General features: G+C 47.5%; 1 protein-coding gene and 1 pseudogene across 3 annotated transcripts; one reads left to right on the forward strand and one right to left on the reverse strand.

The window, feature by feature from the left end:
- Nucleotides 1-4,089: 4,089 nt before the first annotated feature.
- Nucleotides 4,090-49,867, forward strand: Ston1 (stonin 1). Of its 3 annotated transcripts, none has more exons than XM_016004286.3 (4): nt 4,090-4,202; nt 38,991-40,949; nt 45,390-45,592; nt 46,314-49,867. In XM_016004286.3, the coding sequence occupies exons 2-4, from the start codon at nt 39,038-39,040 to the stop codon at nt 46,386-46,388; spliced, it is 2,190 nt and encodes a 729-aa protein (XP_015859772.2). In that variant the 5' UTR covers nt 4,090-4,202; nt 38,991-39,037; the 3' UTR covers nt 46,389-49,867. The 3 variants fall into 3 exon arrangements, with proteins under 3 accessions (XP_015859772.2, XP_076415357.1, XP_006985857.2); XM_076559242.1 differs by lacking the exon at nt 4,090-4,202 and adding an exon at nt 4,233-4,251; XM_006985795.4 differs by lacking the exon at nt 4,090-4,202 and adding an exon at nt 30,478-30,830.
- On the reverse strand, nt 13,719-14,507 carry LOC102904266 (ubiquitin-conjugating enzyme E2 S pseudogene; annotated as a pseudogene).
- Nucleotides 49,868-71,128: the final 21,261 nt, after the last annotated feature.

Here is a 71,128-nt window from a genome sequence, read left to right on the forward strand (position 1 = left end):
GAGGGGCCGCGAAAGGCAACGCCCCAGCTGGAACCTTAGTGTTGGTTTTACTAGGGGCTTTAATTATTCCTGAACTCCACCCCACTGCTTTCCTAAACACCAGGGAGTACAGGGGGATGGCCCAGGATGCCCAAGAATAGAAACAGCATAATCCAGTCAACAGAATGTCAGTCACATCCTGCTCAAATACTGAAAAATATTCTCCATTAGCCTACCCACCTCTCCCCCTCCATTTCTTCCTTCTTGCTAGGCCTTGAATTCATGTTCTTCCTTCCCCAGTCTCCTGAGTGGTATAGGCATGCATCAGTGCATAGTCTTTCCTATTTAGCTCACCTCTTTAGTTTGGTTAAACAGGCAATTTTCGCATTGTATTTTAATGTATGTCATCTACCTCAACACCTGCAGGTACCTGAAGCAGGAACCACCCCTTAGCCTCCGACACTCGCAGGGTATCGTGTACATAGAAGGCAGGCAATAAATGCTCATCGGATACTTCTTAGGCACTGAACCATGGACCAACTGTAGCCACCAGTCAGTGTAGACCAAGCCATACCAGGAGGGGCACGTTCATGACTGACCATCACTGACTGGTTGTGATCGATATGGTTGCTTTCGGTTGGCATTCTCAGTGAAAACGTTGGCTTGTTAGCTCAGGAAATCTCCATCCAAGATGTATTTGAATTTCCTCAGAAAAGGACACTTAGCACAAACTTTGGGTTGGCTCAGAATGTTTCATGCATATAAAATGTCTGTACCAAGTGCTTTCTTCTTTAATACAATTTCCCCAAAGCTATCACCGTCCTGAATGGTTTGTGTCATCTAAGTAGAGACTGTTTGTTGTAAAGTTTGAATGATGTTCTTATAAACCATTTGAGACTAAGCCTGACCCTCCTCTTGAAGGTATATTGATCCTAATAGCTTTCACTGACTTGGATTTGAAGAATTCTAAGGTTTCTGAGTTATCATCAGGCCCTACTACCGAACTTTTGAAGATCTTGTGATACTGAATCCTGAATTCTTTGAATCCTGGTGGTTGGACAGACTACTTCAATATCGTTTCCATGTACTATGTTTTCCAAGGCCACAAAGACAATATCAGAAGTGTTTAAAACAGAATCCCACTGCTGTCTGAATTCAGGGGTCTCCTGGGAAGTTTTCAGGGGTCCATGAAAAGGCTGTCGCGGAAAGGAAAGCTCTGAATAGAAGTGAGAATGATGTTGTCTGAGGGTCTCTTTACGGTGCAGCAGGGGGAAGGAGCTGGAATGAAACGAGGTCCCAGCTGGTGACATGGCTGTGGTGGCTTCGCTGGGGAGAGGCTAAGCTGTTTACCGCCAGATTTGAATACAGAAAGAAACCTGCCAGAGACTCCTGTGGAGATGGTGCTGGAGTTAGGAAAGAGATCTGTGTTTATGAAAGTGACCAGCTCCAGAGCAATGCTGAGTCACGGGAGGGGAGGAACACCCCCAGTTAAAAGATGAAACAGGTCTCAATAGACTGTAGCAGTCTCTAGAAAATCACACCCCCGTTTGCTCCCCAGGAGGGTCAAAGTTTCCATGAGATTTCTTTCCCCAGCTGAGATACCCCACTAATCAAGGCTGTACTGCTTAGCTCAGAGATGGAAAAGTTGAAAAGGTGTACTCAGAAAGCTGTTGTAGCAGTAGTGACTTTTGCAAGTGTGTTGATTTCTGTATGCCTCTTTTCTTCGGTTAGCTATGGCATTTCTGAGATGGGCTGGCCTCCCTGGAAGCTAGTGGTAGACACAAGGCACAGGGGTGGTATAACTTAGCCACTTACCTTTTTAAAATCTATCATCTATCTATGTATCTATCATCATCTATATCTGTGTATCTATATCTATCTGTCTCTCTATATCTGTCATATCTATCTATCATCATCATCTGTCTATCTTCTGTCAATATCTATCTATCTACCTATCTATCTACCTATCATCTATCTATCTATCTATCTATCTATCTATCTATCTACCTATCTATCATCTATCTACTTTTCTAAATATCTATCATCTATTTATTTCTCTATCATCTATCTATCTATCTATCTATCTATCTATCTATCTATCTGTCTATCTATCTATCTATCTATCATCATCATCATCTGTCTATCTTCTGTCACTATATATCTACCTATCACCTATCTATCTATCTATCTATCTATCTATCTATCTATCATCATTTATCTAATTTGGCGCTCTGTACTAGAGAGATGGTTCCATGGTTAAGAACACTATGTTGCTCTGACAGAGAACTAGAGTTTGGTTCCCAGTGTCCATGCTGAGAAGCTCCTAACTGCTTGTAACTCTGTCTCCAGGGGATCTGATGCCCTTTTCTGGCCTCTTTGAACACACACACACACACACACACACACACACACACACACACACACACACACACACACACCATAGTGCAAGCAATCAAACTCCAGGCTTTGCATCCTTTTTTCCTTCCCTTCTTTCTCTGTCTCCTCTGCCCTTCTTGCTCTCCACTCCCCTCACCTCCTTACCAGAAGGTGGACCAGCTCCTGTCTGCCAAAGTTACCAGGATTTTACTCCTTATGCTCTGGGCTCTCACGCAAAACAGACCTCAGATTTTGGCCATTCCTGGGATGGTAGTGAAGGGAAATGGGGAGGTGAGGGGCACTCCTTCTGTTTGTTTCTGTTGTTTGTGTTATACTCTTAAGTATAAACACACTTAGAAATCTTACCAGAGAATGACATCCCCAGTGCACCCAACCGTGTGGCATCAGACACACCTGTGTCCTCTCTGGCAATCCGCTCCCTCCCTGGATCCTGGTGACTACTTGAATATATTTTCCATTTTACCAGGTTTTCCGAGGCCACAAAGACTACACCAGGAAAGTGTTTTAAGAGGAATCCCACTGCTGTGTGAATTCAGGGAGCTGCTCCACCAGAGTTCCCAGATTCCTCTCACCTGGCGGCCCACCACTCAGGTTGAGATGTTCACCATCCCTCCTTATACACAAGTTCTCTTCCCGGGCAGTTCATCTCGCTGACCACTAAACCAGTATTTTCGACTGACATTCTAAGTCCACAGGGATTCACTGGGTGCCCCACTGAGTGTCCATCCCGGGGAATACAAAAATCGATGGGAATCCATTTGAATCAAAATGCTCTGCTTTTCATTGGGCTGTGGTGGCGCATGCCTTTAATCCCAGCACTCGGGAGGCAGAGCCAGGCCGATCTCTGTGCTTTCGAGGCCAGCCTGGGCTACAGAGTGAGTTCCAGGACAGGCACCAAAACTACCCAGAGAAATCCTGTCTTGAAAAACAAACAAACAAAAAACCTTCATGATATCATGCTTCACACTCCATTGCACCATTCCCCACCTCTCCTAAATACTCCAAACCACCTTAGGGCCTGGAGTGTCCTCTTCCCACACACCCTAGCCAATCCGACTCAAGCCTCCATTCTGGGATTTGGTGAATTTCCAGGAAAAGAGACGCCCTACTTCCATGGTTTGCTGTGACTGGTTCAGTCTCGCTTGAGAAAGAGGTCAAGATGTGTGTGCTGAGAGTCAGTCACCTGTTGGCAGGAAACCACGCTGGGGTGGAGGCATCTCTTCTCATCTTTCCGCCCTCTCCAGGAGACACACAGGGAGGCAGGAAGCGCTTGCTGCGGTATTCCAGCCTCCGGCACACAGCGTGGCCCTTCACTCACTCACCTGGTCATCTGTGACTGTGAATTTCACCCAGGGAGGAGGATCCTTAGCACGACTACCCACCCTTCGCTGTGGAACCGGCTGATTCTACTTTGAAGAAAAAAAAAAAAAAAAAAAAAAAGAGGAGGCACTCATAGGGGCCCCCAGAATAATTTGGTGACCCCTTTCTAGCTTCTGCGGGTGAACCTAGGTCTCTTCCTTTTGGAGACTTCAGACTTGCCCGGGACAGCTAGCTGGCTTGTGGAGAGAAGCGAAGGTCCAATCTCATACCAGAAAAACTTTGGGGGATCCAGGGTGGAGAAAGGAGCAAGAAGGGGAAGAGGGGCGGGGACAGAAGGAATGCCCGCGCGATGCCTCTCCCCACAACCCCCCCTGCCCAGCAGTCGCCCGGGCCCTCCCTCCCCTTCCCCCTCCCCTGCTCCCTCCCCTTCTCCCTCCCCTTCCTCCCCTCTCCTCTTCCCGGTGTGGATGGCCGCGGCCAGAGTCGGAGCCCCAGCCGCGCTGCCCGTGAGTGAGGGACCGGCCGGAGGAGGCTTGACCCGAGCCCCTCTCCAGGGTGGGGGTCCCCGGGGCTCGCTGGAGTTTGGGGGGGGGCAGAGGACATCTCCTGGGCTCCCCCTCCTCGACATCCTACGGGCGTCCAGGGCCCGCGAGGGGCTGGGCCCCGCAGACTTCTCTGTGCCCTGGGCCTGACTGCAAAGAAAGAAAAGTCCGACTGCAGGAACAGTCAGGTCCGCGGGCGGGACCGGGCGGGGACTGCAGGAACCCATGCGCGGTCCACCCAGACCTGGGCACCAGACCCTGTCGGGCCGAGCGCCTCGGAACTCAAGATCCCCACGCCTCCGATACCCCCTACAGTCTTCCTAGCTCCTGTTCTTGGTGGTCCTGTCCTCCTCTCGCTTCGCGGGGTTCACTTCCATCCCCTCTTTTCCTCTGAGATGACCAGTCAGGCCGAGGCAGCCAGGCCAAGGGGTCGCGCACAGGCGTCGGAACACGGCCTTAATATTCGCTGCAGTAATGACACGCGCCAGGATTAGGCAAGTGGACCCTGTGGGTGCATGTGTTAATGACATTGTATTCCTTGTTAGAACTCGACTACATGTATGGTTCGGTAGCACCCATCTGGGATATCTAGTTGTCTATTTGTCTCTTTTCTTTCCAACTGTTCATCGCCACCCCACCCCCCACCCCAAAAATGACAGTTAATCTAATTTAGACTGCAAAGCTCATAAAGAAAAATAGAATGCTAGCCAAAAAGTTCTGATCAGGGCCGGTGAGATGGCTGAGGGGGTAAAGGTGAGTTGGATTGCCGGGGACCTTAGACAGTGCGAGGAGAAAACCCACTCCCTCGCATGGTTCTCCATATCCAACCCATGGACCCTGGCACACGCCATGCCTCCACTGCTGCCACTTAATGAAAAACAAACAACAGAGAAGCAGCTGTTAGTAAATAAAATACAGAAGCTGGTCTCCCGAAAGCAAAGACTTCAGTCTCCACTAACAGTGTTTAGTGGGAGCTTGCTTTTTCAGACTGCTCTAACCCAGCTATTACAGCCTTCCCTCGGGCTAGAAGTTTTAATTTGCCTGATGTGCTTGGGCAGGAAGGCTGTTGTCTTTCCCCAAGCTGGTCTGCCTGTCTGCAGCCATGCAAACAAGTGAAAGAATAATGGAAGAGGCTAAAATGAGGAGGACCACAAACAAAACAAAAAAGACAGTGCACCTAATCTGACTGCAAAGAGACCCTGGCTTTAGCTGAGTTCTGATTGGTTGGAAGAGCTGCTTAGTCCGTTTGTGTGGTTTTTGTGTCGGGTCCTATTATGGCTGAATCAGTGTTTCCATGATGGACTTGGTCCTCTGGGTGCTTCCAGAAAGCCTGCTGAGTCTTGCGTGGGACTGTGCAGACGGACGCAGAGTAGTTTTTGTTGTGGTTCTGTTTGTGTTTTAGGGATTGAGTGAGGCTGATTGTCTGCCTCACCGACTCCGAGTTGCTGGAGGCAGCCAGGACCTCATCAAAGCTGAGCTGTGTGGGAGGAACTTGGGGGAATGCCGCACTTCACTGTATGAGAGGAATACACCCTTTTGTCTATGTCTTGAGGGTGTGTTTATGTGTGTGTGTGTGTGTGGTGTATGCCTGTGTACATGCATCTGTGGATGGCAGCGGAGGGTATTGGGTATCCCTCTCAATCATCCTCTTGCCTTATTCTCTTGAGACAGGGTCTCTCACTGAACCTGGAGCACACTGTTTTTGTTTTGTTTTGTTTTTCCCAATTGATTGGCAAGCTCCGGCAACATCTTGTCTCTGCTCAGGCATGCCCCCATTTTTGCCAAGTTGAATGTTTTATGTGGGTGCTGAGAATCTGAACTCAGGTCCTTGAGCTATTATCCCCTAAGGAAGACAAGCTTCTGAAAAACTTTTTTTATAAACAACAATGGGATCATAACACATGTTTCAGACAAACTTTTAAAGCAGGTCAGGGTAGAAATAAATATTTAAAGAATGTGGTAATGCAGAGACTCATAACTGCTTTCAGTACTGAGAAGAAGTAACTGCTGATACAGTTACATCCTCCCCTGCGAGGCTCAGGGAACATGGCCGAAGAGAGGGTGGATAGAATGGAAGAACTGAAGGATGGGAAGGCATGCCAAGAAAACCTATTTTTCTGAACGTGGGATGGATGATGTATCCATGAACTCATAGCAACTAGTAGGGCTTCCTGCACAAAACTGGGCCATCAGCCTTCTGTCATGGATGGGGGAGGGGCTCATGAGGCCCCACCCTTCCCTGAGGAGCTACAGATAATGGTTTCTAGGGGGGTATTCCTAGTGCTGTAACTATTGGTAAGTTGTTCTTGCTCAAATAAATAACTCCCTATCCATTCTAAAACAAGTAATCCTAATAAAGTGAAGTGGAACACACACACACACACACACACACACACACACACACACAGAGAGAGAGAGAGAGAGAGAGAGAGAGAGAGAGAGAAAGAGAGATCAGAGAACAATGAGGGAGGAGATGATCAAAGTACATTTTATATACGTATGGCATTGTGAAGGAATAAATAAAAAAAGATTTAAAAAACTGAATTCATTGAAAATGGGGGGGGCACTTATTTTAAACAGGATACAACTCACTTCTGCCCAGTTTGACAGCCCCACATTTGTGTGAATCAGTAAGGCTTTGTCAGTGGTCTCAGAGCATCACAAAGTGTTCGGACCTCCTTCATTGAAATGCTCGTCCTCAAGTGTTGAACTTGTATGGCCTCAAAGCTTAGAAAAACAATGCCCCCTGATAAGAATCTTCCATTTCTTCCTCTTCCTGAGAGTTTTTAATCGTGTATCTAAAGTCTTGGAAGTCAACCTTATACTGTTTGGAGAAAAACTGCCCATCTGGCAATGTTCCCTTTTGCACCCGCCATGGAGTGAATCTAGTTTAAACAGAGTGGTCTGCACCTCAGCATGAGCTTCAAGGCAAGATGCTGGAGATGCCAGAAGACCACGGAAGGGTCCCTGACCTCAGGGTGAGCGTGTTGGATAGTGAGGTGGAGGCCAAATCTCCAAATAGCCAGGAGAAAGTCAGTCACCATCTGGCCATGTCACAGGGGTTGGAAATATAGGAAGTGTGGGATCTACATCTGGAGGGAAGAGGGCAGGGTGTCAGAAGTAAACTCACCTGGAGGAACGCTCCACGGCCTTTAAACACTATGCTGAATACTGAAGCACACAGGAGATACTTAGAGCGCAGGAGTGAATTTAAATAGCAGGTTTTGGATTAGAAAGCACTAGTCTTTTGCTCTTTGAAAATACACCCGTAACAATTGGAATTATATGCTTTGAAATGGATGGGGGGATTACAGTTGCGTTTGCTTTTTTTGTGTGTTTGCCAGGGTTACTTGGCTTTTGACAGTAACGATAGCTAACATTCACCGAGTGTTAAACGCTTCACATGGAGCATTTCATTTTAAACGTCTTTGAGGAAAGAACTATTATTATTTCCATTTGGAGATTCAGAAACCAGGATTAGAGAGGAATTTGCCACGGCTGTCGGCTGTCGGGGCACCAACTGTGGGAAGCAAACCTTGAACTGGTGGTGAAAGTCTATGCACCCCGATTACTGCGGCCCACTGCCCCCACACATAAACTATCAATATTATTATGGAAAAGTAGAAAAAGGAAATACTTCTTGCTGTAATAGAGTCAAATATTTTGATTGCTCATAAAATCTGCCTCCCAAATTCTTCGTCTTCCACTGTCCTTTCTCTTTGGAAGTCTTTGAGAATTGCTCCAGACTTAGAGCACAGTTGGGAAACAGCTCTACCCCATGAGATGTATCCAGAATTCTCTGGAAGCTTCCCAGCCAGACTGGAGTTCCAGGAACCCATGGGATTCTAGTGCAGTTCCAGTATAAGGCTGGAATTTTTGAAGCAGACTAGGCAGATTCTGTCTCCGGAGTTGTCCGCTTGGGCATTCGCTGCTCTTTCCAGCAGTGTGAGTGGGATGGGGAGGCAATCGCATTGTGTCTTGATGCTTAGCTCTATGTAAACAAGGTAGTGAACCGGCATCTGGAAGCCTGGCTCCGTGGGTAATCTCGTGCATTGGCAAGGTTGGCTGATGTTAGTGGCGATGGGGATATTTGGCATGATTCTGGGGCCCAATAGTACTGCCCACTCTCGCAGGGAGCCAGGTCCTCCTCTTTATCCCTCCTCTTTATGGTACTACCTGATTGCTTCAGGAAGATCAGTTTGTTTGTAAGCCCCCCCCCCCAAAAAAAAACAACAACAACAACAACCCTGCTGACTTAGATGTGAGAAGGATTTCTCTCTTCTACTTCTCAAGGAGAGATTTCTGGAAGGTTAATGGTTCTAATAATGGTGACCTCCTCATTGAAAACATTTTGCAGCCAGGTGTGGTGATGCAAGCCTTTAATTCCAGCCCTCAGGAGGCAGAGGCAGGAGGATCTCTGTGAGTTCCAGGACAACCAGGGCTAAGAGTGAGTACTGCTCTTGCAGAGGACCTGAGTTTGGTTTCCAGCACTCATGCAAGGTGGCTCCCAACCGCTTGTAACTCAGGCTCCAGGGATCAGATACCCTCCTCTGGCTTCCATGGGCACCTGTACTCACATGCTCATACCTACCACATACAATACAAAAAAAAATCAACTGATAAATCTCAAAAAAAAAGGAAGAAAAATAGATCTAAGGCTGAAGAATCCTCTGGAATGTTAATATAGGACTAGCCTTAATAATCTTCTTCCCAGGGGCCCAGAAAAGAACCTATGAAAGGCGAGAATTATTTTTGGGAAAAGAATCTAAGTACACCGAGCTCTTTGTCCATCTACTTTATTCCTCTGGGATAAAATCCTATCTACACAGCTTCAGTTCTGTTCTCGTGCCCAGCTCCTTTCTTGCCTGATTTCTCTCTACCTTTATCCGCTGTCCCCTCTAAGTTCTACCTTAATTCTCTCATCTTAGATCATCTGCCTCATCTTGGTCTTTCTCATCTCGTTCTTCCTCATCTGGATCTTCCTCATCTTCCATCTCATTCTTCTAGTTCTCTATCTACTTCTCCCGTTCTTTTCTCTCCTCTCCGTCTAGTCTTCTCTGAAAATAAAACTGCCTTTTTATCCCTTTGACCCTTATCTCTCCAGCTATTTCTGCTCCCGCCATTTCTGGCAAGTGTGCTCTGTCACTAGGCAACTTGGCTAGGCAACTTCCATCATAGCTAGATGTACCTGTAAGTTGGAACTGTTTAGTTTTGAGTTAATTGTTAAGGGTGGATCTAAAACTAGTGATAAGACTTTGGAAAGGAGAAAGTTAAGCTTAATTAGCACATCTGCCAGGCCTTCTCAAACAGGTAGTCTGGATGCTTAAGTCTATTCTAGAGAGTACAGAGATATCTCTGATAAGGTACTTTCCTCCGTCTGAGGATGGACCTGGCCGGATGCTGCCAGTGATGATAATTACAGGGAGACTTGAACTGGGGTTCTGGCTGTGCATAGCTGTCAGCACAGAAGGTTATCTAAATATTTCTTTAGTAGAGGGGGAAATGGTGCCCAATAAATGATGGAAAAGCTACAATAGCACATGAGAAATTCATAGTAAGAAACAGCTAACAATCAAAAACCAATATCACCAAGACTCCTTGAGCCTCAGCTTGATGTCTGGAAGGCCCTTGGCTTCTTCCAGGTATTAGCTTGTCATAATCAGCTGAAATCCTACTTCATATATTTTTGCGGCTTGCAGCAGGATCCCTTCCCAAATTATCACACACATTATCAGAGATTTCTTTCTGGTCTCGGTGGTGGGAAGATGTATGTCCCTTTGAGAAGTTTGCCTGTGACCCCTACTGGGTGCTATGACTCCACCATTATTTGGTGTTTATCTTTTCTCATTTGGCCAAAGGAAGCTCACAGCCAACTTCTGCTGAAGTAGCACTTTCTGGGCCTTTATTTTTGACAACTGGTGATGTACATTCTCTATTTCCTACCTATTCTCTCTCATGCTTGCTTCTACCACAGCATTTTACCGTATTTATTCAGTGCGTTTAGGGCGCTGTTACTACTCTAAAAATACTTTTTATTTGGAATTATGTGTATGTATGTACGGTTAAGTCTAGAGAGGACGTTGATGGCTGCAGCTGGAGTTACAGGCCATGAGTCACCTGATACTAGAAATTAGGAGCTGGACTCAGATTCTCCACCAAGAGCTCTCTCTCCAGTCGTGACTACAGATCCTCCACGCTTTTCATCTCATCAGTGTAAATTTACAATCTCTGCTCCTCCTTTTGCCCTCCCTGCCTCCTCCCTGCCCAGGTTTTCCTATCTACCCCAGGCTGGCCTTAAACTAGCTTTGTAACACAGGCTGATCTCGAACTCACATCCCTGTTTTCACCACCTTTCTCCTGGGATTACATGAAGTTCTCTTGTACGGGCTCCTGGGTAAATTTTAAAATATTTGTGTTCCTGGAAGTATCTTTAGTTTTCGATCACTCGGAAATGGAGAACTCCATGTAAAAATTTCCCTCAGATCGACGAGGGAGGAGCTGTGTTATTTTTTTGTCTTCCCAAACCCATTGCTGCCGGTTAGAGATCTGATGGCAAATGATTGTCATTTCAAGCAATTTGTCTTCTCCCCAATAGCCTCTAGGGTTGGTTTTTTTTTTTTCATTTTTTATAAGTATTTTTTTTATGATTCACCTGTCAGTCAGCATTTGTGTTTTCATAGTTGAGTGACCTTAGTTTTTTTTCCTCTGTCTCCCATACTTAAAATATAAATAATAACAGTTCCACTCCAAGCATTATTGAGGAGATAATGCACAAGAAAATGTTAGAATAGCCCTTGACATATAAGGAGGCACAAAAGAATTGCTATTACTGTTACTTTCACAATTTTAAAGGACTTTGCGTCCCCTTTGGATTTTACTAGCTTATGTCAATCAGTTTTTGTTTACTTGCATGCGCACAGACATAGGAAATTCTATGAGATTTTTACTAACATTACATTTAATTTTTACTGATGTCTTTCTCACAGAATTCTCTAAGAACTGAATCCAGGCATCACACATTCGACAGTTGAGTTACGTCACCAGCTCTTTTTTGCTCTTCTTTTGAGACCAGATCTCACTAAATTGCTCAGATTGGCCTTCAGCTTACTCTGTATACCATGCAGGCTTTGAACTTGCAATCTCCCTGCCTTAATCTCCTTGGTAGCTGGGATTATAGGCCTGCACCACAGGCCTGGCTTATACCGATATCTTAACAATGTTAGATCTTGCTGTCTCCTTAAGAAAGTATTTATCATCATCATCATCATCATCATCGTGTGTGTGTGTGTGTGTGTGTGTGTGTGTGTGTGTGTGTGTGTGTGTGTGCTGTAGGTCAGCAGGTAACTTTTAGAGTTGCTTCTCTCCTTCTACCTTTGCATGGGTTCTGGGGATAAAGCCCAGATTGTCAGGTTTACAGGGCAAGCTCCTTCACCAGCTAAGACATCTCTACAGGTTCTTCCTATATCTTTTTATTTAGGTGAAGGAAAACTAGCAATTTCCATTGCAGATGTCTTATATCACTTCACAGTCATTGTTTCCTATAGATTTTTTTGTTGTTGTTGGAGACAGGGTTTCTCTGTGTAGCTTTGGAGCCTTTCCTGGAGCTCATTCTGTAGCTCAGGCTGGCTTAAACTCACAGAGATCCGCCTGCCTCTGCCTCCTGAGTGCTGGGATCAAAGGCATGCGCCACCAATACCTGGCTTCCTGTAGATTTTGTTCATATTTTCAATAACATTCTATTTTCCAATTTACTATTTTCTGGATAATAGAAACACTTCTGGCTTAAAATTTTTATTCTCTTACCCATCATTCTCCCTGGCCTCTTTTCTTTACTCAGTAGTCTGTATAGGCACTCTAGAATTTTCTATGTAATCACAAAACAACAATAATTGTGAGCCACCATGTGGTTGCTGGGAATTGAACTCAGGACCTTTGGAAGAACAAGCAGTGCTCTTAACCTCTGAGCCATCTCTCCAGCCCCCCATGTCTTTTTCTTGTCTTATTACATTGGTAGCATTCAGTAGTAATATGTAGGCAACTTTGCTCCTTGTCTTTAAAGTGTTCTCTTAAAGATCCAGTAAGTATAAAGTTGGCTTAATGTTTTAGTAGATTGTCTTTATTAAATTAAGGGCTTTCCTTCCATTCTTACTATTTTTTAGCAAGATAAAAATTGTATAACACCTGACTTTATGTACTTTTTAAAAATGCTTTCTTAGCCAGGCGGTGATGGCGCACGCCTTTAATCCCGGCACTCGGGAGGCAGAGGCAGGCGGATCTCTGTGAGTTCGAGGCCAGCCTGGGCTACCAAGTAAGCTCCAGGAAAGGTGCAAAGCTACACAGAGAAACCCTGGAAATGGAAAAAAAAAATGCTTTTTTATGGAAGTTATATGAGATGATCATATATTTCTTTTTCCATATTATAATGTGAAAAATAATATGAACTAATATATCTACATGTATCAACACATATATACATACATAGATATTTAATCTTTGATTCTATAGTCTATCATTTACTAATACTTTATTTAGAGGTTTTGTAAGTGTTTACTAGTGAAATTGTTCTAAAATTTCCTTTGGTTGGGCATGGATACCTTTAGTCCCAGCACTTGGAAAAAAGAGGCAGATGGATGTCTATGAGTTTGAGGCCAGCCTGGTCTACATAGCAAGTTACAGAACAGCCACGGCCATGTGGTGACACCCTGTCTCCAAAAAACTAAAATGCAAACATTTCCTTTGTTCTCTTATTCTTGTTTTGTTTTGTATCAAGTTTAAATTAGTCCTATTAAATAAGTTGGGTAGCTTTTCCTCATATATGTTTTTTTGAACAGTTTATAAGATATAAAGATTAGGGCTGGAGAGATGGCTCAGAGGTTAAGAGCACTGGGAGCTCTTCCAGAGGTTCTGAGTTCAATTCCCAGCAACCACATGGTGGCTCACAACCATCTGTAATGAGATCTGGCGCCCTCTTCTGTATACATAATAAATAAATAAATCTTAGAAAAAAAAGATATAATGATGATATGTTCTTTAATAATTGGTAAAACTAACTATAAAGCCACTTAGGTCACTTATATAGCGCACAGGTGTCAGGTTTTTGATACCTTCCTGTTCTCTTTTCTTTTTTAGTATGAAGTCTCACGTAGTCTACACTGGTCTTGAACCTGCTCTGTAACCAGGGTTGTCCTTGAATTCCTGATCCTCCTTCCTACCTGTACCTGCCAGGTGCTGGGAGTATGGATGTGTGTTACCATATTCTGTCTCCACACTGGTTTCCATGTACGCGCGCGCGTACACAGGTCAGATGACCTACATGGAGTTGGTTCTTGGCTTCCACAATGTGGGTTCTGGGGATTGAACTCAGGTTTTCAGGCTTTTTTGTTTGTTTGTGTGTTGGTTTGTTTTGCTTTTCCAGCTTTATTTAGAAAATCAAATCCAGGTTCTGCCCCCCTCCCCCACCCCAGCCGTAATTTAAATAATTTAGAGACAGAGTGGGAGGGGACAGAACAGAAGGAGAGGGAGAAGGGTCCCTACAGTCGCCTTGGTGCCCGCCTCTTGCTCAACTTCCTGTTCAAGGCAGCTTCTTATCTCTCTCCCCTGATGTTTATTGGGACTCTCAGCTCCTCCCAGGACCCCTGGGTCATGGGGTCAGTGAAGGAGGATGCAGCCTCACTGGCCAGGTCCCAGATAGCCTCAACCCTTCCGGCTGCTGGTGCCACTGCGCCCCGGTGGATGTCTGTCAGGCGACGCCCCGGGCAGCATTCTCTTCACAGTTCTCCAGAAGTGGGCAGCCTGCCTCTCCTTGAGTGCAGACTCTGGGTGAGGGTGGATCAGCAGGCTCTTGATGGCCAGCAGCACATGCCGGATGCCCAGCTCAGCCATCCAGTCCTTCTTGAGCCCGTTGGCACAGATCTCACCCTTGGCACTGACATTGGGTAGAAGATCTTAGTCCGTAGCCCTTGGGTAGGGAGGCGGGGAAGTCCTTGTCCAGTAGGAGTTTCCTACAGAACAGGCCTCCAGCATAGGGGTCCCCTCAGGGCCTTCGATGGTGACCTGCAGGGCGGTGAGGTGCTCCTCATTGATGCCATCAGGTGAGTTATCTCCTTGGACACTAGATAGATGGTGTGGGGAGGCAGATTCTCTAAGTTGGAGTTCATGATGGCTGGAGACAGGGAAGGGGAAAGTGCCTTTTATCTGTTTAGACCGTGAATGCTTGAAAAATATTTATTGGCTATTTGCATTTCCTTCCTTCCTTCCTTCCTTCCTTCCTTCCTTCCTTCCTTCCTTCCTTCCTTCCTTCCTTCCTTCCTTTCTTTCTTTTTTTTTTTAGAACTGTTTAGTTCATTGACCCATTTATCGATTGGTAGTTTTTTGTTTTTAATTTTGATGTGTGGTTTTTGTAGCTCTTTGTGTAGTCTGTGTAGTAAGCGCTTGTCTGAAGTCCAGGTAGCAGGATTTTCTCTTATTCTGCCGGCTGTCTGTTCCCTCTGCTGATAAAAGTATGTTTTGCTGTGCAGAACCTTTTTAGCTTCATGTGACCTCATTTGTTAATGCTTGGGGCTATTTTCCATGCTATTGGGGTTCTGTTGAGAGTTTTTTTTTCTTTTCTTTTTTTTTTTTTTTTTTTTTTTTTTGCCTATACTGTATCCTAAAGTGTTTTCCCTTAGCAGTTTCCAGTACTTCTAGATTTATTTATTATTTATGTATATCTGTGAATATTTCTGTGAATGTGTGACGTGCATGCCCATGGAGGTCAGAAGAGGGTTTCAGACCCCCCCTGGAGCTGAAGTTACAGGTAGTTGGGGGCTAGGAAACGAACGAGTCCTTTAGGAGAGCAGTAAGTACTCCCAACTGCCCGACTGTCTCACCAGCCCTCTCTTCTTAACCTTGAGGAACCAAGACTGACCACAGCTCTGCTCTCTCTGACCCCGCTTCAGCTCCAAGTCACAAGGGAAGACAAATAGATGTTGGAGTTGAGCAGAACTGGATTGCAACGCTAGCTTTGCGGCCGCCGAGGCGTGCATCCTTCGGCAAGGCACTTTTGGTCTCCACAGCTCAGCTGCTTCCTCTATAGAAAGAGCAATAAGAAAGCCTGATAAGTGTATCAGAATCCATAGGGATCACAGGAAATAGTGAGCCCTGGTCGTATGTTAATATCCACACATGGCAGTCACCTCCCGTTGCCTACCCTCTGCGTAGACTGTTTCAATGAGGCCCGTGCTTCAGGGAGTCTAGCCTGACGGGCCATGGCCACACCTCCAGATAGCTCAGTTTTCTCGGTAATCAGTTTAGATGCTCTTGGATGACTTCCTCGAGGTTTTGACTTGGCCGTTGGCAACCCTCACCATTCAGCTGCTGGGCTCTTCATCAGGGTGATTGTGGCCACCAAAGGACAGTGTCCCCCTAATCAGAACCATCTCCTGGTTTTATTTGTTGGTGGTTTTGTCTCTTAAGGAAACCAAACCCTTAATTTCATTATTCTTGTGAAAGTTTTAAATGCACCAGTTCCTCGCTGCTTCGGGCCCTAGATTTTCCTGGTGGGGTCATGAAGGAAGGGCCTGAGACATGGGAGAGTAGAGAATGCATGAAGACATGACCAGGGGAGGAGAACTCAGCTTGAGAATTTAAGACCGAAGGCGTGCCTGTTTTATAACCGCCATTTATCAGGGGCCGCTGGCATCTGTATTTAGCTCAGAGAATGCTGAGCTGTGCAAGAGTCTTATTGGTAACTATGATGATGGAATGGTGAGGTGGGTCAGTGGGGCAGGCACTCACCATCAAGCTAATGTCGAACTGAATTCAGTCCTTGGGACCCACGTGGTGGAAGGAGAGAACCGACCCCTACAAGTTGTCCTCTGACCGCTGATGGATCGCCCCACCCTCAGCACACAAACAAATAAATATAATTTTAAAAGGAGAAATAATGAAGATGATAGCTAGGTCTGTTCTGAAGTAGAGGGAAAGATCACTATGAAAACAAAATGTAATTGGAATTACGGATATATTTCCATTTAAATATCTGTGGCTCGAGCATAAAAATAGCTTTTCCACTGCGGAGCTCGGCCAAGGGCTTTGTGGAAAGAGCGCCGAGCGTCTAATGGAACACAGCCACGACCCAGGAATTCAGAGGCAGGCTGACACACTGGCTGCTGCTCATCCCTTGGAACGCTTCCCCCCCCCCCCCCCCCCCCCCCCCCCCCCCCCCGCCTAGTTCACTGCAACCCATTTTCAAAGCCAATTTGGAGGGTTAGAAAAGTAAAAATGAAGTTACAAACCTCATCTTTTTCTTTTTCCCTCCCCCTCTTCCTCTCTCCCCTTCCCTTCCCCTCATCCTCCCTCCCCTCCCCCCTTCCTTTCTGAGACAGGGTCTTATCGCCCACCGTGGCTCATCCTGAATTCCTATTCCCCCTGTCTTCTCCAGAGCTGGGCTTATAGAAATGAACCACATGCCTGGCTCAAACCTTGTTTGTGTTGGCCCCCTGTTAGCATGAATACAAACAGAGAAAGGTTTTAATCTTCAACTCTTTACACCCAGAGAATCCCACCTCCGTGCGGCTGCAGGCCTGTCACTCACTTGTGGCTTGAATCAGACCCTCCTCAGTCCTGTTGTGAACATCCCAGGGCCTTTGCTGGGCGTGGTTTGGGTGTCCAGCCCTGGTCGTTCTAAAGCAATGTCCATCTGATCAGGTGCTCCTAATTGTAAGAAAAAAAGTCTTGTGGGAAAAGTGATCGGGGCTCTTCTGAGAATCAGGTGGTAGAGTCAGGGCCCTCCGGGCAGGTGCAGACTTGCTGGACTGTCATTTCCTCCAGTGAGAGGAGAAACTCCATTTGCCTGCTGACCTCGTCCTCGTTGTCAGCCATCTTTGAGGGTGAGCTGTCTATATGCTGGGGCTGGGCCACCCTCCACAGCCCCCGCTTGTCAGGGTCTGCCTCCTCCTCACCCACACATCCCCCTCTTCTGCCAGATGTTTCTACTTAACTGTTCACATGTGCACATCCTGTGCGCCAGCCTGCCTGACAGGAGGGGGAGCCTCCCCCAGCTCCCACGGGGGCACTGGAGAGGCTGTGTGACTTTAGTTACAGAGGTGCAGCTTCTCCTCGCGTGAGACAGGCGCTCACACCTTGGGTCGTCTCCTAAACTGCCTGAGCTGTTCATTCTCCATCCAGCAGCTCACCCAGACCCTTAGCCCCTTCTCTTCTAGAACTTTCCTAGTTTTTTTTTTTTTTTTCTTCTTACTCTGGGTTGCTGGACCTTCTCACTGTTTCCTGGCCCTGGACTTTGCATTGTTTGGGACGTCTCCCCACCTTTGGATGTGTGTGGCCCAGGCACTCAGCCACCCCTTATTGAACCACTGCTCGGGTGCTGTCTGTTAGCAGTGGTGTCTGGGACAGAGCCCCTGTGGGGCGCCACAAGGAGTGTGGCAGAGTTCTGGGAGAAATCGTCCCCAAGCTGTGAGAGGTACACATGACAGACAATTTCTTCTTTCTTCTTTTGTTTTAGACTTTGAATAGAAGCATGTAGGGCAGGAGTCATCAGGTCCAACCCCAGCTTCTCTCGTGAAGTCTCCACCCACCTCTCCTACTTTTAACCTGACCCTGGCCCTCCCTTCTGCCCTCAGTACTGTTATAGCATGTATTTCAAAATCTCAGTCTGCAATCTGTCCCCCTTCCTCCCTCTCCTGGCCTCCCCCCGCCCCCACACTCTCTCGAGGATCTTCCTATGCATCCTCTTTCTCTTGGCCTGAAACTCGTTGTGTAGACCAGGCTGGCCTCGAACAACGGCACGTGCCACCATGTCTAGCTGCTGTTTATTTATCCCTTTTTAAAATGTTTTCTCTGGCTCCTCATAGTATTTAGGGTAAAGTCCAAGTTGTTATTGTGGTGTCCTTGCCCACCCGTGGGTCTTTTTGGGGTTGCCTCCTGTCTCCAACTGTGCCTCTCCAACCAGGGTGGGGCTCTCTCGGCCTCTGTCTTGCACACTTGCTCTGTTTTGCCTTATTAATTATGTCAACCTTCATGGTGCAGCTCAGACACTGTCTTAGTTACTGTTCTATGACTGTCAAGAGACACCATGACCAAGGCAACTTAGTAAAGGAAAAGCACTGTGGGCTTCCTTGCAGTTTTAGAGGGTCAGTCCATTGTCATCAGTCACGGCGGGAAACAGATAGGCATGGCACTGGAGCAATAGCTGAGAGCTTTACATCCTGATTTGCAGGCAACAGGCAGAGAGAGAGAGAGAGACAGAGACAGAGAGAGACAGAGAAGGAGAGAGACACACAGAGAGAGAGAGAACCTGATGTGGGCTTTTGTAATCCCAAAGCCTACTTCCAGTGACACACCTTCTCCAACAAGGACACACCTCCTAATCCTTCCCAAACAGTTCCACTCCCTGGTAACTAGGCATTCAAATATATGAGCCTGTGGGGGCCATTTTTATTCGAACCACCACAGATGCCTGACTCTTCCTGAAGTCTTTTACAACTCCCAAGGGACAGGAGCTTCAACCCCCCTCCCTTCAGTTATGGACATTTAAAAACTTTCTTAACGATGAATTTATTTTGTGTATGTGTGTATTGTGTGTGTAGGCACACATGCAGAGGTCAGAGGACAATTTGTGTGAATCAGTTTCTAATATGCAGATTGCTGAAACCGAACTGAGGCCATCAGGTTTGGTGGCAGGCACCTTTCCCAGGATGAGGGCCGAGGAACCCTGCATTTGTCTCTACCACGTTGTTAGCATTTGAGGGTGGCCCTTACAGGACAGAGAATTCTCTGACGTTGCATACTGTGAGTGCTTTCATTTTAAGGTTGCTGAATAATCAATCATTGTTGAATGTGCTCATGCATGAGAGAGTTAGCACGCATGCATGCACACGCGCATGCACGCACTGCATGAGCACCCTCCCCAAGACACAGATCCCTAGGGGAAGATTGTTTTAACTTTTAAAATATTTCCTAAACACATATTACTGTCTCAGTGGGTTACTGTTTATATAAAAGTGGACAGAATGCATAAACATGCAAAGTAGGGAAAAATTAGCCCCAATCATACTCAGAAGACAGGCACAACATAGCCTTGCTCCCACTTGACTACAACAGGAAGAATATGGAAAACAAAGCTATCTCACATTCATCTTTTTAAGCTGTGCTATCTTGAGATCAACCTCTACCTTTCTGGGCCCCTCCTGCTCTATTTGTCAAGTGAAATTTGAGAAAACGCAGCCGGAAATGCCTGTTGAACGTTCTAGAGTTGTCTCCTAGAGACAAACAACTTGCAGTCCTCTGTTCAAGTGGAATGAACTCGGGGCTGTCCACTGTTGGCCTCATGACAGTCCCTCAGCTTTGGCGTGCAGTGGGGCAAGAGGCCCACGGCTATGGAGCGAGCACAGAGTTCATGGGTCGGCTGTGTGAGACGCTGGCCAAAGCAGATGGGGCAGCCGTGTCTCATGACAGGGCGAGGTTAAGGCTCATGGCGGTGTGTGGTTAAGCCTCGCCACTGCCCGAAGGAGGGTAGAGGGGGCAGTGTGCTGCCGGGGGCAGTCTGAACACTCTTTCTGCTCTGACGAAGTATGGGAAGACCCAGTGTTGGTCATCATCAGCTTCTTTAGGTTAGCTGAAAGGTAGGTAAGGGAAGGCTGCTTAAACCCAACATAGACGGATCCTGGAGGATGCATAGACTAGAGTTAATGTGAGAGAGGAGAGTTTAATCCAGTCGAGATGAGAATGAAATGAACTCACACAATAATAAGGTTTCTATCACTGAGAGTCTATGCAGCTTCTGGCTAATTCCTCAGGAGGGATGTCCTTTTAAAAATTCCTAGCTAGGCAAGGTGGCTCATGCCTTTAATCCCAGCACCAAGGAGGCAGAGACCAGAGGCTGGCTGGGGCTCAGGGGCCAACCAGCCTAGCCTAATTGGTGAGCTCCAACTCTCTGGGAGAGATTCCGAGTCAGCAAACAGGTTGTACTAGTCACCTTTCTATTGCTGTGATAAAATACCGCAACCAAAGGCCACTTAAGGGAGAAAGTGATTACTTGGGCTTATGGCTTTAGAGGGAGGAGAGTCCCTAATGGCAGGGAGGCGTGTCAGCAGGAAGGAGGCGTGGCAATAGGAGGGAGGCGTGGCTGCAGGAGGGAGGCGGGGCTGCAGGAGGGAGGCGGGGCTGCAGGAGGGAGGCGGGGCTGCAGGAGGGAGGCGGGGCTGCAGGAGGGAGGCGGGGCTGCAGGAGGGAGGCGGGGCTGCAGGAGGGAGGCGGGGCTGCAGGAGGGAGGCGGGGCTGGAAGGGGAGAGATCACATCCTCAACCACAAACACGAAGCAGAAAGAGGGACCTTGGAAGTGAAGCAAGCTATGACCTCCCAAAGCCCGCCTCTGATGACCTATTTCTTCCCAGACTGAGCCACCAATGGGAACTGAGTGTTCAAATGAGGGTTATTTCTCATTCAAACCATCACAAAAGTGGAGAGTGCTGGATACTGACACAAAAATTCATGTCTGGACTCCACACGCATGTGCACACAAGTTGCCCTTTGACTTCCACATGCGCGCGCGCACGCGCACACACACACTCACACACACAAAATTCCTGAATTATGAACTTGGAATAAGTTAGGGACCTTTTTAAAAAGTTTTAATTTTAGGAGACCCCCCCCCCCATAAGATAAACTCTCAGATCTCATGCCTCTTCCTTTTGTGATGTGATCTGGCGAACCTTGCTGTCCTGGTGACTGGCCTTTGGGGACTCTAGTTGTGTCTCCCTCCCCCCGCCCCCAAAGCAGAGCTCTCTGAATTGGACTTAATGTGTCAGGACATGGCCTGGCCAGGGTTCTCTGGGGACATTCCAACACTTTGTACTTGCGGTGAACGAGGCTTCCTGCTCTGAGCTGAGCTGTACCCGTGCCTCAGATGATGCAGGCCTAGTTTGCCTTCCCTTCAGCTTTTCTCTGCTGGATGAGTGTCTAACCTAGACCCTGACTCTCCGACTTGGAGAGTCCATTCGAGGAACCACCCTGGTAGCTTTCTTAGCTTTCTCAAAGCCACACACTTCACCCAAAATGCCTGCCCTCCCGGCTCCTTCCTCTTTTTCCTTTTATTTATTTATTTTTCTAATCTCCCCTGTCTCTCCTCTCCGTGCTAAATAGTACCACATTTCTACATGTCCGGGCTTTATTTTTTTCCGTCCCTCAAGTTCTTTGCCTTCCCAGTTTGGGTAGGAATGTGGGTGACTTGCAAGCCCCATTGTGCACACGGAGAAAGATGCCCAGGGAGGGGTCACGTGGAGCGACGGCCAGGACACAGTTTCCCGACTTCCCCGCCGGCCTCTGGCCTGGACAGCACGCTCTGTTTGCTAACAGCACTGGATTCACACTGCAGCAAAGCCTTTTCTCTCTGTGTGGTCATCGTACCAGAAGAATTTGCTTGGGAACCATTCCCAGGCTCTTAGAGACACAGAGTCTGAGTCCGCACGGAAGCCCGATAACAGCAGTGCATCAGTAGCTCCCGATGCTTTGGACTTCCAGGGCCACACTCATCACGCTGTGTAATGCTCCCCAAGGTCCCTGAAGGTTGAAAGCCTGACATTTTACAATCAAGACCCAAGGCAGGTGAAGGAGACCTGAGCAGAGTTGCTGGTTCCTAATGTAAGCCTTCCCAGGAGGTAGCCTCACTTCAGGAAAACCATGAAAAGGACGGAGCTGTTTCTGCCTTGTGTGAAAGGCAGTGGGGAACTTGGAGGCGGACCTAGGGTTCTGGGTGTGGCAGTTGGTAGCCGATGTGGCATTTGGAGGCCAGGAGACACAGTGGAACTGATGTGGTCCCTCTGTAGTGAGGAAGACTGCTGTCCCAGGCACAACAGTGCACTGTTGTGTAACTCAACCTGGGTCATCCACCATTCCAAGGATCAAGCCCCGCCCTTGACCCTCTAATGGGAAGATGAGGCTCTACTACCCCTGTGCGCCGGGGAAAGCTGTACATGGACCCTCATCCTGTTGGCTCAGCCTGGACCTTGCATGTCTCCCTCACCAGGCTTCTACCCTTGTAGCCAGCAATCTTTTCTCCACAGTGGCTGCCTACCTGGTTCTGAGCCTGCACTGTGAGAGCCTGTGCTGCCGGGGGTGAATTTCCCCGGCCATCCATGCTGCCACAGCCCCCCTTTCCTTCCCACAAATAAACAGCTGCTCCCCTGTGTGTTCCTGGGTACAGTCCTACACTCCTAGGGATCCTGTGAGGCACTCTGGGATCAGTGGAAACTTGCCTGGTGCCAGGATCTTTACCAAACATTTCCTGGACTCTAGGTCCTTAGCCTACACCGGGACAAGGAACCCAGATGTGAGGAAGACCCCTCAGTCCCAAGCCCGAGTGGAGACTCGAGGAGACACCCAGCCTTTGGTAACAGTGTTTTGGGGAGCTCCAGCTTGGATTCTGGACCAGTCACCAAACACACCCGCTCTGAGCTTTCCTGGGAATGCCCTGTGCATCTGCCAGACTCACCAGGTCCTGACAACTACCTTGGGACTTTGCTGTCCTAGTCTTTGACTGCTAGGCTATTAATAACTATTTAATAACTATTGCTACAGAGCAGAGCGGCTTTCATCAGTGGTTGGATGGAGGAGCAAATGTGGTATATCCACACAGCACAGTATTATACAGCCTTAGAAAGGGATGGGATGCCGATTCGCGCTTTAGTTTGAGTCAGACTTGAGGACATTATGCTAAGAGAAATAACCAGACTCAGAGGACAAGCAGTGCAAGGCTCCAGTCATGATCGGTCCCAAGAGTAGTTAAAGTCGCAGAGAAAGAAACTGAAGAAGCGGTGGTTACAGGGGCTGGAAGAGGCAGCATGGAGTCACTGTTGCGTTAGTACAAAATGTCAGTTAAGAAAGATAACATCCTGGGAACGGATGGTAGCAGTAGTTGTGTGTGTGTGTGTGTGTGTGTTCTGTATGTCGGTACAGATGCACATGTGTTACCATGTGTTTGGAGGTAAGACCTCTTTGGGTATTGGTCCTTGCCGTCCATGTTGTTTGAGACGTGGTCTCTTTGCTGCTGCATAAGCTAGGCTTGCTGGCTCTTGGACTTTGGGCGATTCTCCTGCCCAGTCTCCCACATCCTCACAGAGGCATGTTGGGATGAAAGGTACCTGTACTATTGTGTCTGGGTTCTCAGGACTTGAACTCAGGTCATCACATTTGCATAACAAGCATTTTTACCCACAGATCCATCTCCCCAGCCCACAGATGTTCTTATGTGCATTGGTGTTTTGCCTGCATGTGTGTCTGTGTGAAGGTGTCAGATCCCCTGGAACTGGAGTTACAGACAGTTGCAAGCCACCATGTGGGTGCTGGGAATTGAATCCAGTTCCTCTGGAAGAGTAACCAGTGCTCTTCACCACTGAGCCATCTCTCCAGCCCCTGCCCCCCAGATGTTCTTAGTGACACTTAAAAATGGTCAAATGGTAACATTTATGTGTATTTCACCACATAGGCACACAGCACAAAAGGAGAGGCTTAGAGTTTCTATGCTGTCTTCTGGGTCTGTGGATGAAGTGGGCTGAGCTGGGGGTCCCTGCTCAGAGACACCCCTGTGACTGAAACGATGATGTTGGAGAATGTGACGTTGAAGGCGTCATTATCTGTCAGGACACCCAAACCGCTGCCTCCGTGCCTTTGTCCCAGGGCTTCGGCCAGCAGGAAAGTGACATTCTCCCTGTGCTCTGAACCATCTCTTCCGCCATACCACATCTGTTAGAGCCACCAGGGGCCACCCAGATTTGAGGTGACAGGAACAACCTTTCCTGAGGGACGAGGGGCAAGGTGACCCTTGGAAGAGCAAGAGTGGAGTTGCTCTTGTGTCCTTCATCTTGGAGAAGCCACCAGCCCGCAGCATGCTTGCTGGAGTCCTTGAGAGCTCAGGCAGCCAGGGGCCCACTTCTCAGTAGGCCCCTTCTTGAGGGAGTGAGTCCTCACGGTTTATGGGAGTTTGAAGGCATCTAAGCAGAGCTGTTAGAATGCCATACCCCTTCTTACCATTGGCCTACCGCGTCCTAGGCCCAGCAACATGGGGAACTAATACAGGGGGCCCTCTGTGTGAAATGAGGAAGAGAAGAATGGATTCATGGTGGGGAGATGGGTGTGGGAGGAGCCTAGAGCTGGGAACAGGACTGGCCAGCAGCCAGCGGTCAGCAATGAGAGCTGGCTGAGGCTTCATTCTGCTGGGCTCATCCGTTAGGAGCTTATGGGTCTTGCTGGGCAGGGCCATGCAAAGGCACCTGGGGTAGCCTTCAGACAGGCTTCCCGAGCAGGAGTCACCCAGAGTTCAGAGGCAGAGCCTGCACAATCAGAATATGAGCTCCTTGAGGTTAGACAGAGGTTAATGGGGGAGCCCCTGTTTTTGGCAGATCCAGCCATTGGTGTCCGGTTACACACATCTGGCCTATCTTTCCATGCAAAATAATTTCAAAGTCTTCAGTATCCTCTGAAATATGATACAATTAACATATGCTTTGCAAGTGTTCCCCAGACCTAGAAATATGGATATGATTAATATCTAGATTTGGGACCAAGACCTCAGCGGAGGCTGATCTTTGATGCTTGGCTTGTAACTTGGTCCTTAATCGATGCTTTTAAAAACAAAATCTCTCATTTTGCCATGGCTCAAGCCACTACATATTCATGCACATTTGTGGAATTCCATGGGGGTGTTGGGGACAAAAGCAAGCACAGTTTTGTTCTCTCGTTTGGTAGGTGGAGCTGATGCATAGATGTGGGTGTTTCTGGTCAGTAACAGGCAGGTCTGGCCCTGGAAAAGACTCAGATTCATTTCCTGTGGGACACGCATGCAGCCATGATTACCCAGGACCCACCTTAGTGATGATCAGCACAGGTAACTGATTTTGTTCCCGGGGTGACTAAAGCCACATGGCAGAACTTCCTCACACTGGTGTTGATGGACACATGACCCAAGTCAACAGAAACATGGGCAGAGCCTAATCACCATTTGGTTGACTGTTGCGTCTCTACCAGACCAGACACTTCTCTCCTTGAAGTAACTGCCTGGGCCAGGGAGCTTGGCTTGCCGTCCATTCGCAGCCTTCCATGGGTGTTAGCAGAGAACAAACACATTTTATCCTCCATTTGTTGTTTTCTTTGGCTTTTCTGACAGGCTAGACGATCCTTAGGAGCAGGATCCTGTAGCGGAGGCCATCTTTGTGGTCTCCCTTACCGCCCCCTCACAGACGCTAACTGTCCCAGCTGCTCAGTGCGCTGCAACAAAACTCCTCACCTCGGGAGAGCTCACCCAGTGTAGATACTGCTCACAGCCCTGGAGGCTGGGAGACCCAAGATGAAGGTGACGATAAGCTTGATGCCTGTGTTCCGCGCTTTCACAGGGTAGAACTTCACAAGCTCCGTAGGGCCTCTTTATAAAGGTACCCAGTCCCACTCATCAAGAGGAGGGACTGTCAGGACAGAGTCACCCCTCCACAGGCCCTATCCCCCAGTGCTGTCACACTGCAGATTAAATTTCAGAATAGGAGTGGATGTGTGATGGGAGGCAAGTGTTCAAATACAGCTGTAACATCATCTCATTTCTCATGCGAGGAAACTGCACCCCAGGATGCTAACACTGAACTCTCTAACTTTACTTGTTACCGGCCAGGCATACAGGGCCTGTGGTCTCTGGGGTGCATAACTCACAAGCCAGAACTTAGGGGGAGCATTGCAATCTTCACTCAGTGAGAAGCTGGGTGTATGTGGTACATGCGTGTACCAAGACATAGTGCTACATGCCCCAGAGCCCAGCCTCCAAGGGTCGCCTCGCCATCCTAGATGACTGTCCCTGCCAACCACAGTTCTTAAGTCACACAGGCTGCTCACAGGTGAGCAAAGCTTGCCATGTGTTAGTGGGGAAAAATTCCATTTTAGAGAATTAAATATCCTTTCTGGGCCATTTAGCTCCTTGGCTTTTCTCAAAAAAACTAAAACAATTACATGTTAAGACAAAGTGTTTTTATACTATTTATATCAATTTTTATAGCCAAAGGATTGGTTTTGGTTAGCCCCCAACTAAAATTTTCAGTCTGAGGCTGGCGAGTTGGCTCAGTGGGTATGACAACTTGCCAAGCCTGAGGACCCGAGTTTGGTCCCTGAGATCCCCCAGGCTTTCAGAGGCCTGTCCAGCAGGGAATGGCCCAGCCTTGTAGCCCTAGAGACCTGCCTGTGGGCTCAGAACTCCTGCGGGGCCAGCAGACAGTGACCCCTTCGCTTCTAGAAGGCAGCTTCCTCCCAGACCTCACCACCTAGTAACACAACTCTAAAAGTCGCCTCTCTGTTGTCCCCCAAATTGTCCTACACACTCTTGTGGCACACGAGGGTATACACATGTACACGTGTATACACACACACACACACACACACACACACACACACACACACACACACTATTAGTCTTTGTAGATTTTTAGACTTCTAAGATTGCTCATTTTCAGGAGGGGTGACGGGCTGCAGGGGTGGAGGGGAAGGAGATTTGCCTATTTGAATATCCAAGATGCCTGATCATAACCAGCCCCTTTGCAACTAGTTTTTGTTTTTGTTTTTGTTTTTTTTTTTTGAACAACTTTTTTGAGGTTTCCCAGAGGAATTCAGAATCAAAGCCCAGGAGCCGTGGTTCTGTGGTAACCACAGGGACCCCAGAAGACAGTGCTCTTTCTTATTTCTCTCTATTTCTCTTTTCCACTCAAGAGCCCACGAAAGCCAGATGCCAGAAGGCTGCCCTGTAAGCAGGCTTTGTGTGAGGCGCCCACCCCAGCGAAGAATGCTTGTCTGTCTCCTTCTGATGGCCAGGGTGGGTGGAATTTTCTGGAGAGTGGGCAGCCTTGGGGTCCTTTTAACCCGGCTCCTGAGGGTAGAAGGAGGTAGATCATGAAGAAGACCATTATTAGGACTGTCAGGAACCCGTGAGCATGGGGAACAAGCAGCCTCCTAAAGATGTAGACGTCCCGTGGACCCGGCGCCCATGGAGGCTGAAGAGGCCACATGTTACCTTTGCTCTGGAAGGGCAGCTTGGTCTTCCTCCTCTCACCTTAGACTCCCCAGACCTAACCACCTAATCAGGAACCCCAGATCTTTGTTGTCCTTGGTCTCAGCCCAGCATTGACCTTGGCCTTCCGGGGTGTGTCTCTCTCCTTTTCCCTTCCTGTCGCTGTAAAGTGGCCAGCTTTAACTGTGGGTGCCCTGTGGCTGGTCCCCTTTCTCTACTGCAAGGGGTGAGCCCTTTCCTAGCTCAGCAAGGCCCTCAACTTCGTGTCCAGCTCCAGCTCGTCTCTTTTCTTAAGGTACTTTCTTTGGCATCTGGTCCCTAGGAGACGTTTCTATGGGGACAGACCTCAGACCTGCCCCATGTGTGGTAAAGAGAGATGACTAGCTGTGGGACATGGTGTGGGGAGGAGACAGCTGCGGTCCCGTGGCCACAGAGAGAGCACATACTGAGTATTGTAGAGCCCTCTAGAGCCCCCCCCTTATGGAACAGCCTGAACCTCTCTCCCCCTTTACCGGTTCTGCCCCTTGGCCAGGAGAGGCCAGGGCCCCAGGGCAGCAGGCTTTAGTGTGCTGGCCAGATGGACAGGGACAGGAGCTCCAGCTGTGGCTCCCAGTGCCCAGAGGATGCCTTTGCATGCTTGCTCCAGTCAAAGGCGAAAAAGTTCATTCCATGTGGAAGTTCCTTGGTCCCTTGTCTGGGAGAGCAAAGGTGAGCCTGTCCCCTTACGTGGGCTGCCGTTGTGACCAGGAAGGGACCCGTGGCTGCTGCTTGTCCTGAGAGCTATGCTAAAAGCCCAGTTCAAAGACACCGCTGTGGGCCCAGAGCCAAGCCTCAAGGCTGTAATGGAGAAGTTAGCAACAGACAGAGAAGGCTGAGGTGATCTGAGTTAAAGTTGGCTGGGTGTGCTCTAGTTCCGTGTTCTGACACCACGGAGATTGTGACGGAAAGCTACGTGTTTCTCCCTCCCTGTGGAGGCTCCTGGAAACATGAGCGGGCTTCTTTAATTCATTAGAACCTGCGTGTTGGAAGAGTTTGTCACGAAGAGACCTGTCAATCTTTTATATCAGGACTTTAAAGGACACTGGATACTGAGTCTTTTTCCTTCTGACTGTCTGTCTTTCTATTTCCACTGCTTCTACTGACTTCTTACTTGGGGACGTGGTGTCCTCAGCCTGTCAGGTCTAGGGGCTAGAAGTCTGGGCTCAGGATGCCAGCACGGTTGGGTTTGGTGAGGGAAAGGAAACTTGCATGGATACCTGCTGGGAGACAATTATATTCATTTCGTGCCTTACGATGGTCTCGCTCTGTAGCCCAGGTTGACCTGGTAAGCTCACTGTGTAGTCCCGCGTGGCTGTGGGCTCATGGCACTCTTCTTGTCCTAGCCTCCCAAGGGCTGAGATTACAGATGTGAGACCCCATGCCGGGCCTGGGAAGTAAATGTTCATGGTGCCATTGTACAGGAGAGAAAACTGGGCCTCCAGGGCTTTTGCTTTGCATGTTTCTGTAGCATGTATGATAGTGCTGAACGCCTGTTCGGATGTCATGATGAGAAAAATAAAAGTATTAGGGCCAGGCATACAACCCTGTGGTAGAGTTCAAGCCTAGTACAGGGGTAGAGCCGTGAATTCTAACCCTTGTACCACAACAAAAAGAGATAACAACACAACACAGCCAGACAGCTTCCCTCCCACCCCAAACAGTAACAATTTAAATCATAACGCCTACCCAACTCCAAATTTTTGTTCATATGAAGACCCCTCTTGGGGGCAGTTTAGTTTGCTGTCTGCTCATACATAAGAGCAAGAATGGATTGGTGTTTTGTTTGTTTGTTTTTTTTTTTGTTTTTTTTTTTTGTTTTTTTTTTTGGTTTTTCGAGACAGGGTTTCTCTGTGTAGCTTTGCGCCTTTCCTGGAGCTCACTTGGTAGCCCAGGCTGGCCTCGAACTCACAGAGATCCGCCTGCCTCTGCCTCCCAAGTGCTGGGATTAAAGGCGTGCGCCACCACGCCCGGCACGTTTGTTTGTTTTTAAGACAGGGTTTCTCTGTGTAGCAGCCTTGGCTGTCCTGGAAGTGGCTTTGTGGACCAGGCTGGCCTTGAACTCACAGAGATTCACCTGCCTCTGCCTCCTGTGTGCTGGCTTTAACCAGGAGCAGGGGAAAGGTAGTAGCAGTTCAATGAAGCCCTTAGCCAGCCAGCATGGACTTGTGCAGCCGAGGTGGGACCCACCAAAGCAGGAGTGGGTGGATCACAGCAGCCTTGAGTGTTACAAACCTGCTTCGTCAGATGGAGTGCCTGGCCTCCCGTGGAGGCTAGGGCCTGCCTCAGGAGCTAGTAGATACACACAGTCTTTAGGTCACCCTGAGTTTCCCCGGGCAGGCACTCTGAGGGGGCCTGTGTCATTGGAAGGATGAGGCCCCCAAACACTGTAACTCCATGGGCACAGTTGACGGCGTTCTTTTAGAAGCAGGCTTTGGACTTGTTAAGAATCTCCTAGAAGAACAAACATCTGTCTCTACTCTCGAAGTTGAGGAAATGGGTAAACAATAAAACAAGCTACAGAAAAGAGCCAGGACCCAAACACGGAAAAGTGAAGGTTAATTGCCACATGGGAGTGATGGGCTGGGGGATGGAGCTGAGACCAAAGCTGGCCATTTTTGAAGGCTCTGCAGACTATGCTGTGGTTTAACATTGTGCAAATGGTATTTCCTGTCACATGAATAAAACACCACACATGTTTGTGATTGAATAGTGCGGGCTGTACACCATATGTGATAATAATACGGCTCGTGCCGTCCCCACCGGCGCTTTGCGTGACCTGGATGAGGGCAAGGCGCCTTACCTTTCTTTTCTGTTCCAAACCCGTGGTTTCCCTCCCCTTCAAGGGAAAACTCCTCTGGGAATGATCGTCGCACCATCACAGCAAATGTTTGGGGGAAAATCGTCATGACACCCTCAAGTTGGACTTTGCTTCCCTCGTACCAAGCCTGTAACAACAGCTAGTGGGGGTCCCCGGCCCTTCCACGGCACACGCACCCAAGGGCTCCGCAGAGGCAGCCGGCGTCCAGCTGGTTACAAAGATGCTTTGGAGGAGTCTGGCAGGCAGGAATCTGAGAATTCCTTATTTGGGAGGGCAGCCAATGAAACCACACAGATATTGACCTTAAGACATTCTCTAGATTGTGCAGCATTGTTACAGAGGGGAGAGGCACAGAGGAGAGGCACAGAAAGCTAAGCTCAGCCTTGGCAAAAGCAGGAGGCTGGAGCAGGAGTCCGCCTGACCTCTGCAATGGGGTCCGGGTGATAGGAGACGTGGGCAACGCATTCCCGAGCCCCCAGGGACCTCTTCAGCTTCAGTCCTCTCCCATCACCTGGCACTTACGGAGGAGCCGATATTAGGGACCAGTAAGACACAGACACGCCATGATGTGGGGACAAAGTTTTAGCCACTGACGGCCTGGAATGCTGCTTCACCAGCCAAAGGCTCCCCACTGGGATTTCAACAATCTGCAGAAGACGGTAGAATTTTGTATGTTCCTTTGAAAAGCCAAGGAAAAAGGAAGGTAAGATAGACGTGCTGAGAGCAAAGAGCCGCAGGATAGAGGCAGCCCAGGGCAGTGTGGAGGGTAAGGGAGGACTGTGTAAGGGGTAAGACAGAATTTGGACAATGGGTTAGTGCACCAAGATGGCGGGACGGGAAGCCCGGCAGGCTGTTATTAAAGCCAGTCTCAGAAGGGAGCCTGACTGTGGCTGGGATGTTGTTCTTGAGCAGTCTTGGGGGAAATCTGTCCCAGAGCTTGCCTTTCCTATAGCCCGCCGGTCTAAGAGTGCTTGTAGATGAGAAACAGGCTCATCGCTGGCCCATCCTTCTGTTTTGGAGTTTCTGGCTCTAGGAAAGGATGGCTGCAGCTGGGAGCTGTTTTCTAGTGAAGGGTGTGGTGGTGACGGGACACCCTGCCAGGGGGTCTCCGGATCTTGGGAGTATGTGACTTTGGCATCACAGACCTGGTCCCAGCCAGGTTCTTCCTTTTGCTAGCTAGGTGACTTTTGGCAAGTAGCCTAACGTGTCCAGCTCCTCTGAAGCTGCGGGTGTTAACAGAGACATGCACATGCAGCCTAGACAAGCCCTGCATGGCAAGCGTTTGCTTAACCAAACAGAATGCTTGCAGCTTTCTTCCTGACTCTAAAATCCAACGACTCTTTGAACTGGGGAAGGCTACATAGAGATTCACTTTAGAAAAAGGTTATTTTGTCAACAGTGTCTCGAGTTCTGTGCTTTTGCCAAGTGTTTGTAGGTAAAGTAGAAAATGCCCTTACACATGAGACATGATCCCTGCTTGAAGAAGCTTCTTCCCGACTCTCAAAGAATATATGGTGTTTTCCTCTGATGTGAGCATTATTTTATCCTGGGATGCTTTCTGGGGAGATGCTTTTTCTCATCTTATTCCCAAGGCATGCTGCAATGTTATTGTAGCGTGGTAAGACATTGCTGCTTTTATCCCTGTGTGGCTTGTATGTATGGTGTGTGTGTGTGTGTGTGCATGCACACATGTCAGTGTATGTGAGTGCAGGTGCCCATGCCATATTGTGAGTGTGGGGACTGGACAACAACCTCTGCCTTCTACTCGGTTTGAGGCAGGGTCTCTCTTGTTGTTTGCCTCTGTATTCACCAGGCCAGGCTAGCTGACTATCGAGCTTCTAGGGATTGTTTTTTTCCTACCTGTCACCTGACCAGAGGAATGCTGGGAAGCCGCCCGGCCCCCCACTTCTGTGCCTGGCTTTATATGGGTCCTTGGGGATTCAAACCCAGGCCTTTAATCTTGCTCGGTAAGTACTTTACCCAGTGAGATGTCTCCTCAACCCGGGCATTACTATTGTTTATTTACTTGAAACAATTCATGGTTATCTCTGTAATAATATAAGCGTTTGGTTTCTTAGCTGGCAGAAAGCAGAATGCGACCTTTTTCAATGTTTGCTGTAAGCTATTCTGTTGCTCACACACCTTTTAGAATGGGGGGTGGGGTGGGGATAATTATTGTGTGAATCCCTTAATTTGGAGGGTGTTAACCTCTTGGCATATCTAAGTGGGCTTCTGAATGCACCTGCCTCACACGTTGAGGGGGCCGTAAGCCATGGTTCTCTGTAGCCTTGTTTTTCCTGACGCGAATAGTCAAATACAGCTACATTCACTCGTTCAGTCAGCCTGAAGCTGCGTTGAAACAGGCTGCTGTGAACAGAGTGTCTCACAGTTTTGCAGAGAAGCAAACATCTCCCTTAGGAGTCTTAAATATCAAAAGCAGATTGCTAGAAATCTCCACCACAATAAATTATCTATCTGTGCCCTAGACAGAATCTTGGTGTCTTGCCCTACTTCTGGGCCTGACTGGAACTGTGTTCTAGGAGTCTGCCCATCATTCAGATGGGCTGAACACAAACTTCCCAAGGGCTGAGTCCACAGGGAGGCATGGCTTGCCTGGCGGGGAAGAAGCCTGAGCCGGCAGCGGAATCTTTTTTTTTTTTTTTTTGGTCTCGGAGGAGGGTAGCAGAGACAGAAAGGAACTGGAGTTCCTGGGCCCTGAACCAACTATATTGTAGACCTCAGGAAGATACCCAAAGGAAGTTTAAATGAAATGTTGCCCATGCACGGCTCTGTCAGTGATGACACCCGGGGGTAGGGTGGGGAGCAGGAGCGTGTTCTGGTCCAAATCAAACTCACCCCAGCCCAGCAAAGGTTAAAGGGAGGGCTGCAGCCTTCCAGGGCTCTGAAGCGGCTGGAGTTAGGTCGCTCCTGCCCCCAGATCCCTGGTGCTTCCCACCCCTGTCAGAGGCCCAGGGGTTCTGAGCCAGGCTCTGGGGTAGGGGTGGGGGTGGGGCGCTTGAGGAAGGAAAGCGTTGGGTGGAACTGGCCCCGGTTGTTAACATTGCACCAAATGACTGGAGGGGGTTGTGGGACAGAGGGATGAGGTCATCCCGAGGGAGGGCGGCAGAGGTAAGAGAGACGGCCAGAGGGGTGGTGGGGACAGAGGGAAACAAACCCGCCACCCACTGCGCTCCTGTCTGCAGAGCTCCCGAGACCGGCCGTGGCTTGGGGAGCCGGGATCGAGGGCCCTTTGCACGGATTTTGGGTTCAAGATCGTAGGTATTTTAGAAAGTGTGCTAAAAAAGGGGGGCGGCAGAGGGAGGGCCATTTACAAAGCAATGGGGCTGATGTCCTTGTGCGTATGATAATCAGTCTCTTTGTCTCACAAAGGGCACACAACACGGAAAAAATAAACGGCACCCTTTTCCCCCAAGTTACCCAGGGAAACGCGAGGGGGCAAATGGCAGGCGTGGATCCCAGCAGGGCTACGCTGCGGTCTCGCTCTTCTTTCTTCTGACATAATAAACTCGGCTGGAGTCAATATTTGCAGGGCGTCTCGCCCTCCGCAGGGCTGGATTCCCTCTGAGGGTGGGGTGAGGATGGGTCTGGGCCCCTGGACCTCCGAGCCGCTCTGCTGGTTTCCAGGGGCCAGGGCTTTGATCGTTGCGTCTGCAGGGCGGAGCCCCACAGTGAGGTGCCCCGGGGTGTGGGTTTAGAGCCCCCAGGAATGCTCAGAGGCCGAGTCACCGCAGCCGCTGTCTTCAGCCTGGCCCTGGGCTCCCTCTGCTCCTTCTTTGTGTAGGCTCTTTCCCAAGCTTGAGTGATTACAGTTTTCCTGTCCAGTCGGGGGCTCCTGGGGCTTTGCTTTATGGCATTTTTAGAAGAATGGTTAAAAATAATGGATGCCGCTCAATGGTAGAACACTTGCCAAGTACATCCAAGGCCCCGGATTCGTATTCCCAGAACTGGGTTATCTCAGCACTGAGGCCCTGAATCTGAGTTGGGAATAATATTTTTGCTTTTGAAAAACAAAAACAAACAAACAAAAAACAAAACCCCAACCAATTGGATATCAATTGCCATAGAATTGTAAATTTCCAATTTTAGAGCTGGAAAGGGCCCCAAAGATAGCTCCAATGCAACCCCTGATATCTGGATAGACTGCTCCAATGCAACCCCTGATATCTGGATAGACTGCTCCAATGCAACCCCTGATATCTGGATAGACTGCTGCAATGCAACCCCTGATATCTGGATAGACTGCTCCAATGCAACCCCTGATATCTGGATAGACTGCTCCAATGCAACCCCTGATATCTGGAGAGACTGCTCCAATGCAACCCCTGATATCTGGAGAGACTGGGCACATAGCCAGCCCCGAGGCAGGGCAGTGACCAGGATTTGAGTGACTTCACTGTTTTAGTTGGGGTTTCTATTGCTGGGAAGAAAGACCATGACCCAAAAGCAAGTTGGGGAGGAAAGGGTTTATTAGGCATACACCTCTACAAAGCTGTTGGTTACTGAAGGAAGTCAGGACCGGAACCCAAACAGGGCAGGAGCCTGGAGGCAGGAGCTGATGCAAAGGCGGTGGAGGGGTGCTGCTTACTGGCTTGCTCAGCCCATCTTCTTATAGAACCCAAGACCACCAGCCCACGGGTGGCACCACCCACAATGGGCTGGACCCTCCCGCATTGGTCACTAACAGAGAAGAAGCCTTAGAGCTGGAGTTCATGGAGGCATTTCCTCAGCAGAAGCTCCTTCCTCTCAGACACCTCTACCTTGTGTCAGTGGACACACAGAACCAGCCAGTACTCTCACTAATCTCAGGGATGTGCTCATTACAGCTCAGTCACGGCCTTTGGTGTCATTAGAAAAATTTCAATAATTTATAGCCTATCAAAGGAGATGGTGTATGCTCAGAAGAAATGATCACAGAGAGGGCAAATTCACAGATAGGGTAGGTTAGTGATTCCCAGGCCCAGGAGCAAGGGAGAATGTGGAGTGTCTGAAGTAGGTCTAGAGTTTATTTTGGGGGCCAGAGCAATGTTCTGAAATTGGTGATCATGGATACATCACTGTTATTATTCTAAGAATCACTTAGGTGCACACTTTCTTTCTTTTTTTTTGGAAGGGGGCTTTATGGTGTGTGAATTGTATCTCAATGAGTCCTGATTTTGTCCCTTACTGCTGGCGTGACTTCAGGCTGACACAGGGGTTTTGCCCCTTACTCCTGGGGTGACTTCAGGCTGACACAGGGGTTTTGCCCCTTACTGCTGGGGTGACTTCAGGCTGCACACAGGAATGCTGGTTTGCACAGCACAGTATGTTTCATAAGCTATGAGTCATGAATAGTAAATATTTGAATAGTAAACTTCATATATGGGGGGGGCTGCCATGCCTTATAAACTCACTGGATTTTTAGTTTTCCCCCACATTTTCCACTCCACTAACAAAATGGCTACATAGTAATCATGCCAATGAAGACTTAGTTATTCATATTCCCAACCTTCCCATCTACTGCCCATGGAATCTATCCTTTGTAACACAATTTTAAGTGAATTGTGCAGAGCATCTGTCTCACTGGTTGGTCTGCCCACAGCCTCTTACAGTCCTTTTTATTTTTGTGACTTCTACTGCAATGTCTTTTATTTCTAAATTTGAATCTTCCTTTTTTCCATTGTGCATTAAATTAGCTATAAGGATTTATCAGTTGTCAACAAAACTATATGCACTGGCTGAGCCCCAGGTCTCCCTAAATCATCCTTTACAACTGAAATGCCGTGCTCTCTGAACGGTGATTCCCCATCTGTCCTTTTTCCAGGGCCTGGCACACACCACTGCACTTTCTGCTCCGAGCCTGACGTCAGGTATCTTGTGTAAGTGGGGCCACAGTGTATACGTCTGCTGCTGGCTTTCCACCTCAGATACAACACTCAGGGTCCAGGTGTGCTGCAGCAGGTGTTAGAAGGAGTTTTTAAGACCCAGTAATATTCCCTTGTACACATTTTCTTCATTCTTAGCGCCCTAGTGTGTGTGTGTTTAAATAATGAATTCAGTGTTTAAGGGTGCTTGTCTGGCTTTGTTATCGGGGTGAAGCTGGCCTCATAAAACAGGTTGGAAGCATTCCCTCCTCTTCAGTTTTTGGGAGACTTTGCAAAGGACATTAATTCTCTGAGTGTTTTGTAGACTTTGGCAGGGAAGCCATTTGGTCCTGGGCTTCTCCTTGTTGGGAAGTTTTCTGTGATGAAACCAGTCTCTCTCTCACTAGCTAAAGATTTATTCAAACTTTCTATTTCTTTCTCTCTCTCTCTTTTAAAAAGATTTACTGTTTTATGTGTTTTTTTTTTTGTTTTTTTTTTTTTGTTTTTGTTTTTGTTTTTTAATCTGCCTGTAGGTACCTGTGGAGGTCAGAAGAGGTCATTGGAGCCTCTGGGATTGGAGTTCCTGATGGCTGTGAACCACCATGTGGGTGCTGGGAACTGAACCCAGGCCTGTGTAAGAGCAGCTGGTGCTCTTAACCACTGGGCCGACTCTCCAGCCCAGATTTTCTGGTTTTCTGGTTCGGTGTCGGCAGGTTGCCTGTTTCTAGGAATTTTAACCGTCTTCCTCAAGCTTGCCCCCTTGCTGGTCTGCTCAGAGGCTCTTACAAGCCTTTCTGTTTCTGTGAGTTTCGTTGCCATGTCTTTTGTTTCTGATTTGGAATCTTCTCCCCTTTCCCACTAAATTAGCTTAGATCTATCCGTTTTCAACAAAACTGACTCCAAGGCTTGCCCTTCTGTATCCCATCTTCTATTCTCTGTCTCACTCACCTCTGCTCTGGTATTTCTCCTCTGCTAACCTCCTCCTAGCCCGTCGGTTGGCCAGCTTCTTCAAGCGTAAAGCTGTGCCATTTCTTTGAATCCGCCACCATTATTATTATTGTTATTATTATTATTATTATGATGATTTAATGGAGGTGTTGATTGCTGGAGACTTCCCTGTTAGCATGGACTGTGAATTTTAGAAATCTATGTTCTCATTTTCATTTGTCTCACGGTATTTTCTAATTAACCCCTCCACCCCTCAGCTTTCCTTTGGAAATTGGGTGACTACACAATGTCTTCATCTGTTGTTTAGGTTGTCACTTTCCATATATATTGGCGAATCTTCCAGCTTTCCTTTTGCTATTGACTTCTAGGGCTTTCCCGCCCTGTAGTAGGCAAAAATACATTACTTCAGTCTTCCTAAATTTAAGGTTTGTTTTGTGGCCTATCGGGACCTACTCCGGCATGTGTTCTGTGTGTAGGAGAAGGTTCTGCTGGAGAAGGCGTTATGGCCACTCCAGTCTGTGCTGGAGTGCTGTGTATGTGTCCGGCAGGCCCATTTGCTGGGAGGGATTGGTCAAACCTTCTTAGTAAAAAAAGAAAAAAAAAAACCCATCCATCCGGACACTACCTCTATTATAAAAAGTGGGATACCGAATGTCTTCATGTTATATTTAGCTGTCTTGTCCCTCCTTCAGGACTGCCGGCATTTGCTTTTCTTTCTCTTGGTGTTCTGGTACTAGGTTCCAGCACGTTTACAATTATTTTTTTTCCTTGTGCACTGACCCTTTTATTGGTATACAGTGTGCCTTTTGTGTCTGCAACTTGTTGTTGTTGTTGTTGTTATTATTATTATTATTGGTTTTCCAAGACAGGGTTCCTCTGTGTAGCTTTGCGCCTATCCTGGAACTCGCTCTGTAGACCAGGCTGGCCTCAAACTCACAGAGATCCGCCTGGCTCTGCCTCCCGAGTGCTGGGATTAAAGGCGTGCACCACCACCGGCCGGCTATTTGTTTTTAAAATATTTTATATTTTTATTGTAGGTGTGTGAGTATTCTGTCTACTTGCATGTATGTGCACCACATGCACACCTGGTGCCCATGGAGGTCAGAAAAGGAATTGGTCAGATCCCACAGAACTGGAGTCAGAGACGCTTGTGGGCCGCCATGTGGGTGTGGGGAACAAAACTTCTGTAAAAACAGCCAGTGCTCTTAACTGCTGAGGCATCTCTCCAGCCCCTGTGTGTCTTTGTTTTATGAGACTGAGGCCTGCCCTGTAGCTGAACTCATTAGGTAGCCCAGGCTGAATTGACTAGGTTCCCCCTGCCTCAGCTTCCCACATCCTGGGAGTAGGCATGCGCCTCCATGCCTGGCATCGTAACTTTTTGACATGAAGTTTGTTTTGTCTGATGGAAGTGTGACTCCTGCGGTAGTTAGCTTTCTGTCACTATAACAAAATACCCGAGACGTGAACTTAGAAAGAGAGGAAAGACCTATGTTGGTTCATGGTTTTAAAGGTTTTAGTCTCTGGCCAATTGGCCCGTGACCCTTGGGTACATCACAATGGGAGTTGGAAAGGAGGTAGCCCATCCACCCCACGGTGTCAGAGAAAAAGGGGGGAAGGTGGGATCCCCACATCCCCCTTCAGGGGTCCACCCTCCATTGACCCAGCTTCCTCCCATTAGGCTCTCCTTCCTAAAGTCTCAGTTGTGCCAAGGGCTGAGGACAGTGTCTCCAATGCATGCGCCCTGGAGGACAGTCAGACCCACACTCCGGCCTCTGCCCTCCCCACGCTACTTAGGTTTTCATCTCCCTTCCGTCATTTTCAGCTGATGTTTAGGTGTTCTCACCTAAAGCAAACTCCGGGGGACCCACAGAGTTAGGTCTTAGTGTTTTGTTCATTTATGTGCCAAGAACGGCCACTTGTAAGCTTTTTTTTTTTTTTGCACACAGTAAACATGTGTGCTTTCCACACCCAGGTCTTTGTCAAAACGAAAGAACTCTAGTATCTTGGTTTTTAACCTTTATTTTTAACCTTTAACCTGTCTTTCTCCTTTACAGAGACAATGTCCCTGACTATTTGACCAGACCACAAGCCCACCCTGAAGATGTGTTCTACAAACCCAGGCAGCTGGGTCACCTTCGATGATGACCCTGCTTTCCAGTCTTCTCAGGCGAAGGCGAAGGATTTCCCTCTGGAGACCCAAGGTGTTTGCAGACCAAATGGACTGAAGCTGAGCCTGCCCGGCCTCAGGGACCTCCCTAGCGCTTCCTCCTCCACCAGCAGCACCCCACTATCCTCTCCCATGGTCGATTTTTACTTCAGTCCGGGACCTCCAAGCAACTCTCCTCTCTCTACACCCACCAAAGACTTCCCGGGGTTCCCCGGCATCCCTAAACCAGGGACTCACGTGCTTTATCCTATTCCAGAATGTTCTTCAAGCAGCCCCCACTCAACAGCGGGTCCTCCGTTATCGCTTACTAAGCCAACCTGCTTACCCCATGCGTCATTACCCAGTGACCCCTCATGCACCCCACTGACTCCCAAAGCTGGTCTTGAAGATGACGCCAGCCCTCAGGGGGCCCGAAGCGAGGCTCTGCAGTTCGAGTATTTTCGAGAGGACTGTTCTTTCTCCAACCCATTTTGGAAAGATGAAGGTAGCAGTTCTCAGCTCTCCCTTGACTCCCCGGCTAGCAGAAAGCCGTTCTCATCGAGGGACAAGGAAGTACCCATTGATCAAAAAAGCCTAAACCAGTGCTCACTTAGCTACGTCTGTGAGAGGCTTGAGCACCTGCAGTCAGCTGAGACCCAAGACCCTCTTGGAAACACGTCTATGCAGAGTCCCTGTGCTGGAGACCCCACCTCTTCTTTTGTCCCCCACACGCTCTTCCGGAGTCAGCCCAAAGCTGGATGGTCCTTCATGCTGAGGATTCCCGAGAAGAAGAACATGATGTCTTCCAGGCAGTGGGGACCCATTTTCCTGAAGGTTCTGCCCGGTGGGATTCTGCAGATGTATTATGAGAAGGGGCTGGAAAAGCCGTTCAAAGAGTTCCAGCTCGATCCACATTGCCGACTTTCTGAACCCAAACTCGAGAACTTCAGCATGGCCGGGAAAATCCACACTGTGAAGGTGGAGCATGTGTCTTACGCAGAGAAAAGGAAATACCATTCCAAGACGGAGGTGGTTCACGAGCCTGACGTAGAGCAGATGCTGAAGTTGGGGTCCACGGAGCATGGTGACTTCCTGGAGTTCCTGACCACTGTGGAGGAGGAGCTGGTAAAGCTGCCCGCTGTTGGGAAACCAAGGAAGAACTACGAGGAACAAGAAATTTACCTGGACATCGTGGACAACTTTTGGGGCAAAGTCACCAAAGAAGACGGGAAATTGGTTGAAAGTGCTGTGATAACTCAAATCTGCTGCCTCTGCTTTGTGAATGGGACGGCGGAATGTTTTTTAACCTTGAATGACCTTGAACTCCAGAAACGAGATGAATGCTATTTTGAGAAAGAACCAGAAAAAAGGGGGATTGATATTCTTAACCACCATTTCCATACGTGTGTGAAAGCTGAGGAATTCGAACAGTCCAGAATCATTAAGTTCATACCTCTGGATGCTTGCCGGTTTGAGCTGATGCGTTTCAAAACCTCATACGAAGGGGATGAGCTTCCCTTTTCTGTGAAGTCCATAGTGGCTGTCCAGGGGGCGTATGTGGAACTTCAGGCCTTTGTCAACATGACCCCGGGGGCTCAGAAGTCACCCCCTGCCAGTTCCTCAAGGTGCTGTGACAATATCATGATTCACTTTCCTGTCCCAGCCCAATGGATCAAGGCCCTCTGGACCAGGAACCTTCAGAGGCAGAAGTCTCTGAAAGCCAAAATGAACCGTCGGGCATGTCTGGGGAGTTTACAGGAACCTGAATCCGAACCTGTCATTCAGGTCACTGTGGGGTCAGCGAAATACGAGAGCGCCTACCGGGCAGTGGTGTGGAAGATAGATCGGCTTCCGGACAAAAACTCAAGTAAATATCCGACGCCTAGGCTGACGTTCACAGGGGACTGCTCAGCGTTTTCACCACGTCCATGGGCCCAAAGCAGGCAGAGGTGGACGGTAGCTTGAGAAGCCGAGGGCTTGTCAGCACAGCTGGGTGGGAGGTGGGACATTTAGCCTAACAGCTGGTTTGCTTTCTCTTGTGTTAGTGCTACCCGATGAGTTTAACTTCCTGCCTCTTGAGTATCAAAAGAAATGGCAACCTAGTTAAGAGATTTTCTGTGGTGGTTCTGAGGAAATGTTTATAGGAATGGAGGGAGGGAGGAAGAGAGAGAGGGAGGGAAGAAGGGAGGGAGGGAGAGAGGGAGGGAGGGAGGGAGGGAGGGAGGGAGGGAGGGAAGAAGGAAGGAAGGAAGGAAGGAAGGAAGGAAGGAAGGAAGGAAGGAAGGAAGGAAGGAAGGAAGGAAGGGGGAAGAGCCTCCTCTGGCTCCCAAGTAGAGCATCACCCCATTCTCCAGGATTCTGTGGTTGATGCTGCTCACTTGTGAATGGGCTGGACCTCACTGTGGTGCCTCTGGGTAGCTCCTTCTGGGTTGGTCTCATCTGCTGGGCAGTTCCGTTTCCATTTCTGGTGAGCAGGGGTCACAGGCCTGTCTGCATCTCCCTAGCATCCAGCACAGAACTGGACGGAATTTCCTGGAGGAAATCATTGTAAATTTGTGGGAGGAAGGTGTGAAGGGCTAAATCCTCCTCTCATGATCCATTCTCGCCGATCCAATCAGTCTACACCATGAATTCCGGGAAAGTCCGCTGCCATAGATGGGGTCATTTTCATTAGAAATGTGCAGTCATTACTTCCACTCTACACAGACACTATGTCTGGTCCCAGAGGCTGCCCCAGCACCAGTGGAAAACAGCAGAAATCAGGGTGTCACTCAGACCTCAGGGGTGGTCTCGGGGTCCAGGAGGGTCTCATCTCATCTGAAAGCTACCTGCCAGCTTTCCTGTTTTTTGTAGAAATGAGAGGCAGGATTCTGATTTTGTCTACCTTGTGAGATTGAAAAAGGGACAAATAGATTTCAAAACTGATCTCTGAGAACATGTTATTAAGATCTCCAAACCGCGTCCCCCCATAAAGACACGGAGAAAGTTTAACCTGCTTCAGCAGCCTAGTTATCAGACAACCCCATGAGTGATCTCTGTGGATTATGATAGTCACTGACATGCCCACCGAACTCGAGCTGAGTAACCCGTACCATCACAGGCCATTATAACCAGACTACACCAGCACCACCTAGCCTTGCCCTGAGCTATCTTGGCCATGCCATGGGCAAATATTGTGGCTGATCAGAGTCATGTCAAGGCTGAGTGAAATGTGGCTCCTGTGAAGGAGTGTGAGGTATCGGGTAGGATGACGGGCTGGGGACTCCCGTTCTGCACAGGGCACAGCTCCTCAGTCTCCCACGTTGGTGTCTGGTACCTGCTGAATCCTGTCTGTAACTCAAAGTCTTGTTGGTTACATCAGCAAGCTGCAAGTCATGGGCAAGGACCCAGTCCAGGAAGCAGGTCCACCCTAGGCTGGGCCTGCTCTTCCTGCCTACATCACTCAGGTCTGTAGGGAAGTGGTCCTCACCCTAGGAACACATGAGGTTCTCCTGGGGAGTGACATACATACTGGGGGCCTTGACCCGCCCCAGGGATACTGCTGTAAAATGCATGAAGGGATCTTGGCATTGTGGTTATTTAAAATAGTCTTGTGTTCAAAATACCTCCAGAACTCTCTCTAGTAAAAGTGCTTCCTTTGATGTTCGCAGCACGGAGAAGCAGAAGCCCAAGGTGCACTGACGTTCCCTGAAGGACTAGAGAGGTTCTCGGGGACTGTGAAATGGGGGTGCCGACGTTCTGATCTTTGTCACCCACTCTAGGCAGACGCGCACAGGAAAGGTTTGACTGAATACCAAACAGATGAATGAATCCATCAACTCAGATTTCCCCAAGTTGGCCCCAATTTCTTCTCCATACCCCAGAGTTCTGCTGGCGTGAACGCAGAATAAAAGCAAAAGAGCTCGTTGATCAAGGGGCAAAGGGTGAGAGCGGAAGACGCTGGAGACAATGACAGGCGGTTTAGATAGGGGGTTGCGGGAGCGACACTCATCAGCAACTGCAGCTTTGGCCTTCGCTCGCCCCCACCCCATCCCCGCCCCCCGCCCCGTCCCCGGTTCATTTCTGCTTCGCTCTTTGTCACCAGTATCTCGGTTCGATCCCTCGCGATTTGGTCCTCCTACGTCAATTTTCTTCAGCTCTTCTTAGTGGTCCAGCTTCAGATGTGGAGTATGTTGTGTCAGGAGATTGGATATCACCCGGACCTAGAAAGCCTCTGTGGTTCGCTCTCCCGGTCCTGAGCTGAAAGAGCAATAACTAAGGCCCGCCAGTGCCCCCTCGTGGTCGGTCCCGAGATAACAGGCGTTTCTCTGTCATTCCCAAGTTTGACAAATGTCTTTTAGGCAGTTTGAATAGGAGTGTGTTAGTGAACACTGTAGAGAAAACTTGGGAGAAAAATACTCTTACCACCAGCTTTTAAGGAAAGAAAGACCGAAGTGCCAGTTCCATCATTTAAAAAGTATTACATCTTTAAAGCAGATGTGTTTCCCACCCCCGTTTTCACTGGGAGACTTCCCTAAGAAACTTTTCTTGTACAATATAAACACCAAATGGAATAAACTCCAGTATCATTTTCAAGTCTAAGTAGGTAGGATACACAGTTCTCTGACTGGCAAACTATAGTAACGGATACGTGAGCTTTAAAATCAAACAGCACTCGGCAAAGAATAAAGTTCAGCTGATACTTCTGCTGGTTGGTGAACCTCCCAACAACCTCGGAAGACCCTCGTTGGGGAAACTGAGGCCCAAAGAGTTAGGTAGCTTGCCTAGGGTCACAAGAGCTCTGAAGTAAACAAAGAGTTCGTGTTCTGTCACAGCCATAGAAGGGAAAGGCCGTGCCTGAGTGTTAAGTGAGCTACTGCATCCTGGACGCTGCCTGATGTCCGGACAGGATGAGAGATTATGAGGACCCCACTCCTCTCTCTCTCTCCCTCCCTCTCCCCTTCCCTGTGTGTGTGTGTGTGTGTGTGTGTGTGTGTGTGTGTGTGTGTGTGTGTGTGTGTGGTCTCGCCTGCAGCGACATGGGCAGCTTGTAGACCCTCAGAGGCCACTGTGGTCCCATCCTCTCTGTATTAGTGCTGTGGAGTGAGCACTGGCTGGCTGATTGATGGGTGACTTCTCCAGGCCCTTTTACAGCTTCGGAATTCGATCAGAGGCAGATCTACAAGAGGCAGGTTGCAAGGAATGAAAGGCAACTTTTCTTTTAAAGTAAATTTAGGAAAAATCTTTTAAGCTCATGTTTTTGAGCCTAGGGCTATACTCAGATGAAAATGTTTATTTTTCCCTTCCTTGGGCTGATTCAGTGGCACAGGAGTTTAATCTGGCTTTTGAAGTTACCGTATTTTTTTTAGAAGTTACATTTATTTAAAGACAGATTAAACTGGGCACAATTAGATGCCATGAACAATGCGACAGGACCACGGGACACTTGTGAAGTGACTACAGGGACACACACACTTTATTGTTTTTGTTGTTTGTCTTAGGCTGGCCTCAAAGTCAGATGTAGTCTGGAATGAGTTTGCACCCCACTCTTCCCAGCGCCGCCGCCTCTTAGGGGTGGCATTGCGGGTGTGTGCCTGGCTCTGAAGCACTAACCCATCACCCTCCCCTCCCCCACACTGTCTAACTCCCACCTAAGCTCTCCGAGTAGACCCAAGACCCCTGGGTCCTGCGCAGGTTCCGGCACAGCCTAGGGTACCTTGCCATGACAATTCACTTCACCGAGAACAAATATTAGACTGAGATACCGGAGGCCGGGATGCCCATCTCTCTGCTGTAATCTGTTCTCGTAAGAGCTTTTCAGGACAGTGAGTGGGGATTTCAGTAGTGAAAAAAAAAAATTCGTTCCACTGAAACAAAAATGTGTTATATCAAAACTTCAAGCCTAACTTTTAAAAGTCAGGCTTTCGAAACTATACGACCTAATTTGAAGTCTATCTTTGCATTATCTAAAAATAAGCACCGGTTTAAAACAATGATAGGGGAATTATTGGAGCTTGTTCAGTCTGCTCAGGAGAAAGGTTTCTAGGAGGCTGAATCACATTGTGGTCAAATAATTCTGTTTCATATAAATATTGTTCTTATCTTTTGATTAGAGAACCTTTGTGACATTTGTGACTAAAAGCCATTTTTAAGAGTCGATCTGTGTGGGGACAAGAACTAATGCTCCAAGCATGGCTCTAGGTTCTTCCCACTTGACACACAGTTGATGTTCACGGCTGGGATTTTCACTATAGCGAGAAGCACGTGGTGTAGAAGACTACTCCTTTGCCATTGGATCATTCTGACTCTTTGCTTTGGTTTCCTCTAGGTCCCGATCAGCCTCATAGTCTGTCATACAAACTTGAACTTGGATCAGACCAGGAGATTCCCTCGGATTGGTATCCGTTTGCTACTGTCCAGTTTTCAATGCCTGAAACCTCTGCCTCGGGGACAGAGGTGCGGTCTCTAGGAGTAGAGAGCGACGTACAGCCTCAGAAACACACGTCTCAGCGGGCTTGCTACAACATCCAGGTACCCCAAGAGCCCTGGTTCAAGCGAGGGTTTCTAGATCCGGGGTGGGGCCTGGGCTGGCAGGAAATACTCAGTTTGCCCCTTAAGAATGAGTCAGTCAGTCAGTCAGTCAGTCAGTCAGTCTGCCTGTGTGTCTCTTTCCCTTTCTCTCTTCTCTCTCCAACGATATTTGACAAGGGAAAAGCTCAGTGGTCAGCCATGGTAACTTAGTGGCCACCATTGACATCTGTTGAGAAATCTGTATTCGTGGATCCACTGATTTCTTTCCCTACTAATACAGTTAGTGAGGGGCAGCTGGTTCACTGTGCCCTACCCTCTGCCCCAAAGCTGCCCCCACCCTCAGCAGCCAGGAACTGTACTACAGAAGAAATTGGGTCAGCCTGTTCCAGTGATGGGGAAATTCAGTCGCCCAAGGACCACTGAATGTCCCCTTTAGGACCGTTCCTATGACAGCTTCCCAGAGCACGGCAGATTGAAAATAAAAATTGTGACGAGAGCTATCATTCCAGAGAGCTTCAGCTTCGATTCTAGAAGGAAGGATTTGGGGGCTTGGTTCCCGCAAAACAAGAGCGCCTCACTACTGAGCTGCTGTGGATCCATGGACGGGCTGCGTCTGTGTCCACAGGGCGAGGCGGTTAGCTAATCATCAGGTGTAGACGGTACCAAGAGCCACTGTCCGCCTTGTCTCTAACACCGCCAGTGCTCTGTTTCCCCCTAACAGGTTGAAATAGAAAAGAAGTGGATCCAGATAGATGGAGAAGACCCAGATAAAGCCGGTGGCTGTGTGACTCAGTAGATGATGATGCCCCTCAGGTCCACCTACAGCTGGAGCAGGAAGTTCTGGTACAGTATGGTGGGACTGAGTTCTGAGTACTGGCCTTAGGCCAGAGATGCAGCAGTGAGTCTGGAGAAATGTCCGCTCCAAAGCAGGCCATTTGCATGTTACTCCTCTGATATATTTCTGCTCTGGGGATATGAGTGGGAACGTGTCCGTGACTTGTGCCGGTTACGTCTTGTTGAAAGGCAGAGGTGCTGTTAATTGATGTGAGACCTGCTGGCCAGTTTGCCTGAAGAATATTTGGGTTTGGATTTTCCCAGTGACTTTGTTTTGTAATCTGGGTTGTGTGATTCCCCATCTCTTCTTGCTTTCTGTGTTAGTGTGCTGGTTTGAATGAGACTGGCCCCCATAGGCTCATATATTTGAATGCTTAGTCACGGGGAGTGGAACTGTTTGAAAGGATTAGAAGGACTAGGAGGTGTGGCCTGATTGGAGTAGGTGTGGCCTTGTTGGAGGAAATGTTTCACTGTGGGGTGGGCTTTGAGGTTTCAAAAGCAATGCCAGGCCCAGTCTCCCTCTCTCTGCCTGTGGATCAGGATGTAGTTCTCAGCTACTGCTCTAGCACCATAAGTACCCTCAAGCTCCTAGGGTGCTCCTGCCAAGATGATAATGTACTAACCTTCTGAAAACATAAGCAAGCCAGTCAACAGCACTCCTCCATGGCCTCTGCATCAGCTCCTGCCTCCAGGTTCCTGCCCTGTTTGCGTTCCTGTCCTGACTTCCTTCCATGATGAACAGTGCTGTGGAAGTGTAAGCCAAACAGACCCCTTCCTCCCCAACTTGTTTATGTCATGGTGTTTCATTGCATCGATAGAAACCCTAGCTGGGACCGTTAGCATGTGGACCACCAAGAGAGGCAACTGAAGGAGACAGAACCCCAAGTACGTGACGTCTCCTCTCGCTCAGCCCTGAGATGCAGTTAGGTGAAGAAGGATGTGGAAGGCATGGTTGAAATGGAGATTTGGATGTACCTGTGATTTTTGAATTATCTATGCTCCTGTCCTGTGACAATATTGGGAAATCATCCTCCCCAGCATTTGCTACCTGTCTTTCCCTTGCTGTGGGGTCATTTTCAAAATGTCATGTGGGATTTATGATCCAAAGAAATTATTTTCATTAATATACATGATTTGGAATGAGTCCCTACGATACAGTGCCTTTTGGTCTGGGGCGGGGGAGGGGGGCAGCGGGGGGAAGGTGCGGGATTCCTTTCAAAATGAGATCAGAATCACTGGACATAAATTAAAATATTTATTTACATTAAAGATGAACTTTTAAAGTTCATGAATATGGTTTTCCAAACGTAGCAATGCTAGGACTGTGTTTGGCAACAGTGTTTCCTGTACTTAACGCAACTCTCTTGTTAGAGGGCTAAGCCCGGGACTCTCTTGTTAGAGGGCTAAGCCCCGGACTCTCCTGTTAGAGGGCTGAGCCCTGGACTCTCTTGTTAGAGGGCTGAGCCCTGGACTCTCTTGTTAGAGGGCTAAGCCCTGGACTCTCCCGTTAGAAGGCTGAGCCCGGGACTGATTCTGTGCGCTGGTGCTGCCACTCGTCGGGTTCATTCAAATTCATTGAGAGTGTTTTCTTGGACTGGAGAGATGGCCCAGCCGTTCCAGGCTAGGCTCACAACCAAAAGTATGAAAGTGTTTCCTTTAGAAGATGTGCAAAGTCAAAGACACTGTATAATTCTAGCTATTTTTCTACAAGGAAATGATAGTTCGACTTCCGAGTGGGAGGAACGACCTGATGGTCCTGTGTCTAGGGAGACGACAGTGGCGTTAGCAGCTAGAACTCTGCCTGGCGTTTCCTTTGGGACTTAACCATGACAAGTCAGAATGCTAAAATTGATAAAATCTATGGTCTGAAGATTTTTTCTTTTTGTCTGAATAAAACAGAGTCCTCCGTGCTGTGTTAACACGCACTCATCCACGCCGAGCCGTACCCGAGACTGGAGAATTTCTTCCCCACTCTCTAGGCTTGTTTTGAGTCAAACAGTGATGTGCAGCTGTTCTAAACCAGATTTCCTTGTTGGCCTACAGAATTTATTTCACGCATTTATCTTGTGTTACATTCATTTTCATCTATTCAGATAGATTAAAACAAACATTCACGATGGTTTGTATCAATCAGATTTTATTGTTCTTCTTTGACTGTGGAGGCACAGCAAACAACAGTCAATGTAGAGACGGATTACAGCGCTCTGTTTTAACTCCGTGGGATACGTCACTCACGTTTGCTCGAGGCTGGTGGCTGATGGTTGTGAGCGCGTGTCTTTATAGCAATCACACCCTCTTTCCCTATCTTCTGGAGCGGGCACACTTTCTCTTCCGTCTGCTTGGAACAAATATGGAGACCGGCGAGTAGTGACGCTGGAAAATAGTTAGCTGGGTTAATCCCATAAAGAACTCCCAGTGGATGCAAATGAACTTGATGCATATTCATATCACAAAAGAAATCCAACCAAGGGTCCAAGGCATCCCTCCTCCCGCCTCGAAGGTTGGCTAGTGTGTGTGGGCCACACTGCTGGGGTCTGTAAGTCACAAGCCACCCAGACCTCAAGACCACCTCAAGCTTCAGGAACAGAAGACTGCCACAAGCCCAAACTGAGTTTCTGGAGCAACGCTGATAGCATGAACAGCGGGGTGCAGCAGCATAATTGTTAATTTGCACATCTATCAAGGTCCTCAGCTACCCATTACTTAGTGTTAAATTAACATTAGGGATGAGAGGCTCTTTTTAAATACAGTTCTTCTGACCTTAGAAATGGCTGGAGGTCAAATGTGACTCCTGAGCTCTGTGTGAAAACTTACCAGGGCGTTTCGATGGTGTAAGAAGTAAAATCTCTTCCAGGAGGCCAGCAGTGATCTTCAAAAGCCCTTGCTTCTAAAGGAGGCTGGGAGGGAATTCGAGAAGAAACCCTTTTTTAAAAAAAACATTTTAATTTAGATAGCTTCTTTACGAGTGTGAGCATTTTGGAGTCTGCGGCCGATGTCAAGGACACCGTCGGGTTATAACTTTGTTCTTCTGCCTTCACTGGCCTGGTCCGTTCATCTAGCCGGCAGGGGCCACATTAACTGTGCTAGATCGTTACGTGATCAGTTGTGCAGGTCTGAGCGCAAGAACACTTCCTGTGTCGGTGGTTAATCAGTTACAAATGACGAATGCCGTGCCCTCCAGCTAGCCTTTAGGTCTGGTGTGTATGTCGGAGAACTGTAGTACCTTTCATTCAGGAGCTGTGTTTATGGTCAAGCCCCTTTCTTTACAAATTCACTTGGATGGTTTTCCTTAACAATGACTGTTATGTTTTACTCAAAATATGACTTTTGTGACCTGTCATTACAAATACAGAACAGATTGAACTTTGATAATCATGTAACAAAGTATTTTGTAGATTACTTATTGATTTTTATAAAATTAAAGATGTATTTCAAATGGTTCTTACTGTGCTGTGGACTTTTATCTTCTTCTGCAAGGCCTGGGGCTTTTTTTTTTTTTTTAAGGTATTAAAACAATTTCAATAACCTTAAACAATTGACTCTCTGTCAGATACATAACTTCATTATTTTGGAGTCCCTTGATGTGACATCTTGGCATAGCCTAGAAAAGGAATATCAACCAAGTCTTTTGGGTCACATTATAATAGCTGAGTCAAAAGGTGACTTATTTTGTTGTGTGTGTGTGTGTGTGTGTGTGTGTGTGTGTGTGTGTGCATGTTTGAGCATACCAGTGCATTGCCTGCAGGGGCCGGAGGGAGGCTGGATCCCCAGTGGCTGAAGTTTACAAGCAGTTATGAGCTACTGGACATGGATGCTTAGGAACTGAGCTCAGGTTCTCTGAAAGAACAGTATGGATTCTTAAATGCTGAGTCATTTCTCTAGTCCCAAGAATGATTTTTTTGTTTTAAAGATGACGTAATCAGGACACATAAAGATAGGAACTGAGCTGAATGCCTCCCTCCCAAGGACTAACTGTCATGGTACTAGGGGATATCCGGCAAGCTTCCAAAGGAGGGATGCAACCAGCACAGTTCTACCCAGCTAAGATGCCTAGGCACGAGATGAGCAACCAGCATGGCAGAGTAGCCCATGTAGTGCAGTAGGGACATGCATACCAACAGCTCTCTAATTGGACTTAATACCTGTTCAACAAGAGGGAAACTGTGCCTGGTACTGGAGTCCTAGCTAAATACTCAGTGCTGGTGAAGTCATGGATATTGGAAGAGAACCTATAACTGCTGCTTTACTGAACCAAAATAATCCCTAATGACAATCTAAGCATTTGTCTCTGTCTTACTCAGTGTTCTCTTGCTGTGAAGAGACACCATGACCACTGCAACTATTATAGAAGAAAGCATTTATTGGGGCTGGCTTACAGTTTCAGAGGTTTAGCCCATTATCAGCATGGTGGGCAGCATAGTGGTGCTAGAGAGGTAGCTGAGAATTCTCCATGAGGATTGGCAGGCAGCAGGAAGAGAGAGAGAGAGAGAGCCTCTAAGCCTGGCTTGAGCTTCTGAAACCTCAAAGCCCACCCCTGGTGGCACACTTCCTCCAATAAGGCCACACCCACCCCAATAAGGCCACACCTCCTAATCCTTTCAAATAGTGCCACTCACTGTGTATTCAAATATATGAGCCTATGGAGGCCATTCTTGTTCAAACCACAGCAGCTCAATGTAGTCCAAACCCCTCGTCAAGGAAACTTCTCGTTGCAATAGATGGAGACCACTATAAAAAAACATAACCAATCAAAATGCAGAGTTGTGGAGTCAAGTCCCAAGGGATAGATAAATCTACAAACATATCCTACACCTGAGGCTTAGGGAGCATTGCTAAAGAGGAGGCAGAAACATTGTAAGAGCCAAAACACGAGATTGCTGTGAAATTGTTTCCCAGTAACATTGAAGCTATACCCGTCAAGTCTCACCAACATGACGGCCCAAACACGACGAGCTAGACAAAGATGGCACCAACAGACATGCCAAGTAGACAGGGAAAGGCCCATGAGGCCTCAACCCGACCTAAAGAACTACAGGCAACTGAAGAAGACTGGTAATGGGAGGCATGGCTTCCCCAGAGAAGAACATACCAACTAGTTATCTGGTACCAAATGGTCAGCACTAAAAACATACATACAGGTAAGGGAGCATTATGCTGATGGGGCAGATTACATTTAGTGATGCATATTTATGTATACATTATACATGCAACAACAATGGGAAAAGAAGCAATGGATTTGAAAAAACAAGAAGGGATATACGGGATGGTTTGGAGGGAGGAAAACAAAGGGAGAAATGTGATTATAATATACTCTCAAAGAAAGTAAAGAAAAAACAGGGATGATAGAATCATGGCACATAAGGATCTGAAACCAGCATATGAACAAGATTTTATTCTATTTGACTCATTAACTACTGAGGGAACCTCTGAGATGTGTTATAAATAGCTTCAAGAAGCATCAAAGAACAGAGACACACATAGGAAATGAAAAAACTTCTGAAATGAAGTCACGAACATGCTAGATCAATGGTTCTCAACCTGAGGGTCATGACCTTTTTTGGGGGTGTCAAACAACCCTTTCACAGGGGCTGAATAGCAGATATCCTTTATATCTGCTATTTACATTATGATTCATAAGTGTCTTAGGGTTTCTATTGCTGCGACTAAACACCATGACCAAAAAGCAAGTTGGGGAGGAAGAAGTTTATTTCGGCTTACACTTTCACATTGCTGTTCATCACTGAAGGAAGTCAGGACAGGAACTCAAACAGGGCAGGTACCTGGAGGCAGGAGCTGATGCAGAGGCCATGGAGGAGTGCTGCTTACTGGCTTGCTCAACCTGTTTTCTTATAGAACCCAAGACCAGCAGCCCAGGGATGGCACCACTCACCATGGGCTGGGCCCTTCCCATTGATCACTAATTGAGAAAATGCCTTATAGCTGGATTTCATGGAGGCATTTCCTCAACTGAGGCTCCTTCCTCTCTGATGACTCTAGCTTGTGTCAAGTTCACACACGAAACCAGACATTACAATAACAGTATCAAAATTTCAGATATGAAGTAGCAATAAAAATAATTTTATGAGGGCTGAAGAGATGGCTCAGAAATTAAGAGCACTGGCTGTTCTTGCAGAGGTCCTGAGTTCAATTCCCAGCAACCACATGGTGGCTCGCTCACAACCATGTGTAATGAAATCTGATGCCCCCTTCTGGCCTGCAGGGATACATGCAGGCAGAACAGTGTATACATAATAAATAAATAAATCTTAAAAAAAAAAAAAAAGAAGTGGGTCTTCCTACTCTATATTAAAAAAAATAATTTAATGGTTAGGGGTGTCTTAGGGTTTCTATTGCTGTGAAAAGACATCATGACAATGGCAGCTCTTATAATGGAAAACATTTAATTGGGGCTGGCTTACAGTCAGAGGATCAGTCCACTGTCATCATGGTGAGAAATGGTGGCATGCTGGTGCTGGAGAAGGAGCTGGGAGTTCTACATCTTGTGCAGGCAGCAGGAAGTGGTCTGAAATACTGTCCAGCATTTTCGAATGTATGAGACCTCGAAGCCCACCTCCACAGTGACACACTTCCTTCAATAAGACTATTCCTATTTCAACAAATCCACACCTCCTCATAGTGCCACTCCTTGTGAGATTATGGGGGCCAATTGCATTCAAACAACCACCGGGGTGGGGTCACCACAACATGAGGAACTGTATTAGAGGGTCACAGCGTTAGGAAGGTTGAGGACCCCTGTGCTTGATGCTCTGAGCCACTGGACAATGATCAATAATTCCTCCAACCCTAACACAATTAACTCGCATTTCTGTGGACAAGGATCATGTTCATTAGTATCAGTTTTCTTCAACTTACAGACTTGATAAACAGTTCTAAGATAAGCTGTGCTGGGAAGAGGAAACCTTAATTGAGAAATGCCTGCATACGACTGGGCTGGAGGCAAATCTGGGGACTTTTTCTTGAATGACTCATGTGGGAGAGCCTAGACCATGGTGGGTGGTATCAAGTGATCTTGGGTCATATAAAAAAACCAAGAGAGCAAGCCAGTAAGCAGCACCCCTCCATGGCCTCTGCATTGGCTCCCGTCTCTAGGTTCCTGCCTTGACTTCCTGTCCTGACTTCCCTGGATGATGGACTGTGGCTGGGAAGGGTCGGGTAAATAAACGTGTTCCTCACGGCACTGGAAAAGTGTTGACGGCTTCAGTGAACCGGCTGGATAGGCCTCCAAAGTCCGTCACCATTATCCTTTTCTTTTCCTTTTTCTGGGACAGGGTTTCTCTGTGTTATAGCCCTGGCTGTCCTGGAACTTGCTCTGTAGACCAGGCTGGCCTTGAATTCACAGAGATCTACTTGCTTCTGCTTCCTGAGTGCTGGGATTAAAAGCATGCGCCACCACACCCAGCTAAACATTTTTTCTTTTTAAGAATTAAAAAATTACATTCTATCTATCTATCTATCTATCTATCTATCTATCTATCTATCTATCTATCTATCTATCTATCTTCTCTCTCCTCTCTTTCTTTCCTCCCTCCCTCCCTTTCCCTCTCCCTCACCCCCCTCCCCAGGTACCCCAGGGATTGAACTCAGGTTGTCAGGCTTCATGGCAAGTACCTTTACCTGTAGGAGCATCTTTCATCTCTACCATTTTTTTGACAATACGACAAATTTTGTCTACAGAATAGAATCATACAATGTTGTAATGTATAAATAATGTGTATTTAAAAACAAAACGAATTTTTTAAAGTTCAGAAAACCATTGTTACAAACTGCTACAGAGGTTGCTTGGGATAAGGTGGAGAGCTGAGTGGGGTCTGGGTAGGCCATGACAGACAAGGGGGCAATAACTCAGTGCTGATTTAAAGCCAACAGGAGGGGAAAGGCTCTCCATCCCCCATCTTATCAGAAAGCAGGTATTTGTTGAATTCAGTTTCTATTTACTTGTTAAGGCTGGTATCAGAAACAGCAAGTGAGGGACAGCGAGATGGCGCAGTGGAGAAAGGTGCTTGCCGCCAAGCCTGATTACCCGAGGGTGTGTGTGTGTGTGTGTGTGTGTGTGTGTGCGCGCGCGCACGCATGCGCGTGCGCGCTCAGGTGGGGAGGTTGAGAGAAGTCTCACTGGCTCTAGCTGTGCTGGATCTCACTCTGTAGCCCAGGCTGGCTTCAAACTCACAGAGATCTTCCTGCCTCTGCCTCCCGAGTGCTGGGATTAAAGACGTGCACCACCATGCCTTGTGGATTATCCAGTTTTATCCACAAGACCCACATGGGGAAAGAACCTACTCTCCTGAGCTGCCCTGGGACCACCATATGTGCAGTGTGGCACACTCCCCTATAAATAAGTAAGTGAGCAAGCAAAAACAAAACAAAACAACAACAACAACAAAAACCAAAAACCAAATAACAAAACCCCCCAAAACCTCCCCCAGACCCTGCACCAGCCCTTCGTAGGGACTGGCATTATTTTGGACACCCCTTGCAGGCAGAAGGCTTTGCTCAAATTGTTCTGAAGCAACCAAAGGGCTGGGCAGCATGAACTATCTATGTCTGTTCTCCATCAAACAGTTCCTCCGACCCCCATCAATCAGTTCTCCCCAGCTTATCTTCACCTAGTCTGTCCTGTCCCGTTTGTGTAGACGGACAGTCATATCTATGCTGTGGATATCACTCTGTATAAATAAAATGCTGATTGGCCAGTAGCCAGGCAAGAAGTATAGGTGGGACAAGCAGAGAGGAGAATGCTGGGAGGTGGAAGGCTAAGTCAGAGATGCTGCCAGCCGCCGTGATGGGAAGCAACATGTTAAGATACTGGTAAGCCACGAGCCACGTGGCAAGGTATAGATTTACAGAAGTGGGTTAATTGAAGATATAAGAACTAGATCACAAGAAGCCTGCCATGGCCATACAGTTTGTAAGCAGTATAAGTCTCTGTGTGTTTACTCGGTTGGGTCTAAGCGGCTGCAGGACTGGCAGGTGAGAGAGATTTGTCCTGACTGTGGGCCAGGCAGGACTGGAGAAAACTCCAGCTACATATTTATGTCATGTGTTCTACACCTTCCCCTTTTCCTGGGAGTAGCTATTTCATCCCAAGTCCCCTTGGGACTAACCTTAACCCGGGGAGCTGGTGTGGGGCCATGTGCATTTGGTGAGGTGTTGGCATTTACCAGCGTGGGTCATCCTGGGCGAGCATGTCATGAATTTAACCTGACTACCTGCATATTTCCCTGGGTTTTATGAAACAAGGATGTTTTTCTTGTTATAAGTAAATTAGTAAGTCCCTGCTATGGCTGGTGTTGAAATATGAATTCACCTATAATTTTTGGAATATTGGGGTGAAACCCAGGATCTGACACAAGTTGGTAAGCACTCTGCCTCAAATTAAATCACCCACAGCCCATAATTAATAAAAAAAAAAGGATGGCTGCTGGTTATGGAGCAAATAGCTGAGTTCCAAAATAAAACCTGTTAGTAATAGGGTGCCTTTAAAATCACTGCTGTCCGTGTTTTGAAGGATTAAAGCTGAAGTGAAGGAAATGAAAGTCGCCATTCCCCTGTGAGGTTCGCCACTTACCCTCCAGGTATCGGCACTGGCGTGGTCTTCCAGACCCCAGGAGGAAATGCCGCTTTTAAAGTAACGCGATTGTGTGTTGTCCCCAAGAAACTGTCTTTGTTCTAGCCATAACCACTAAGAAGTCCAAAAAATGCTATTTACAGTACACACTGGAAACAGCAGGTGGCGCTCTCGGGCAAGCCGTTGCCACCCAGAGTCGGGAGCTGCGTCTGAGCTTGGTGCTTGTATTTTGATTAATAAAAGATCTTGAGGGCACTTTATAAGCATTTCAAAGCATTGTGAGTCCGGTAGAGCATAATTAAAATTAATGCAGTAGACAGTCTCTTTAAAGTATTCCTAATGCCGTGTCTAAAAATGCTGTTGAATACAATTTACACATCCCAAAGATTTAAATACTACGCTTATCTCCAAACATTTCTAACTACTAAAGGGACAGAAAAAATAATGTCCTTTTTCTTCATTTTCAAACAAATGTTTTACAATCAGTTATATGCTAAATCTTCCTACTTAAAAACACGCGTGAAATAGTCCATCAATCCTTTTTCATGCGTCTCAGGGCCGGAGCAAGCAAATGCATGCTCGCCAAATACTCCGGGCTACCTTGACTCAGGGGCGAGCTTTTTTTCTCTTAGTCCTTAGTAAGCTTTCTCCCACACCCAGAGACCTTACTGGGTGGATATAATCATTCCTTGATAAAGCGTATCTGAAACGTTTTTCTTTCTAAAATTCTTCACATCATGAGTAAGCCTGTAAATGTAGCCGAGCCATCCCTAAAGGTGTTCTCCACACCGTGAGGCCGAGAAAGGCTGCCGTGTCAACTCGAGGGACCTCAAAACGCCGTCATTGCAATTAGACGTCTTGATGGTCATTCAAAGGCTTGTCGGATTTACCATCTTGTGCCTGCATTTTCTTAGCTACCGGGGACAGGCAATGACAGTGAACTTCTGCCAAGATATAAAGGGCATATAACACGGGAGGACTCAGGCAACCAGCGGATAGCAACTCGTGATGATTGCTATGCAGAAAAATGAAGCAGGCCCAGGCGACAGAGAGTGGCCCAAGGAGGTTGCCATGACATCTTAGAAGAGACGAGAGAAATGGAGCCACCCAGATCCTGCAGGATAGAGAGAGCCCAGCAGAGGGCGCTGCAGGAGCGCGGACGCCGGAACGGAGCGCTTCTCACAACAGGTGCAGCTCCCAGGGTGGCTGGGACAGCCCGGTGAGCTGGAGGAATGCGGAGCAGATCTGAGAGGTCGTGAGTGGGCTGGGATGGAGGTGAGCTAGGGCTTTCTGGGGAGTTGTCAGAACTTCAGGCGTTGTTTGATGTGCAGAGGTAACGAACTCTATGTTAAGACACTCTGTGAAGAGGCCGGATGATTGATGCCGGGACTATACATGTAGCAAGAGCAGTTACGAGGTTACTGAAATAACCCAAGATTTCTTATTTTTTTCCTGTGTAATTGATAAAGAATAGAGATTTATTTTTCATTGTTCCTCGTTTAGTCTGCTGGGGCTCCATCTTTAGGAACGGGATTAGTGTTCCTTTAAAGACACTTGAAGGGGATTTTTTTTTCCTCCTTCCTCTATGTAATTACATAGTAAGGAGGTACTGTTGGTGAGGAAAGCACCTATAACAGATAGTGCACATGTCTAACCACCTTTGGACATCCCTGCCTGCCTTTTCATCTCTTCAGCTTGCAGGATGGATTTCAGGACGTGAATTCCAGGAGGATACAGACATTCACCTCATAGCTGCGGGACTGAGGCGATGGTGATCAGGAGGCGATGGGAGAGGGAGGATGCTTAGATTCAGAACACATTTGAGCTTTAGAAAGAACCACATTTATTGATGGATCGGATGTGGACTCTGAGGGATAGAAGGAAAAGGAAGACGATGCCTATGTTTCTGGCCTGAGCAACTCTAGAGTGGAGCTGTCTTGCATGGAGAAGGTGATTGGGGGAGCATATTGCAAGAGTAGGTAGCCAGGCAGACAGTGGGATTGGGGGGACAGAAGCCGCTGCTGTGTGCATCCACCTCCTTTACGGTTAGGGACATCCTGACTCCGTAGGCTGAGAGTTGGATGGGAAGTAACCCAGGAAGCCACAGCTGTATCCTGGTAGTTATGTCTTCTGACTGTGAAGATCCCCCTTGTGACTCCGCATCCATGAAAGAACTCACTGGAAATGATGATCAACATTTCCAAGAAAACAAAACTGGAGCCAGTCAGTCAGCAGGGCTGCTTGACAAACTCACACCCTGGCTATGGATCCAGATCCACTGCTGGGAAGGGAGTGGAGGAGCACCTTGTGCATGCAGTCTGCAGGTGCTCCTCTGGACCAGGTACTCCTCCATCTATCTCCTCCGCTAGTGCCCTTCACTTCCTTCCCTTCTTCTCTGCTCAGAGACACAGCGCTGGACTCTCTCTCTCTCTCTCTCTCTCTCTCTCTCTCTCTCTCTCTCTCCATCATTAATTTGCCTTTCACCACTGAGCTACTGTTAATATGTATAAATTCACCAAGGATGGGAGTGTGGGCATTCAACCCTGACTCAGGCAATCGTGGGATGGATGGTCTCTTGATAATTGAAACGTGATAATAAACCAACTCAAAGTCAGTCCACAATCGATTATCACCACGTGCTTTTGATTCTAAGCAACACACACAATAAAATGTTCGCCACCCCCTCCTTGATCCCCTTATTGTCACCCACTCTAAATGGCTGCTGAACTTGCTAAGGAGTTTTAAGAACTCACATAAGGCTGAACAAGTGTATCTTCTTAGCACTTAGTAATTTTTGTGTTTACATGAAAATCCACATGTTCCCTAGCTAGACCCTAATACCCAAGGACTCAAGTACACATGTTCATTCAGGGAGTCTGGAATGGTCTGGAATGGCTCACACATTCTCCTTACTGTTTTCCTGATTCTCTTTGACACTACACATTCTTGGATTTAAACCATTGGACTAATGGTTCTTGGACTAATAAACAGCCATTGTAAACATGATGCAGTGGAACTTAGGGTACATCAATTCTGCCATTCTCTGTGACTTCATGGAGTGTTTATTTGTGGTTTATAAATTTGAAAGAGTAAAATGGATTGTGAATTGCAAGATATATTTTTGTTCGTTCAGTCTTATTTGGTTACTCTAAACATTACTGCATTATAATGATAGTATTTTTTTTTCACTTTCTGAGGCTCTAGGGATCCCTTGTCTCTGCCTTCTGTGTGCTGGGATTGCAGGTGTGAGCTGGGATTGCAGGTGTAAACTGGGATTACAGGTACGAGCTGGGATTGCAGTTGTGCTGAAATTGCAGGTATGAGCTGGGATTACATATATGTGCTGGGATTGCAGGTGTGAGCTGGGATTGCAGTTGTGAGCTGGGATTGCAGGTGTGCTGAAATTGCATGTGTGAACTGGGATTGCGGATGTGTGCTGGGATTGTAGGTGTGACCTGGGGTTGCAGGTGTGCTGGGATTGCAGGTGTGAACTGGGGTTGCAGATGTGTGCTGGGATTGCAGGTGGACTACTGCCCAGCTTTATTAATGGGTTCTGGGGGTCCAAACTCTAGTTTCCACACATACAGAACAAGAATTTGAATCACTGAGCCATCTCCCCAGGCCCAGTTATAGTATTTTTAAATTAGCTTTTGTTCTATTTTAGTAGCAAATTGTTTTTGCTATACAGCGTTGAAATGACTCTAAATACTTCCATGATCTGTTACAAGTGACGCTATGCTGTTCTGAGAACCTGCAAGTGTTATGTCACACGTTTTAGACCCTACGTATGAGCTGCTGAGCTCAACCCCTGGACTACAGATAAGTACGTGCCTAGGAGCTGAGAATCATCAGTGTTTTTCCTACAGGTGGAAGTTAGAAAGTGCAAAGGGAGATGGAGTCACACCTGGTCCACATCTGGTGTGGTCTCGGTAGACGCTGCAGCCAACCCTGCCTCCCTTGGCAGAGGTGCCACCCCAGACACCTCACACTCAATGCCACCTCTGCTGCTATCGCTGTGATAAACACCATGACCGAAAGCGGACGTGGAGAGAAATGGCTTTATTTTATCTTACAGTTCCATTACTGAGAGGAGTCAGCACAGGAACCGAAGGCAGAAACAACCTGGAGGCATGGACTGAGGCAGAGGCCATGGAGAAATGTCACTAACTGGCTTGCTCCCCAAGGCTTGCTCAACCTCCTTTCCTATAGACCCCAAAACGACCTTGCCCGGGGTTGGCCCCACCCACAATAGGCTGGGATGCCCAAAATCAACCATTAACCAAGAAAATATCCCACAGACTTGTCTGCTGGCCAGTCTGAGGGAAGGCATTTTCTCAACTGAGATTCTTTCTTCCAAGATAACATATGAAGTCAAGCTGGAACTGAGCTGAAAACTTCGTTGTCTAGCTTTTGTATCACTGGAAGGGCCAACAATGGAAGCGACTGGGAGAAACTCAGCAATGAGTCTTGCAGCTGTAATATTGACCTGCCGGGAAAGTTGTGCTCTCTGGTACAATAGGGGCGTGAACGTTATTGTGATAACCAACTGCTTTTGGATTTGAGGACTGTTCCACAGGAGGAAATTCATGTCTAGTACTGCAAACCTGGTCAAAAGCCCAGGACGTAAGAGGTCATAGGCCCTAGAGGGAATCCACTACTGTTATCTTACTAAAGGGAAATGTTGTCAAGCTGCCTTCTACATATTTATGTTCATGCAATAGTACTAATGCACTGCCCTCAGCTTTGGCCAGAGAAACTTGTCTCTCCAGTGGGCAGCAGTTAATGCAGGGACTCATAGCTGTTCAGTGGGCAGAGAATAAGTGAGAACTGAGTGCTCATCCTGCATGGGACATCTGTATCTACATCATCCCCCCAAAGAGGGAACACTGCAGAAAGGGTCGTGGAGAGGATCTAAGAGTGAGAGAGGGCACAGTGTTCTGCGACGCTGTATTCTGGACGTGGCCACCACGCTCACAAATTCACCGCAGCTGTGGAGCAAAAGATCAAACCAAAGGAATCAGTCAGCACCCCAGCAGGCAGCACCAACGGGATTCAGTGGCTAAAGGGGGGCAGGGGAAGGTCATGAAGGGGGTAAGAAGGTGTTTCAAGGCCAGCTGGAGGGGAGTGGAAGCAGGGAGCTGAGCGCAGCTGTAATCCAGATACATTGTTTACATGAATGCAATTGTCGACAAAAAAAAAAAAATCTATTTAAAAAAAAGAAAAACTATGAATTAAATATTGTACATCTTTATATCCTGCAAGAAATTATGTGTATTCTGGAGCCTGAAATCCATCAAACTACTTCATCATTATTTTGAATTTAATAACAAAACATAAAGTAAGGTTACTGTCTTACATGACATGACATGGACCCCGCTAAGCTCGATCAAGAAAAAAATGTAAAGACAAAATGGAAAAGTATTTGAAGCAGCGACTAAACGATTTTGAAATTGTAATGACTGAGAACATCATGCACAAGAGTCGATCAAAGTTCTGAAGAAATGCAAGCTGTCACACCCAAAGCCCCTAACCTGTGAGTGGTACATGGTGTGGATGGCGTGGGCGCCAACGACTCTTACAGTTTGACGTGAATGTCCCCAACAGATTCCTGTGTTAGACTACTTGGCATGCAGCTGGTGCTGCTGCTGGGGAGGCTGTGGAACCTTGAGGAGGAGGGGCCCAAGCTGGAGGAAGTGGGTCACTCTGGGCTGTGTCTTGAGTCGTAGGCTACGCTGCTTCTGGCTGGCTCTGCTTCGTTCCCTGCTGGGATGTGAGCCCTTGGCTGCCATGTGCTCCCCTTACTATGGAGCCGCCCATGCTGTGCCTTCCCTGCCATGATGGACTGTGTCCCCTCAAACTGCGAGCCATTGTACATCCTCTCTTCAGTTGCTTTCTGACAGGTATTGTCACATCAGCTCCGGAGCGAAAAGTATCCTGACTTGTCAGATTATACCTACAGCTGTGAAGGGAGGAATCCTGGATACCTACAGCTGTGAGGAGAAAAGTGTCCAGACTTGTCCGGAAGTCAGGCTGTACCTGAAGCTGGGGTGCAGGGGGGGATGGTCTCCCTGCAGGATGCGGCAATCCTGCTCCTCTCTAAGAGAGAGCCTTTACAGCTGAGCTCTCCTCTGCTCGCCAAGGGAGTTTCCCAGCAGAGGTATCTGTTTCTTTCTCAGCTCTGGTCCAAGATGTTACTTCTGCTTCACTCTGCTAAGAGGAAACCGCTGCAGGAATGTAGCAATCTGCTCCCCGCTCGTGAGAAAAGTTGTTACTTCTGCTCCAGTCTCAAGGGAGTTTCCCAGCGGAGGTGTCCTCTGCCTCTTCCGCTCTGCTTCCCTGAGGGAGCTTCCCAGCAGAGATTCTTCCCTGTGCCAGTGGAAAATCTTCACCCAAAACTCTTTCAAGAGATGTATTTGGGAAGGAGGAGTCCAGGAGAGTGGCTGCCTCTGTCAGGGTGGAAAAGGACAGCCCACAACTGAGCAGGCACAGGGCATTTATAGGGAGAAGATTTTTCAGCGAGGGAATTGGTCAGATTTTATCCCCTTGAGCTTGGACAAGCTCAGATTAGCTAAATTTCATGATCAGGGATTGGTTAGTTTTCTTGTTCAGGGATTGGTTGATTTCATGTTCAGTTGGTCAGGGGCAGATTTGGCTTTGGTTTCAGGGCCAAAGTGTGTTCCTTTGGTTCTGATTTCCGGGCCAAAGTGATTCTTTCATTGGCTCTGGGTTCAGGGCTAGGGTGGGTTTCTTTTACTGGCTCTGGTTCCAGGGCCAGGGTGGGTTTCTTTGGTTGGCCCTCTTACCCTATAGTAACTAATAAACTTACCAACTACACTGACCCAAACAAGGGCATTCTTATGACTTTGAAACTGATATTAACCATTCCCTCTAAGGAGGATAATTAATGGGCAATTTATCTCTGATTTGTGAATGTTCTAGATCCCAGTCTCTCTTTCAGTCTGTCTTTTCTGGGGGTGCTGTAGGCCTGGAATGGCTGGGAGGAGTTGGAGGTGGCGCCTCGCTGCGGCTCTTGTCTTTTCTTTGGCGCTTTATTTTGATATTTTCACACTGTTCAGAGTGAGTTCCACCCAGAGGTCCTGAAGTGCCGTGAAAAGGACAAGAAAAGAGCATCTCCAAGAGTGGCATTGTAAAATGCCAAGAGCCGGCCTCTCCACCGGATAATTCTGAGAGATTTTGAAACACTTGCCAAAAGCTTTGCTAAGTACTCATTCTGGAAAAGGACACACTCCGTATTAAACTAGAGCTGGGGCGGGACATGGCTTGGGGAGATCTGTCAACTAGACAGTGTTTGCAGCTGTCTTTTCATCTCTTTCCTTGGGTGGGCAGCCCAGCCCTGTAAGCCTGTATCTCCGTGAGGCTCTTGGGGGTCTTCCCCCCTTCCTTTCTACTTCATGTGATTGACAGCAGCCACTCAGATCCTGGTGTTCACCCTTCCCATGCTGTTTCTGTGGCTTTTCACATGGAGATGCTCATGTGTCCACAGCTCTCAAGCCGTCTTTTGGCTTCCAGTGTGGTCATCCTGCACCCTATATTGTAGTGGGTGGGGGCACACCCTGCACCCTGAGCTCCATGCTGTAGTGGGTGGGAACACACCCTGTACCCTAGCTCCATGCTGTAGTGGGTGGGGGCACACACCTGCACCTGAGCTCCATGCTGCAGTGGGTGGGAACACAGTGCACCCTGAGCTCCATGCTGTAGTGGGTGGGGGCACACCCTGCACCTGAGCTCCATGCTGTAGTGGGTGGGAACACACCCTGCACCTGAGCTCCATGCTGTAGTGGGTGGGAACACACCCTGCAGCTGAGCTCCATGCTGTAGTGGGTGGGAACACACACCTGCACCCTGAGCTCCAAGCTGTAGTGGGTGGGGGCACACCCTGCACCTGAGCTCCATGCTGTAGTGGGTGGGGGCACACCCTGCACCTGAGCTCCATGCTGTAGTGGGTGGGAACACACCCTGCACCTGAGCTCCATGCTGTAGTGGGTGGGGGCACACCCTGAACCCTAGCTCCATGCTGTAGTGGGTGGGGGCACAGAGCAGCCTCAGCTCTATCCGCAGATGGCTTTGTTCTCTGTTCTCTCTCCAAACTGAGCTGCCCTCCCACCCCAAACCTCAGGCTCTGGCTAATATAATAACATTAGCATCCTCCCTGGACCATTCTTCCTCGACCCTCCCTTTGTCTCTTCCATTCCAGTTTAGGGGTCCTGCCCTAGGAAATCCTGCTGGAGCTTCCTATTCCAGGTAGGCCTTGAAGATGATTTTAAAAACTAAGCACATTATGTTAAAATTATTTGCATATTTTTCTCTCACCTCATTCTGCCTGGGATTTAATTGGGGCTGGTTCTACCCACAGTGATTTTCTATTTTGTGGAAGACACTCACACACTGTAATAGGCTCCAGACTTTAGCACAACTGACACCATGATGGAATTACATTCAGGCCATAAAACTCAGCATGGGGACAGCACCACCTGCCAAAATGAAAACAAAGACCCAATCCATCAAAGTCCATAGTTCTGGGAATTTCTCTAAATGTACTAACCTTGCTTTTTGGCTTTTTCTGCTTCTGGTCAACTGTTCTTGTTAATTGAAGTCTGTCAATCTATGCTTTTTTTTTTTTTTTTTTTGTAGGTGTAACAGTCTTATTAAATAAGAAACACAGAGCCAAATGCAGAGTTAAAAGCCCAAGAGGTCAGAGCAGTAGCTAAGAGCTGAGACTTAAAACCGCCTTCTTACCTTCCTGCCGCTGCTGTCCTTCCCCTCAGCAAGAGAGCTACTTCCTGTGTATCTTTTTATTGACTTTCTGTTCTGCCTTCTCATTGGTTGTAAACCCAACCACATGACCTTCTCGTCACTACCTGTCTATACAGACCTCCAGGTCTTCTATGGTTGGTATTGAGATTAAAGGCGTGTGTCTCCATGCTGGCTGTATCCTTGAACACACAGAGATCTGCCTGTCATGTGATTGGGATTAAAGGCGTGCACCACCACCACCACCACCACCACCACGACCACCACCATCCAGCTCTTGCTCTGGCTTGCTATTAGCTCTGACCCCCAGGCAATTTTATTTATTAACATACAAATAAAATCACATTTCAGTACAAATAAAATATCACCATAATTTTTTTTGGGGGGTTGAGACAGGGTTTCTTTGGGTAGCTTTGGAGCCTTTCCTGGACTCACTCTATAGACCAGGCTGGCCTCAAACTCACAGAGATCCACCTGCCTCTGCCTCCCGAGTGTTGGGATTAAAGGCGTGCACCATCACTGCCTGGCCTGTGATATGGTTTTTGTGTTTAAAAGCTCACCCAGAGTGAGCTCAAGGCTACACTGGGATCCTGAACACCCAGTGTAGTTACTGACCAGCTGCTAATAAAGACTTTCTGTTGGCTTTAACTTGTGTCTGAGCAGTCTTCTCTGGTGGAGGCCCCACAACATTATAAGGGTGATAGGTAGGGGAAGATCAGTGGCAGCGGTGTGGGGCTGACTCCTTAGCCGGGCTGATGACCTACAAAAAATGTTGCAAGAAAGAATGACAGGATGCATTTAGACCAGCACATCATTTCTTTCAAGCATATCTATTATCTAGCTCTTAGTTCCCCCCATATTTAGGTTAGTGATTCCATATTGTAATATTCCATAATGTAAATTCCAACCAATGCTACTTAATGATTAATTTCCATATCTGAGGTCCTATGCTAGGAACTCAAGGGCCACATAAGGTTGAATAATACAAAGGATTTAAAACTGACCACACTTATCGTGACCGTGCAGTCTTAGAGGTAAACATGCACGTATAGCCAGGAAAAGATTAGTATGTTTGAAATCTGATTTAATCAGATTTGAAAGTTGACAGAGGTTGAGAGGAAGCAGCTGTAGGTTTTTAGCACCTGTTGTGTGCCATTGAATATGTTTTCTTATTTACTACAGGCCACCTAAAAAGTATTGCTTCTCATTCATGTTTCTTGTTAAAAGTGTCTTGGAAGTACCATGCATCGGTGACTTCTGAGGATTCCAGCCTTCCTTGGTCCTGAAACATTACTGGTGCTTAATTTCCTTCACATAAGGAAACTAATGTAGCCTCAAATGCAAAACATCTGGGGAAGGAATTACTAGTTCCCCTTAAGCCAACGAACGCAAGTGGACAGGCTGTTGGGGACAAATGGAGGATACAGATCAGTGTCCTTAACCTAAGGGACCATGGTGTGAGTGACTCCCAAAGCCAACAGAAAACATCAGCCAGTGAGGGTGGGGAGAATCAATGTCCGTCCTCCTGTGGCATCTGCAGAGAGGGGCGTGGTTATTGTCTAAAGGTTTCCTTTTTCCCTGTTGTTTTGTTTTTTAAGCCAGGGTCTCTCTATGTAGTTAGTTCACGCTGCCCTGGAACTTGCTATGTAGACCAGGCTGGCCTCAAACTCACAGAGATCTATTAGCCTCTCTGCATTCAGAGTGCTGGAATTAAAGGCATGAGCTGCCATACTTTTTTTATTTTATTTTATTTTATGCTTTGGATTTATTTTGAGACAATGCCTAGCTCTACCTGTCCTGGAACTCAGTGTGGTAGCCCAAACTGACTTCACACTTCGTGTAAGGAACATGTAAGACCTAGGGTGAACAACCCTGGTCAGGAGTGATAAGCAATAGAATGACGTAAATAAACCACAAATGGTGTAGTGATAAACTATGTGTGGAAGTAGGGATAAGACTAGAAACCTAGCCAGAAAGGGGTATAAAAGATGAAGCCTCGGACATGACCAACAGAGCTCGTCAGACCCTCGAGTGAGCCGACTCTCCTCCACCAGAGACATGAAATCCTGTCCTCAGGCCAGATGAGGTTGACCACAGGAAGGCTGACCCAAGATCCAGAGGAACAGACGTGACAAGTATGGACCTGTACACCCGGAGAGGTATTCCCACTTCCACTTGGAAGATGGGATAAATATTGCTTGTAATCTTATCGTGTGAATAAATGAGTGTTATACCAAGTCTGCATCAAGAGTGATTATTCCTCCCCCGTAACTGGGGTATGTGCTCACCACACTCCTAATGCTCCTCATGTAAGCCAGGCCCCTTTCCTGAAGACCTCTAATTGCCAGGTTCTATCCACAGAATACTCTAACTGCTTTAACTCTCCTGCCCCCACCCTAAAGAGCAAACAGTCCAATCTCTGGACATGAAATCCCACCAATCTCCACCCTGGAAAGCTCCACCCTGAAAAGTTCCACCCCTTTCCCAAGAAACTCTATATAAGCCCTCTATCCTGCTCAGTTTGCTGCTGTTTCTTGCTCTAGCAGAGGCAACCACCCTCCTCCTGGGTTTTCCCCTCCCAATAAACCTCTCATGTGAGGTTTGTTGTGTGGTGTGATTCTGTGGTGTCCCTTAGCTCCTGGCTGTCAGGATCCCTTTCCGTTAGAGCGGTAATACTTACACTCCTTGCCCCAGAATCCCCCGCTGGGATTACAGCTGTGTACAGCCACACCTTGTTAAAGTTTTCTGTCTTAACGCCTGTCTCAGGCCTCTGCACAAGAGGTTGGCCTTGTTTTCTCTTGTTTGTGCCATTTGGTAATTACCAGATCACCAACTTCCCCCACACTAACCAGCCCAGGATGTTTATGGCAAAACGATCAGGGAACTCATCCCTGGGGCTGTAAGGTCCCAAAGTGCAGTGTCTTTTTAATTTTTAGTGCTTCCATGTGTTTATTTTATATTTAATATCCAGCACATTTAGCTGTTCTTAGAGGAATGGGAAGAAGTAGGTCCACCATGTATGTCTCTGCCTCTATTGATACCTGAAGCACCTAAGGTAACAGAGGAAACTATTTAGGATGTTTTCACATCTCATGAAGCGAGACAGATTAAGCATGAGGAAAAGCACAGTTATGGTGAGGACAAAGCTGGGTGGCCGGAGGAGAGAACCTTCAACTGAGATTATCGGCTTTACCCGTCCTCTTTAAATACAGACTTATGTTAGAGAATTAATAGACAGTGAACATTATCTTTGCTAATATTTCATGTTCGTGTATAATTATCCATATTATGACAGAGAAATGAAAATGGAACATTTGTTAACTAGGAAATTACAGCATTCTTATCAAGACGTTGGTGAGAGTGTTGGATAAGAAATGATGGGGGAAAATTGAGTCTGAGCTCATCTTGAATGCTTTCTGTGAGTTACCAGTGAGCTTACAAATGTACACAAAGGCTACCTCTCTTGAATTTTAAAGAGCTGACAACTGTGTCCCACGGTGTGATAAGGTGGGACCCCAGCTGGCCATCACGTAGTGTCCTGTGGTCACTTTAACTGAAATCCTGTTGGGGTGTGGGAAGGGATTCATGGCAATGGAACAGTATCTGATGTTCAAATAATGTAAGTTGATTTTGAAGTTGTATTAGAAAATGGAAAATGTTACAGAGATGCGGAGTCTAAATAAATCAGAACTGCCAACAGTGGAACCATTTCAGAGTTACAAGGAGGTACAGATGACCTGAATTTTCATTTCCTGTAAAATGTGAAGGTTGAAGCAGAGGCCAGGAAACGGTACTGCTAGATTTAATGCATTTGTGGCAAAATGTTCAGAAGCTAATTTGGACTATTTGCTGCCTTAAGCCATATGCCTGAAAACTAAATCACACTTTTCATTACAGATAAATATATTATTAGAACCTGTGTCATTACTGAAAAAGAAAACCACATTTGACTGTAGAGTTTACTATGTAGAAGAAATGGGTTGTCTTTAAAATATACACATTCAAACACTTCTACTCAGGGGGAGGCCCACCGTGATCTATCCTTTTGGCACAGGAAATGAATTGAAATGTTCTCTTTACTTTTTGGAACAGTCCCACAGACTTTCTGGGTAAAAATAATGAGATCATACAGAATATGAAAAAAATTAATCTGGTTATTAAGATTTTCTTCAGTGATGCAAGTGCTGGTGTTGATTACCAAGGACATAGAGATGAGCATTATAGTCTCTAAGTGAAGCAGGAGAAAATGAAAAGCCGGACGGGTGGCTGGGAAGAGCTTCCTGCCTTTGCACATGTTTAATCTCAGAGAGAAACCCGAAGAAGGGTGGAGGTTCAGAATTCCCTTTTTTTTTTTTTTTTTTTTTTTGGTTTTTTCGAGACAGGGTTTCTCTCTGTAGCTTTGCGCCTTTCCTGGAACTCACTTGGTAGCCCAGGCTGGCCTCGAACTCACGGAGATCCACCTGCCTCTGCCTCCCGAGTGCTGGGATTAAAGGCGTGCGCCACCACCACCCGGCCAGAATTCCCTTTTTATCTTTTATTTACTCACATATAATATCATCCCTGTAAAACTGCATCACCAAGACTTTGGGATCTGCAGGTTTCAGTTTGACTATCCAAAGTGCGTGGTGTGTGCAACACTCTACCAGTTGGATTTGGAAACGTTACCAAGATCAATGTGACCAGGATGTGACTCCAGCAATCTGCTTGTTTCCTGATAATCCTGCGTCAAAGCCATCCAGTACTGGTCTCTGATGATTATTTTATATTCCATTCTTTTAAAGTGCTCTTGTGACGGATGAAGCTTTAAACACCGAGGTTACAGTGAGGGGAGACACACCTCCCACAGGCACCGTGCGATCTGGCAAGGGCCTTGCGTTACTCACCTCTTGCTCCATAACTCCAACACTTAAAACGCTTAACATGATGAATACCATTTCCATCAGTAAATGTACCTCATCAGGAGGTACAGATTGGAAAATTGAGTCTGAAACTTAGAAATCCAGGAGGTTCTTAGAGGGGCTTCTGGTGGATCTCCATGAGGATGCATTCACACTCTCATCAGGACCAGAAGCACACAACAGAGCAGCTGCGGAGGCTCCAGATCCAAGCCCAAGTATGATTGATCGTTTCTAATACCAGAGATGGATACCGCAGTCAGAGTTCCGTACCATGTGGACCTCTCCACAGGTGACACAGTGTTCCTGTGGCATGACCGTTGTGGGATTCCACTCGACCTGATGGTACCCATCTCCGTTTGTGACTGTCATTTTGCCTGTCAGGTGAACCTGGTGATCCACGTCCTATGGATGAACGAAAGCATTAAGATTGTAAGCTATGATTGTTTTATGTCAGGCTGCTTTTAACTGGTTTTGTTAATGGGAATTTGGGCGAGTCTCATTTGAGTCACCGGATGGTACTGGGGAAATTGGGGTGCTCTCTTGTGGTTCTTAGTCTCATTAAGAAAATGACTTAAGACTTGGGGAAGATTTTATTAGCATTTAAAAGAAAAACCTGGGGTTGGAAAGTTGGCTCAGTGATTAAGAGCACTGACTACTTTTGCAGAGGAATAGGGCTTCATTCCCAGCACCGACTTGGAGATGCACAGTTGTCTGTAAGTCCAGTCCCAAGGGATCTGACGCCCTCTTCAAATCCTTTTCTGACATCCGTAGTCACCACCAGCCATGTACCTGACGCACAGACATACATGCAGGCGAAGTACTCATACACGTAGAGTTAAGTCTAAAAAAGAAAGAAAGAAAAGAAAAACGTCATGGCAGGTAAGCTTACATCTCTGGTGCTGCCCAGGGGAAGAGAATGAAGAAGATAAAGAAAAAAAAGCCACGTCATTTGAGTTCTGCCAACATGACGGTCAACCACAGGGTGTTGGGCAGCCTCATGGTGGGAAGAGGGGTCATTAGGGAAAGACTAAGGAGGCCCAAAGCACCAGAAAAAGCACACTTAGCATCTGAAAGAAAGGAGAGGAGGAGAAAAGGAAATAGTTCTACCCTAAGCATGACAACTCACAAAACAGACCACCGAAGAGGACCAAACCCCAGGCACACTTTTACACTAGTGTGGTGATATTTTAATTGTATGTTAATAAATAAAGTTTGCCTGGAGATCAGAGGTCATAGTCAGCCATAAACCAAAGTCCGGTAAGGGTAGCACACGCCCTTAATCTGACCACATGGCAAGCAGAGTGTCTGTGGTCAAGGACACACTAGGGAACAGCCAGGTGTGGTGACACAGGCCTTTAATCCCAGTACCAACCATAGAGACCTGGAGGTCTGTACAGACAGGCAGTGACAAGGAAGTGAGGTAGCTGGGTTAAGAGCCAATGAGAA

The sequence above is a fragment of the Peromyscus maniculatus genome, chromosome 22 (assembly GCF_049852395.1).
Source record: "Peromyscus maniculatus bairdii isolate BWxNUB_F1_BW_parent chromosome 22, HU_Pman_BW_mat_3.1, whole genome shotgun sequence".
Classification (NCBI taxonomy): Eukaryota; Metazoa; Chordata; class Mammalia; order Rodentia; family Cricetidae; genus Peromyscus; species Peromyscus maniculatus.

What these genes read in the sequence shown, in the direction of transcription:
- Ston1 (XM_016004286.3), top strand. Translation starts at nt 39,038, where the DNA reads ATGTGTTCTACAAACCCAGGCAGCTGGGTCACCTTCGATGATGACCCT. An exon ending in GCTTCCGGACAAAAACTCAA is followed by an intron (nt 40,950 to 45,389) that starts GTAAATATCCGA and finishes GGTTTCCTCTAG; the next exon opens with GTCCCGATCAGCCTCATAGT. An exon ending in GGGCTTGCTACAACATCCAG is followed by an intron (nt 45,593 to 46,313) that starts GTACCCCAAGAG and finishes TCCCCCTAACAG; the next exon opens with GTTGAAATAGAAAAGAAGTG.